General features: G+C 44.7%; 3 protein-coding genes, 1 long non-coding RNA gene and 1 pseudogene across 25 annotated transcripts in view; 3 read left to right on the forward strand and 2 right to left on the reverse strand.

The window, feature by feature from the left end:
- LOC147980142 (uncharacterized) overlaps nucleotides 1–2,179 on the forward strand; it is a 7,941-nt gene extending 5,762 nt beyond the window's left edge. For all 20 annotated transcript variants that reach the window (XR_015619123.1, XR_015619126.1, XR_015619120.1 and 17 more), the window contains one exon: nucleotides 1,827–2,179. This is a non-coding gene — a long non-coding RNA (uncharacterized LOC147980142). The remainder of the gene's footprint in view (nucleotides 1–1,826) is intronic.
- Nucleotides 2,180–13,239: 11,060 nt separating this feature from the next.
- On the forward strand, nucleotides 13,240–14,171 carry LOC125548511 (uncharacterized). The gene is made up of 2 exons (XM_048712096.2): nucleotides 13,240–13,422; nucleotides 13,528–14,171. Exons 1-2 carry the CDS (start codon nucleotides 13,258–13,260, stop codon nucleotides 13,951–13,953), a joined length of 591 nt encoding a protein of 196 aa, XP_048568053.2. The 5' UTR covers nucleotides 13,240–13,257; the 3' UTR covers nucleotides 13,954–14,171.
- Nucleotides 14,172–15,416: 1,245 nt separating this feature from the next.
- Nucleotides 15,417–19,360, reverse strand: LOC125544451 (AP-1 complex subunit mu-2). The gene is made up of 11 exons (XM_048708153.2): nucleotides 18,992–19,360; nucleotides 18,746–18,895; nucleotides 18,593–18,655; nucleotides 18,298–18,474; nucleotides 18,105–18,208; nucleotides 16,730–16,837; nucleotides 16,553–16,649; nucleotides 16,344–16,441; nucleotides 16,117–16,258; nucleotides 15,906–16,028; nucleotides 15,417–15,801 (listed from the first exon to the last, which is right to left on the reverse strand). Exons 1-11 carry the CDS (start codon nucleotides 19,118–19,120, stop codon nucleotides 15,703–15,705), a joined length of 1,290 nt encoding a protein of 429 aa, XP_048564110.2. The 5' UTR covers nucleotides 19,121–19,360; the 3' UTR covers nucleotides 15,417–15,702.
- A 4,481-nt stretch (nucleotides 19,361–23,841) lies between these two features.
- On the reverse strand, nucleotides 23,842–29,174 carry LOC125544452 (farnesyl pyrophosphate synthase). 3 transcript variants are annotated; one of them, XM_087547386.1, is made up of 12 exons: nucleotides 28,880–29,174; nucleotides 27,238–27,378; nucleotides 27,053–27,139; nucleotides 26,614–26,730; nucleotides 26,439–26,527; nucleotides 26,209–26,260; nucleotides 26,017–26,112; nucleotides 25,798–25,842; nucleotides 25,590–25,679; nucleotides 25,443–25,514; nucleotides 25,018–25,164; nucleotides 23,842–24,103 (listed from the first exon to the last, which is right to left on the reverse strand). In XM_087547386.1, the coding sequence occupies exons 1-11, from the start codon at nucleotides 29,024–29,026 to the stop codon at nucleotides 25,036–25,038; spliced, it is 1,065 nt and encodes a 354-aa protein (XP_087403512.1). In that variant the 5' UTR covers nucleotides 29,027–29,174; the 3' UTR covers nucleotides 23,842–24,103; nucleotides 25,018–25,035. The 3 variants fall into 3 exon arrangements, with proteins under 3 accessions (XP_087403512.1, XP_087403513.1, XP_048564111.2); XM_087547387.1 differs by having other exon boundaries at nucleotides 23,842–24,140; XM_048708154.2 differs by lacking the exon at nucleotides 23,842–24,103 and having other exon boundaries at nucleotides 24,836–25,164.
- Nucleotides 29,175–37,753: 8,579 nt separating this feature from the next.
- On the forward strand, nucleotides 37,754–38,624 carry LOC147980143 (uncharacterized; annotated as a pseudogene).
- The last annotated feature ends 32,922 nt before the right edge of the window (nucleotides 38,625–71,546 follow it).

The following is a 71,546-nucleotide window of genomic DNA, read 5'->3' on the forward strand; positions in this document are numbered from 1 at the left end:
CGCCGGACCCGGACCCCGCTGGCTCGCCGGCCCGCTCCCCGGTGGCCATGTCACCTCCGACTCCCGTTGAGTCCGTAGCCCGGTCAGCAAGCACATCCCATGTGCCTGACCCGGGCTCCTCGACGGCTTCCGCCGGCCCGGCTGCATCCTCGCCGGCGGCCACGGCGCCCCCGACTCCCGTTGAGTCTGCAGCCCGGGCAGTGATCGTGTCTCCCACTCCTGACCCCGACTCCTCGACGGCTTCTTCGCCTGCCTCGTCGCCGGCCCGCCGACCACGTCGGCCGCGCCGATCCAGCCGGTAGCCCCGGACACCCGCATGGTCACTCGTGCTCGCGCTGGCATTCACCGGCCCAGCAAGCGCTATTCTGTGGATGAATACCTCCTCGCTGCCTCGACGTCCGCTCTGTCACCTCTCTTGTCGTCCGCTCGAGCCGCACTTCGCGATCCGCATTGGCTCGTGGCGATGCAGGAGGAGTTCGACGCGTTGGTGCGCAACCGCACCTGGCAGCTTGTCCCGCGGCCACCCCATGCCAACGTTATCTCTGGCAAGTGGGTATTCCGGCATAAGACTCGTCCTGACGGGTCTCTCGAGCGCTATAAGGCTCGGTGGGTGGTCCGTGGGTTTCGGGAACGTGCTGGAGTCGACTTCACCGACACGCTCACCCCAGTTGTCAAACCGGGCACGATTCGCATGTATCTGTTAGGATAATCTCCTACCGGCCCCGCCTCTAGTTTCCTTGTATAGATGAGGCTGGGGACTGCCCTTGTACCCATATATACGTGCACCGTGCACCCGATCAACATATCGAGAGTTGCATTGCCTCCAATAGAAGATAATACACAAGTATAGACCTGTTTCCCTCCTGGAGACCTGGACAAGCACGCACATAGACACAAGAAGTACATGCCACCATGTCTGAGATGGACATGACTAACCGTGTTTAGTAACTAACAGTGGAACTCGATAGCTGCCGGCGGCACGGGCGCCAGCTCGATACGCGGCGCATATGTTGTCCATGGAGGACGAAGCGGACGTGGCCGGCAAGAGCGTTGCCGAGGCGACTACGACGATGACCACGCACGAGAGGTTCGGTGGCAAGTCAAGATTGCATGCGAGCCAAACCATAGTCGCATGTGCATGGTTTCTAGAGCCCGATGCCGAACAAGGAGCTGGTGCTTCCAAGGAACCGGGAGCCTTGCCAAATTGCTATCACATTGACACCATTTTCTTTACCAGAGGCAGAGGCGGGCAGAGCTCTACGAAAGGAGCTTCGTGAACCATGCCGAGCTGAACTTCCTCGTGGCTGGCTGCTGGCTGGTGCTGCTGCCGAACAGTACCTCAACGATGCATGTGGTTTGTGTGGGATGACCTGAGCAACATGCGATGGCAGAAAGGTGGGCGGAGGAACTATGTCGACCTGGCACTCGCAACCTTCAAAACCGCCTGGAAAACCACTCTGATCGGTGCTAGGGGGTGATTCACCTGGTATAGGAAAGAACAGGGGGTTAAATACCCGGTTTTAGACCTGAGGGGGTAAATGGGCCGGTTTGTGAAATCCTAGGGGGTTAAGTGGACTTCTTTCGTACCATGGCATGCCAATTGTTTGGATAGATCAAAAGGCAAGCTAAAGATCAATTAGATAAATGCTACTGTACTCGCACATCTCACATCTCGTTTAGCTTTATACATACCTTGAATCAGCATTTCTTGAAAACATATTTATGCAGTCACACATCTCACCTTGTTTTTTTTTTAAATTTTGCTTGGTTGGAACTATATACATTTGTGTTGTCTAACTTGTAATGCTCGCTGATTGAATTTGCAGCATTTGAATCCTCCTCAGAAGAGAAACATGGTATTAGCTAGTGCCAAACTTGGCCATGCTGCTATCAACTTGCCTTGGGTCCAATACTTGCAAGCTTCTTCATCTATAACAAACATCAATCCTGGGAGCACTAGTTAAAGAGTTGGTGTTCTTAGTCTAGCAAAAAGATATAGAGGAAGTCATTGCCACTACTCCTACCAGAAGATTAAGTTTAAGAAGAAAATTTCTTGTTCTGGCTGCTGATTAATTGCCACTGAACTTATCCACATGTTAATGTCATAATTGTTATTGCTCTGCTACTTAGTTGCCAGTACATTTTCTATTTTCGAAAGAGCCCAAAATTTACACATCTATGTTATACATGTCTCTGCCGGTGTCTCTTGTGGATGCATTTCTTGAACTATATATGTCTTATGAATGCATCTCTCAGCTGGAGCATCCATGTTAAATTTGAGTTCAAAATTATCAGTTAGTGAGAAGCATGACTATAGGAGTAGCATGCATAATCATTTCGAATTGTATGGGACGAGGCACAGCCTCTGAATGAATCACAAGTCCCAAGTCATTGCTCCCCTATCAAAAATAAGCCTAATGTCGAAAGAAGTAAGAAAGAGACTACTAAGTCTGAACCTCAAATTAAACACGTCACATTGTCAAATATTTCATTGGGGCAATTTTAAACAGATCACAAAGTACATCTCAATTGATGATAAAAATGTCAGCAAACACAAAGAAGATCAGCAGACATAGCACATGCATTTTCTGCCTAAAGAGAACACTCATGTCGTCATGTATTTCAGTATTTGTTATCTTTGCTACTGGCCGATAAGTCATCCTCATTGTCGAGGGAGGTGGCGCGGAGAAACACGCCAAGTCATTCCCCGGTCCGCCATGGATGATGTCCTTGTGGTCCGAGAAGGTAGGCAACATACACGTTGTGAACATGTCCAGCTAAAACGGAGGGCCACTATGGTTTTTCCTATGGGAGTTGATCGGAAGCTCTTTTTTTCTCACTTATATAAACAGATTTTTTTTGGGTGACTTATATAAACAGATGATAGAGAGGGATCTATGGTAGGGCAGAGCTCATGCAGGTAGTACGTATTTTGAAAGAGATGTTCTAGAAAAGAAGGGATTTAATAGGGTGGGTCCAGGCAGTTTGCATGTCCAAAATGACCCAGTAGATTCCTATCCCAGCTGTACGTCGGGTATTTTTACATCAATAAATTTTTTTGTTGTTATTATGGCCACTTCTGTTATCCGGTTTGGTTCTCGTCTTCACGACGTAACTTACCCCATCGAGGTTATAAAATTACCTCACATCTTTGTTTTCCAAGGTGGTTTTGGCGCGGGACCGATTCATTTTTCTATGCCATAATTTTACCTCCCGAGCTGCTTCTTTCTTGTGGTCTGGGTGTGGTGCAAGTGGTTTGGCTGGGGTGAGGAATAACTATTTCTCTTCCTGAATGATGAATAGCGTATATATAGATCATATGTCAAATAAATAATCAAGTTACAACGTGAAGGTAATCATATTGAATTAAATATTACTATAAATAGTAAAGTACTATATATATATATATATATATATATATATATATATATATATATGAAATGGTTGTGTATTCTTGGGAGTACGTACCATCACTCCTCATATACCACATAGATGAATCTTTTATACCTCTATTATTTTTAATATACTTCATTAGTAATTATTAGATACTCAAAATGAGTTTCATAAAAAAATTCATATGAGTCTACATATTTTTAAATGCTTATTACGTATATACTGATGTGTTTGTACGTGAAAAATGTATATTACAAAAAGTACGTCATAGATGATATTTTTTCAACAAAACTCGTATTGAGGTATCTTAGAATATTTAATGAAGTATATTGAGAATAATAAAGAGGTATAATTAATGCGTATATGAGGTATATTGAGGATGGAGTACATACTCCCGGGAATATAGTTTTCTTAATTTTGCAAACAATGTTCTCCGTATATTGAAGAAATGTTCATACAGCTCAAAAAAGTGTCTGCACATTTGAAAAAAAAATCATGACATTTTTCTAAAAAATATATGATTGAAAATATGTAGTGCCATTGAAAAAAAAGTCCACAAGTGTTCATTGATGCAATTTAAAAAAAATCATGGCATAGTAACAAGTGTTCATAGCCTTTAAAAATGCTTGTAGCATTTACACCTTTTTAATGTTCGTAAAAATTTAGAACAACATTCACGCAATTTTCAAAAAACAATCATAACATGTAAAAAAGTTGTTGGTAACTATTTAAAAGAATTGTTCATGAAAATGTAATAATTTGTTCATGCCACTTTTCAAATTGTTCATGACATATAAAAACAATGTCCAGAACCACTGAAAGAAATGTTCACAACATCTACAAATGTTTAAAGAGTGCTGTTCGTTAAAATGTAAAACATTATTCACGCTATTTTTGAAAAATGTTCATTACATATTAAGAAATGTTGACTCTCTTTATACAAAATAAAGTGAGAAAAAATAAAACAAATAAAAAACGAAAACAGAAAAACAAACAGGAAAATATGAAAAGAAATAAGAGGAAAATGCAATAAAAATGAAAGAAAAATAAAAGCGGATGGAGGTTTCTAAAACCGCTCTCCTAGGAAGGTTACAAATCTCTCCGATCCGGTATGTAGAAGATTCCTAAAACTGCTTGATGGACCTGCCCGGACGATCCGGTACACAGAAGATTCCTAAAGTGCTACTTGGGCCGACCCTAAGCTTGAGGATAACGAGCGCTTCTTCGGGAGCCTGGCAACAATCAGCGTCATTTGGCGCGCTTTCAGCTATTCGTCACGTGTCGCGTTTTGAATGCTCTTTTTGGATTTTGTTTTTTTATTTTTCTGCGCTTATTTTCGGCTTTTTAAATAGTTTTTTTCAGGTTTTTTCGACATTTTGGTTTTCTCCCGGTCTTCTTTAGCTTTTCGATCAAAAAAAAATTTTGCACGAAAAAAACACGTTTTTTTCTTCCTTTCGCGGAATTCATGGTTTTTTTTCGCAAGAGGCACGGTTGTGCTTTAACGAGAGTCACGGCCGTGCCTTTTGGAAAAGAAAAAAAAACGTGTTTTCTGTTTTTTTTATTTCGCGAGAGTCACGGTTTTGCTTCCGCGAGAGGCACGGTTGTGCTTTCGCGAGAGTCACGGCCGTGCCTCTCGGAAAGGGAAAAACAAAACGCATTTTCTATTTTTTTTCTTTCGCGAGAGTCACGGTTTTGCTTCCGCGAGAGACACGGTTGTGCTTTCGTGAGAGTCACGGCCGTGCCTCTCAGAAAGGCACACGAACACATCACCGTGTACCTCCAACGCCGAGGGTGATGCACCGCAGCTCACGTCGAAGGAGACCCGCCGGAAGCGCGGTACGCAAGACAATCCGGCGGGTGCTTTTGTAGACCCGAAACCCCACACGCCCGGGAGGGACCCCGTCAGGGCGCGCGGCGGCTATGGGCTGCCCTAGGTCGACCTGATCGCCCCTAGGGCCTCGAGGTTCGTCGCCCTGCAAACGAAGAACGAACGAAGAATGAGAAGAAGAAGAACAAGGGAGAGAGATAAATGTAAAGGTAAAAAGTGGTAGATGATTTGATCGATTGTGTGTTGTTTCAATCGACCGTCACCCAGCTCGACTTCCCGTACAAGCAAAGAATTTATGTAGGCTTTCCTTACAAGAAAATTACATCAATTCACGTCCAAAACCCTAGTCAAATTCGGACCGGTTTATCCGAACTTTTCAAAAATGTTCGGTTTAAACTGGCTGCACCTTGCGGGTCTTTTTTGCGGTGGTAAACGATCTCGGATGAAAACAAGCCCAAAAGCAATCTTAACCTTTTCGACGAGGCGAACAACTTTCATGTTGAAGGTTTTTTGATTAGAGATCATCTTGAGGGTCAGATCGGTCTCGCAACACAGGCTATTTCCTTGCGCTACCCGTCAGACATGTGTCTGGTGGGGCGCGCATCTCGCCTCGTGACAGGGCTGCACTCCGATTGCTCTAACTTTTGCATACGAACTCGGATTTGAACGATTTTTATATAAAAATCGATCGTTTCGACGAGACGAAGACAACCCGTGTAGATCATTTTTCCATCCGAGATCATCTGAATAACCTTTTGAGCCCATCTTCAACTTCTCGTTCGATTGACTATCACAGCCTCCAACCCGGCAAGTTTTCCATCCGAGTAAGCTTTCCACACCGGCAATGTTTCTACCCGGCAAGGTTTGTACTCCGGCAAGGGTTCCTCCCTGACAAGGTTTCTCCCCCGGCAAGCTTCCACACCGGCGATCTTTCTGTGCCGGCAAGCTTTCCATGCCGGCAAGCCTTCACACCGGCAAGCTTTCACACCGGCAAGATTTTACCCCGGCAAGGTTTTCGCCCCGGCATGCTGCTTTATGATGGTGCCACTTTTGAGCGTCAACACATGCCCCCCTGTTTTTCGGTAAAGCTAGCGTGCCGAAAAATACTTGTACCAAGTTTGTTCTAAGGACGATGTCAACACTCCATCGGCCATTTATATGTTCTTAGGACGATAAGTATATATCGGCCATGTCTTGTGTGAACTTTCTGATGCAAACTTGGGTGAAACCTTCTCAGCTTTATTAACAATTCGGTGATAAAGTTCCATAGATATGTATCTCAATGTCATCCTCCGAACCATATTGTTCACCCTTTTGCTAGGATTTTGTAGACAATCAACAATAAACTTTCTCCAATCCTTACTTTCGCCTGTATAAAAATTTCATTAGTGGCCGAAGCTGTGGACTTCGGTTCGGCCTTACCTATGTTGACGAGACTAAGCATCGGCTATTGAGAGAAATGCAATACAACATGATGGACATGGTAGCCGGATGCTTGCTATGCCAACTCTCTCCAATTGTCATGTTTAAATATATGAACAATTTTACTGCAACCCAAGGTAAATTCTTCATCTAGGCATACCCCAAGATAAACTATAAGTGATTCATGAAAACACATTGATAACCCTTGGATATTTGTTGCACTACTCACAACGAATCACCAAAAGCCTCAATATGTATAGCACCTATAGCAAGTAAAAGAGTCAATCCGAATAACAATGCATATTCGGCCTTGATTAATCGTGCATAAAAATATTCTAAGCGGCACGAGGCTTTAAAAAAAATAGTACCATAAAGAAATATATAAACAACACCAACACTTTGGCCATTGCTATGAATTGAACCATCAAAACATAATCTCCATAGTACTAGAGAGACAAGGCTAATATTAATATTATGCATGACACTAATCCGATGTTCAGTAACAAAATCAACTATGATTTGGCCTCTTATAGATCTCAAAGATGCATATGCCAAATCATATCCAAACAAAGTATAAGCCCACCAACCAATTCTGCAGCTATGAATTGGTCTATGCAGCATATATTCAATGACATCGGTCATAATGTCTCAACTCCATTCAATCATAATATAGGCATACATATAAATTTTCATGAGCATGTACCTTGTCTCGCTCTCCAATCAAAGTAAGGACGATATTAGAATACTACACCGGCCATGCATTGACATACCCTTAGGACGATAGATAAATATCATCGGCCATTACCATGTAAACTTCATTCAAAGCACATATAGCCGAAATAAACAAATAAGATGACAAATCAAGTATTTCGGCCCTTTGGATCAGCAACAAACTTGTAGCTAATCAAATGTATAGTGACTTGGTAATACCCTTTCATGACGCAAGAAATTATATTGCATCCATGGATTAAAATAAGCCCATTGAGGGTTACCAATCATACCTGATGACGAATTCCATGGCATAGGCATTAACGGCATAGTTGAAGAATATGGATAATGTGTAGACCAAAGATGTTGAAACCTTCGGCTTGGTCCTTCATAGTTTTTACTCTTTTCCTTCTTCACTTTTGCCGCACTTCTTGTAATGGAGGCATGCACATAATTCTTATTTTGAGCACTTCCTTTGGGAACCCATGCCATGTTCCTTTCTTCAAGTTCTTGTGCACTAAGTTTGTGTAATTCCCTCTTTTGCCAATACGATAAGCCGAGTGGGCATCTTGGCTGTGATTCTGTTTTGACCAATGGCAATTCCCTTTTGACCTTGTGCACTCTCAACTTCTTTTCTTTAGATTTGACACTTTGACTCTCAATAATTGGTTGCTTCGTCTCATTGCCTTTTGTAGCCAATGTCAACACTTTAATTGGCTCTTTATTATTTGAGATCAAATCTGAAGTAGCACACTTACGACCATCTTTCTTGACCTGGTACACTTGCTTGACCACCTCTTTCTTGTTCCTTGAGCTCCGGACCGATTCCTTATGATTGAAACGGTCTTTGACGTGTGATCGTTCATCAAATGTTGATCTTTTTGGAGCTGCATAATGTTGGCGAGATGATCTAAAATAAGATGGATAATTTGCCCTTGTATCATACGTGCCCCATGATGGATATGGATTTACATGAGCGTAGGGAGGCATCCACGACATTGGCATTGGCGGCCCAAAAGCAGGATATGAAGTCTGCTTGCTCAATGTCTTCCTTTGCCAATCCAAGTCTTCAAATTTATGCCTTAGGGGTGACTTCGATGCTTTTGTTTCACTCGGCCGATAAGCACTCTTTGCCTCACTTATCTTCTGATATTTTCTAATAACTACACGAAAGTGACTTTCGGCTTTTTACCTTTGTGCTTACCATTGCCTTTGCTTTCTTTAACTGTGCGTGCATCGGTCTTTGAATTTTCTTGTTGCCCCCAGTGCTAGACGTCGCCATTGTAGCTTTGATGGAATTCCCATCTTCAAGATTGTTGTTGATGCACTTTTTAATCATATCCTTACTCGGAGACTTGACCCCATCATCATTGGTGTGTACCTGTTGACCTTTAGGTGAATCGGCTTGAGATAGTCGAGTCAACATTTGATCGCCATCAAAACCAATCTGATCCGACTGGTCATATGATCGTGCCTCAACAAACTTCAATTGTCTCGATTGTGCGGCTTGATGAATCACGTTGTTGTCTTCGATATTCTCTTCAAACAAACATTGCATTTGTTCTTGTCCTGATGGCTCGACATCATGATCAATTATAATAGGATTAGTCGACGATGCACCAACGATGTGATCAACTATGCCCGAACTGAAGGTACACTTTTCGTCCATTAACTGATATTGTGATACTAGCTCTGAAACAAAACAACCGAGCAGTGCTGGCATAGCGTCATCCGACTCGGCTATGCATTGATTTTCATCCTCTTTTCCTGATGCTTTTGAATCGGCTTCGAAGGACTTTGGACCTGGCTTTATGTTTCTGCAACCAAAATAATTACAGAATATACGTCTCATACGAGTCTAAATGTTAGCCAGGCATGAAACAAACAAAGTTGTCCATATGAATACAAAGTTCAGTTGTCATGACAAGAACAACTTTGGTTTTGATAAGTTGTCACTATTAACCTCTATGAATGATACCATGTGTTGACTATCATGATTAGTGACAAGATCCTTCCTAACAAATAGATTACTCATTTCAATTGGTCTTTCAAAATTAATTAGAATCTTACTAATAGGTGCATCAACAATATGATTTTGACCGAATCGAAAATTGAGTAAACTATCTGCTAGGTGTACCTTTGTGAAGACGTTGGAAGGAGAAGATGGTTGCATCACTGGAACAATACATTGCTCCACTTCTGAATAATTCTCCAACGCCTCTTCCTCTTTTTCTGGATCTGGTGCCTCATCACTCAGATTGCCCGAGTATATTTCAATCGGATTGCCCGAGTGGATTTCACTCGGACGCTCTTTGTCAGTTGAACTTTGCTCGGTCGCATTTTCTTGGTCTTGATGTTCATCGTTAACTGAACTGTGTTCAGCCATATTACTGTGTTCTTGATGCTCATCAATATCTTTAGCACGAAACTCATAAGGTAGCATGTAAGCTCCCTTACATCCAGAAAAATCGAGCACAACCAATTTGTTGCGTTTGTCATTCCTTTGCTCAGCCAAGTTTGCATCTTCTATTTTGGTACACGAGGCAATAGTTGGCTTGATGCACTTGGCTTTAGCTGGTGATGCACTCGTCTGGAACGATGCACTCGGCTGGCACGATGCAACGCACTCGGCCTTAAACATCCCGTTGCTCAATCGGGTTTCAACCGAATCCACCATATTAGTCGAGTGAATCTTTTTTTGCTGGTTTGCTTGCAAAGCTTCTTTTTTATCTTGCCTCAACAGCGTAGAAGGGCCAACATGGTTGCTACATGGAGGAAGGCACTTGACGTATTCTTGCAAATATCCCTCTCCATGCTTCTTCTTGAGTGCTTCGTAGGCCTGTCGATATTCTGCTGGTAATTCCTCAAGGGTAGGTGTAGTAAATTCGTTGACTCTATTCCCTGTGAGCTTTGGCTTGATCTTGTCCACTTGGGCCAGATATTTTTCTTTAAACTCAACCCTGCTTGGATCGGCTTTCCCCCCAATACTTTTAGGATCTTTCGGCAATGAGTTGATGTTGCCGAAATTTTGCGCTTGTATAGGGGGTGTATAACATGCTGCAATGATAGGTGAAGGCATGTGCATCGTTGTTGAATATTTTCTCTCGACAATTTGATCAACCGGCAACACTTAGTCTTCTTTCAAAACCCTAGCTCTTATTGCCTCATAATCAGGAACCAATCCCTTGTCGTGTTGCACAAGGCAAATAGCACTAATCTTCTTATTTTGGGCTAAAAATTTTAATGCAGCCAGATCCACCTCATCTCCTGCAATATTAGGCACATATGCTCCTATAGAATCTCCATTCACTCGGCCATGACCGTGACGGTGAGCCGAGTCATGAATATTTTTAGTTTCATACGCCACTGAACAATTAATCTGATGAGGTGTAGTATATGATGTTTGAGGATAACGGGCCAAATAGCTAACAGAAGCATGGCCGATTCCCCCATTCATCGGCATGTTTGGGGATGAACCCGCATATTGCGAGTCGGCTGCCGATGGATAAAACTTTGAGATGCCCTCCTGTACATGAGGTGTCCTATATTGATCACTCGAACAAATCGTGTTGTTCACCGGCATATTGAAAGATGTTGCCGATGCACGAAAGTTCAGATTCATAAGTTTCATGTCATGATTCTGTAAAGTCCAAGTTTCTCCAATGAAATAACTAGTCGGCCTTTGTTCATTAGGGCTGGCCGACATCACATGTCCGTTGAAAGATCTAGCAACATCAACATAATGGCTATTTGCATCTACGCAAGGAGATTGATGATACATGTTACCGTTGTAGATTGCAGCCGCTTGATGACGCTCTCCTCGTAGCAAGAACAGGCTGGAGACTGTTCAAAGCTTCGTCCCCAGCGGAGTCGCCAAAAAGTGTGTTCGCACACGAACACGTCACCGTGTACCTCCAACGTCGAGGGTGATGCACCGCAGCTCACGTCGAAGGAGACCCGCCGAAAGCGCGGTACGCAAGACAATCCGGCGGGTGCTTTTGTAGACCCGAAACCCCACACGCCCGGGAAGGACCCCGTCAGGGCGCGCGGCGGCTATGGGCTGCCCTAGGTCGACCTGATCGCCCCTAGGGCCTCGAGGTTCGCCGCCCTGCAAACGAAGAACGAACGAAGAACGAGAAGAAGAAGAACAAGGGAGAGAGATAAAGGTAAAGGTAAAAAGTGGTAGATGATTTAATCGATTGTGTGTTGTTTCAATCGGCCGTCACCCCCAACATATATAAGAGGCGGCTGGACTTCCCGTACAAGCAAAGAATTTATCTAGACTTTCCTTACAAGAAAATTACATCAATTCACTTCACGTCCAAAACCCTAGTCAAATTCGGACTGGTTTATCCGAACTTTCCAAAACTATTCGGTTTAAACTGGCTGCACCTTACGGGTCTTTTTTGCGGTGGTAAACGATCTCGGATGAAAACAAGCCCAAAAGCAATCTTGACCGTTTCGACGAGACGAACAACTTTCATGTTGAAGATTTTTTTGATCAGAGATCATCTTGAGGGTCAGATCGGTCTCGCAACACAGGCTATTTCCTCGCGCTACCCGTCAGACATGTGTCTGGTGGGGCACGCATCTCGCCTCGTGACAGGGCTGCACTCCGATTGCTCTAACTTTTGCATACGAACTCGGATTTGAACGATTTTTATATCAAAATCGATCGTTTCGACGAGACGAAGACAACCCGTGTAGATCATTTTTCATCCGAGATCATCTGAATAACCTTTTGAGTCCATCTTCAACTTCTCGTTCGATTGACTATCACAGCCTCCAACCCGGCAAGTTTTTCATCCGAGTAAGCTTTCCACACCGGCAATGTTTCTACCCGGCAAGGTTTGTACTCCGGCAAGGGTTCCTCCCTGACAAGGTTTCTCCCCCGGCAAGATTTCACACCGGCAAGCTTCCACACCGGCGATCTTTCTGTGCCGGCAAGCTTTCCACGCCGGCAAGCCTTCACACCGGCAAGATTTTACCCCGGCAAGGTTTTCGCCCCGGCATGCTGCTTTATGATCGTGCCATTTTTGAGCGTCAACAGAAATAATACGCGTTTTCTGTTTTTTTCCTTTCGCGAGAGTCACAGTTTTGTTTCCGCGAGAGGCATGGTTGTGCTTTCGCGAGAGTCACGGTCGTGCCTCTCGGAAACGAAAAAAAACGCGTTTTCTGTTTTTTTTTCCTTCCACGAGAGTCACGGTTTTGCTTCCACAAGAGGCACAGGTGTGATTTCGCGAGAGGCACGGACGTGCCTCTTTCGAAAAGGAAAAAAACCGTGCTCCTGGTTCGGTTTTTTCGCCCGATTTTTTTCTTCAGTTTTTTTTAATAAAAGAAAAATTGTCAAAACCTATCAACATCGGATCTAGTTTTGAAGATCTCGACGCGAGGAATCCAATAAGGTTCGAGATTTGGACACATGGTTTAAAAGATAAAACGTTTTGAATAAACGGATCTACGAAAAAAAGGGAAATTCCAGATTGCGACAAGTGGCGCGCTGCATGTACGCCACTTGTCGCAACCTGGGAAAGTGGAGTGTTCTTTGCAACGATTACTTCTTAATTAGTGATTTCGACATTTTCAAGCTTTGCTTGTGCAACGAGTTCTTTTTTCAACTTTATCACTAGTGCCTTTCACAAGGCTATCACCTGACTGTCACACGAACAGAAGAAACTCGAGTCAATATTAAGGGCGGAAGAAGCTACAACCAAGGGTGGCCAACCAGAACCCCGCAGAAATTTACGGCTAACTTTCACTCGCAGTGCAGTCCTGTGCTCTCTACCACAACTAGTTAACCGCTTTCTTCCCAAGCGCGAACAGGATCTTCTTTTATAGCCTCTCCAGTCCTCGTCTCTCCTCTTTAGCCCACGTACACCCTGCTCCTCTCCTTCCAACACCCACCAATGTTACTACGCCTCCTCGCGCTGATCTTTGCCGCCGTCTTGGCGGCGTCCTCGAGCTCCATCGATGCCCGTGCTATCCACCCTATCTTCCTCCCCTTCGGCGACAATGGCCGTCGCCTGATCGGCATCCAGAGGTGCGAAGAATGCTTCGGCATATGTCAAGAGGTACATACATATACATACAGTGAACGAATCTACAACGTGCGTGCTCTGCAGATCAAACATCCTTACGAATACGTTCGCGTGTCTGCCATTTGTGCGTGCGTGCAGGTGCACTACAGGACGCTGTGTAGCACGCTGGCGACGCTGCCCGGGGTGACGACCCCGCAGCAGCTCCTGGACACGGCCCTGCGGGTGACGGCGGCCAAGTCGGCGATGGCGGAGATGCGGCTGGACGAGGCGATGAGGGCAGGCCTGGGCAACACCATCCCGATGATGTCGTCGCTGCAGTCGTGCAGGGACAGCTACGCGTCGCTGACGGACGCACTGGGGAAGTCGCGGGCGACGCTCAAGAAGGGGGGCAGCCGCGACGACCTCATGTCGGAGCTGTCTGCGGCCAGCACCTACTCCACCGACTGCCGGGACATCTTCGGCGAGCGCCCGGGGCTCAAGTCGCCGATACGCGGCGCGCAGCGCCACATCACGCGCCTCGTCAGCAACTGCCTCGACCTGGCTACCGCCATCAGGCAGCCCTGAGCGGTGGATCCGACGATGCAGGCCAGCTTCCGGTTCTGTGCACCTGACGTTTCTTGGATACCATTCAGATTTTGGCATGTGGTAGTTTTATTATTTTCCGTATTACGTGTATTTTAGTGTAGTGTGTAGATTTGTCATCTAGGATGGGTATTGCGTTTCATAGATAACCTGTGGATAGAGAAAAAATGTCTTTAGTTGACGCCGGTCTATTCTGTACTCAGAACAAGTTATGTTTGTCGGAATGGATCTTCTTTTTTTCGTTCAGCTTATACATGATCAAATTCCCCCTTGAAAAGATGCAGCATTTGCAATAGTCTCTGACTCGGTTACGTACAGATTGCAAGTATACTCATGAGGCCCAACCAACCACGCAACACCAGCCTTCGCGTTGTACTCCCTCTGTCCAAAATTACTTATCGCATAAATAAATAGAAATGAATGTATCTAAAACTAAAAATATGTCTAGATACGTCCATTTCTGCGACAAGTAATTCCGGACGGAGGGTATAACTTGTCGGATGAAGGATGAGCCAGAGAGGCAAACAACTTGCGCTTTCCAAATCTCCTCGATGAACGAGCGACTCCAACAGACGCCTAAAAAGAGCTCCGCGCATTAAAAGTTCGTTTTTTTGGGCGCCCAACAGCTCCAGCAGATGTTGTAGCGCTAAAAAGTTTTGGGCGCGAGCTGAAAAACGCTATCGCGCGCAGCATATTTTGGGTTCCAGATTGGGCGCGCTTCACAATTTGCACCATCTACTTTTTAGGCGTGCGTCTTTAGGCGTCTGCTAAAGTAATATTGGTTCCGACGCACTAAAAATGCTACAGTGCCGCGCTATAATTTTTATTGGGCGCGAGATTTTTATGCGGCCGTTGGAGATGCTCTGAGGGGAGGACTCGCAGCGCTTCCAAATTTCCGTGGTCTGGCACGCCAGGGAGAAGACGAAGAGCCCGGGTCATGCCATCTTGCCCTTGCTCTCTTGTGAAGAATTTCATGCACCTGCGTTGGGTTGGGGCCGGGTTCGAGCAGGATCTCTCGTTGCAGTCCCGCATATTTATCTCCCGGAGACGGCTTTGCAGAATTTACAGGTGCGAGCCAGCACAGCACAGCATCTGCACGATTGGATGTCTAAACAGTTAACATGCAAGTGAGGATGAGGTTTCAGCGGCGGGCAGTCTGCCTATCCCGCACACACCAACCAGGCGGAAGTGGCGCACCGAAAGGCAGCACCAGCATCCACGAGGAGGCGATCATGCCAAGGTCTCATTAGCCGCATGGAGGATCGCGTTGAGCTCCACACAACAGCCACCAGCTGCTTTTTGTTTTATTTTCTCCGTCCACCATTCTATAGACTATAGAAATGCCTCGAATAGTTTCAACCCAAACTTCAAAAGCAATATTCATGTATGACAAGTGCTCATTTGTCACAAATCAGCTCTATATTTCACTGTGGCACAAAAGGAAATAAAAACAAATTTGCCACCAAAAATAATAACAATAAATCAATTATGATACAAGTTAACTCGTCCAAAGGAAAAAGGCAGTGTTCTTCTTTCTCAAAACTGTACTTGATGTGTAAATTACAGTGACAAGCCACAAAAAAAACCTTGCGCGCTACAGCTTTTTGGGAGATGACTTCCATGTTCATTTCCCAATTCATCTATACGCTGTAGCGAGCAAGAACTATGTATTCCAAAAGCCTCACAGCTTCATTGGTGTCTTCCTTTTCTAGTAGCCACACCACAGGAAACTCATATAAGTCTCAGTTCGTATTCACCTGCCATGGTAATGTATCTAACCCACGGAAGCGCCTGGTACCCACTCTTTTCAATGATCTTTAGATAGCGAACCTGTAAAACACATTGTGCATACTTTTTACTCGAGGTGCCAGAGAAAAACATACAATAGTACCTGTGATGATATAACAAACTCGTAACAAAGCTAGTCTCGTCACCTGAATACCCGATACAGTGAAATATGGTATTTCAAATTTCACTCGTATCGGTGCCTTCTTTTCAGGGACTGCTTCTTCCGCACTTATACTTGGTAGACTAAACTCCGCTCTGCACATGTACTCCTAAGAGAGCAAGCAAGTTCATGACATTAGCACACTTCGACTAGCAACACAGGAGCCAATGGATTCACTTGAAATCGGCCATACTCACTTTGCCACCAGGAAATGATTTTACTTTCCAGACCATTGCATCTCTCTCAGGTGCATATGCAGCAGAACCCATTGAAGTTCTTATATTTGGGTTTGTGGCATCTGAAGGAACAGGAACTTCAATTTCAACATTTGTTGCTGTGCTGCAAATGAAGAGGGAAAAAAACATGACTTTCAAAAGGCACCAGTGTAACACAAGCAAGCCAATTTTTGTTACGGACGCAGCACCTTCTTTCCTTAAACTGACTTCTTGCCTTAATCATCAATTCTATCCGGCTTCTTGAATGTTTTTCAACCTGGGCTTCCACCCAGATAAGAGGTTTCACCTGAATGGCATAAAAGGTGCGCAGGCACATGAGAATGAGACAAGAAAAACAATGAACTTCAAGTATATATGAAGTCTCTTGTAGTTCTAAAGCACAATCAGGAAGAAAAACCTGAGTGTTCAGCCTGTATGTCATCAGATCAAAAGATCCATCTGGAGGGATGAATGATATCGTCCTGTCATTCTCAAATCTGGCCAATCGCACACACCTTGTAGCAAAATAGAGAATGGTCATGCAGAAGTTCTGGTGTAATAGACTTGATGGGGAAAAGGAGATACTATTGCTTACTGATGAAATTTGATATCATCAAGATCTATTGCCTTCCCTTTAGTTGCTCGCCCCTGAGCCTCCAAAAGAACCTTGTCATTCAACCCGAGTTTGCACTCGGGCATTCCACTGTTTCAAATCAGTATTAGTGGGGTCATGGATGTGTATCTGAATACAAGGAAACATACTAACATAGATAACAAATATATTTAGATGGTACAAAAGCTTGTCATCAGGAAAATAAATAGGAAACAACAAAGTCTAGCAATCTATAAAGCACTGTCATTTCTGATATACCAATTTCACAATGAGCTTGATATTCCAGTTATGCTTCACATTTCAAAAGAATCGAGGTTTGAATTGGCAATGTGAAGCAATATCAATGTTCAGAGTGTAAATGATTTGTGCTGCCTTAAATTTCTTTTTGTTTTATGGTCGAAGGACCTCTTTGTATGATACAAGACGGATTATATATGATGCATGATGAGTACAGAAAATATCAACCTGACATGTACCAGCACAGCATACTCTTCTCTCGGTACCAAATTTGGCACATTTCAAAATTTCATTACTGATAGTGATTATTTAGTAACTTTTGGTATTAACTTGACTTGTGATTATCAGGATATAGCATGTCCACCATAACTTGCTTTGTGATTACAAACCAATAGATACCAACTCCTAACTGCAAGGTCCACAGTGAAAAGGCAAAGTTTAGGTAAAGTAGGGGATTTCAAGACCAATATCGCTAGAACATCTTCCAGGCTTCCAGCTTTCTTCTTTGATAATGATTACTTAGTAACTTTCGGTATTAACCTGTTTAATGGTCACCACTCACAGCTCAATGCCTCCACCATAACTTGTTTTGTGGTCATTATGGTAGAAACCAATGAAAAGGATAACATTTAATTCAGGTAAACTACAAGGTATCAAGGCCAACAGCACAGTTGTGTACAACATTGTTGCAAATCAGTACACAAGAAGGAACCACGAAGCTTATCGTTAGGTTTCTGAAAACTCGTTCCTGAAGTTTAATCTTAAGTTTTAACTAAGACATGCATTCCTACGTGAGCATGAAAAGCACATGTGTAGCATATGCTGCCAATATAATAATGATATTTGCGCAGAACACCCTATGGCCCAATGTCAAGCAACAAATCTGCAATAGTGTGCAAAAGAACATGCACTTACTTCACTTAGGTCATCACTAATTGTTCAACTGTATGATAAATAGAATTCTAAAAGGGCACGGAAATAGGTCCTGAGTGCTTCATTTATCTATGAGACAATGTAAACGATCTTTACTCTTTAGCAAAGTGATCTATATTGAATTAGTCAACACAAACATTTCAGACTATCATACTGCTAATTGCCACAAATGATATTGCAAACTCACCTCAAATATGTTCGCATTTTCAGTGCCCCAACAACATCTGATCTCACAATCTGCCCATTGCTATTAACAAGAATGTTAACACTCTCCACTACATCCAAGAACACCTGGAAAAGCAGGGATTCGGTACTTCATCAAGTACAACCAAAGCCTTTCCGACCACATAAAAAGAGTGAGCAAAGATAAATCAACCTACTTCGTTCTTTTTGTACCGAATCCCCTCACTCCTCCATGAGACAGCATTTGTCACAGCCATCGGTGGCCTCTGTGAGACCTCCATCTTGTATGCATCTGTCTTGATGAACTCGCTTAAAATCTTTGCCTCGGTGTATTGTGGATACCCAAAATCCATCATCTCATCAAGCAACTCATACTACATATAGAAGATACAGAAAGATCATGTGTCAAAGCACAACAATTACCAGCAAACTTGAAAACAACTGGCGCGTCATGCCCCCCAACCCCAATTCCTATCACAAACAGTTACATACCACGACGACAAAGTTATCTCTGAGTGATTCCTCCTCCAATTCCTCGAAATAGTGCTTGAACACCTACACACACAGGGCGTACAAAGCACGTGAACATATTAGACGCTCAAATTCCCAATGTGCCGCTTGCGAATATGAGGCGGGCATTTATACATCGACGACGCGGTGGAGGAATAGGAGGATGCTAGCGGCGTTGCAGTTTTGGCGGGAGGCGGTGAGGAGGAAAATATTGTTATGCTGTATAAACATGTAGGTGACGCCCGCGTCGTCGTAGACCACCGGCGAGTACGCCTCCGCATCGCCCTGTCGATCACAACAACTTAGTGCGAAGCCGCGGCAAGGATCCTAATAGCACTGCAATAGAGGCATTGAGGATTGCGAGGGGGGGTAGGTTGCTACCTCCTTGTCGAGGAGCTTGGTGAAGAAGCGCTCGGCCTGGACGGCGGTGACGTCGCCGCGGAAGTCCCGCCAGACGAGGACGCGGCCCTTGATGTCCAGCAGGAACAGCGCCGACACCGCGCCGGCCATCGGCGCTAAGCGCGGTGGGATCTCAGTCGCTCGCCGGATCTAGATCGTCCTGCCGACGGACATGTGGGGCGGTAGCCGCGGCCGGGCGAGAGGGGCTCGCCGGATCCCGGCGGTGAGTTGGCGCGGATCGGGGTCGGGGTGCGGAGATCGTGGGGAGTCGGAAATGGAGGGGGTGACGAGGGGGAGGGCAGCCGAGCCGGGCAGGGTCCGGTTGGTTTTCCTCTGTTCCACAGTACGCTGCCTGTCTCGGCCGGTATGGTTCTGTATCAGTTGCCTCTTTTTTGGACAGCGCACGACGTTGGAGAGTTTCCCCCGTTTTTTTATTAATACTCTGTCCGTCCGAAAATACTTGTCAAAGAAATAGATAAAAATGAATGTATCTAAAATTAAAATATGTCTAGATATATTCATTTCTCCGACAAGTATTTCTGGACGGATGGACTATTAAATAAAATAACCACACCAAGCATGCAACCACAACAAGATTTAAGGTTCACAGGTTCAAAAGAAAAGCAAAGAGAGTGCAATAAGGACCAAATAAGTCAAATTGAGGGCACACAAAACAAACCCCTACAAGTAACCGCGCTAGCTAAGATACCACCCTTTATATGTTACATGATACCATTTTTCAAAAATCACATTTAGATGTTTGAAAAAAATATGGTTGTTCACAAGACAAATGTCTACAACCCCTAAAAATATCTGATCCAAATTCGAAATACCTATTGAGAAACAAAAAAGACAAATCTTGAATGAATAGTGGCAAAAGAAAACAAAACATGAACAATGTCAGAAATGACACTATTCACATACAGATTTGTCTTTTTGTTTCTCAATGTACATTTGGAATTTTGATCTGATTTTTTTAGAGGTTATAGACATATGTCTTGTGAGCATCCATAATTTTTTCAGATTTTTTTGAAAGATCTAAATGTGACTTTTTAAAACTTGTAGCATGGGAGCATGTAATAGGTGGTATCATCTGATATCCACCCCATTGGACTACAACGTTTCTTTTCTTGAGAAAAATAGAGTGTGGACAACCACATTTCGAAGTTGTACTATCATTGTATGGTTAGATATATGGGGTGATTCCATGCTTCTTCAACCAGGAGGAGGGCGCTTGTCGTAACTTGCAGATTAAGCCCATTGGAAGAAAAGGGTCCACCAAGTTTGGGCAACAGGAGCCAGGAAGCGACCACTAGGCAAACCTGGAGATAGGGTTAGGGTTTTATTGACGAGGGTGGTGAGATTGTGGTGGTATCTAGGGTGGCGACAATGCTACCTTGGGCACGGATCAAAGGGTCTGTATCTCGTCAAGGGCAGAGCTATAGCGGGAAGACTGATGGAAAGACAGCGGCAACAAGCCAAAACAAGATGACTACACCGGCGGCACGCACGTCGGTGGATCAGCTAGTCGGGAATCGTCAAAATCTTTGGTAGAGAGCAAAACATTGGATCCTGCTACTAGTCTTTCGGCGAGGCTAGGAAGTATGGTGTTGATGGACAAGAAAGCATAGGGCTTCATCTTTGTGGAACTAGAACCGGTGTTTCCCAAGAATTCTAGATGGTCAACGGGTGGCAAAGTGCTCATCATGACCACTTAACATTCATGTAATGGAGACCACCATGCAGTGTGCTTGGGTTCTTCACAGGGAGGCGCAATTCAAATATCTTGGCACAAATATTTTCTTGGTGCACTTTGGAAGTGAAGGAGATTGGAAGCATGCGATGAACAACGGGCAATATGATTTCAACTTGATGATCCTAAAGGACTATGAGGGTAATACAATGCCCTTTGAGATATTTTTGACAAGGTTGAGATTTGGGTTTGAGTAACTGATTTGCCACTGGATAAGAGGCTCGATACGCTTGGCAAAGCTCTGGGTAATTGGCTCGGAGAGGTTGTGAAAGTGGACACGGACAAGGATGGTGTAGCCAGGGGAAAACACCTTAGAGTTCGTGCAAAAATTTAAGTCTACGAGCCACTCATTAGGGGTTTCTATCTCAAATCTTCACGGCAGGATAAAGTGGGTACTTAGGTTTGATTTTTACTACGAAAAATACCACACTTCTACTTTGAGTGTGGTAGGCTGGTACATGAGGGTGGTGTTTGTGTTCCACTGGTTGATTCATAGTCATAGTGGGGAGAATGGTTGTGAGCTTTGCTGGGAAGAAAGAACACTGCCAAGGAGGGATCTCATGGCGGAGGGGCTAGCAACAACAACAGCTATGGCAGTAACCATATTGGTGACAATGCTAGAGGGCGCCACAGACAGCCGAGAGTGTGAGATCTCCCCTCCAAACGAATTTTGAATCCTGAGTTCTCCCAGACTGCCGAATCCCGCACTGGCACTGTTAAAGGCGAGGGTGTCCCTATCTTTCGATGAGATGATAGCTATCGATTTGGTGGAGTCAACTTCGACGATTCGACTACAAACGTGTAAGACGTTGCAACCTAGCAATCGCTAGACCAATCTCCTGAGGTTACTGATGATGCTGGAAGCACGTTCAGCCTGACCACGAAGGTCGATTTCTGCACGCAAACAAAGAACAAGCAAGAATATGATGAAAACAATCTGAATATTGCGAATATAGATGAAGTTTGATAAATGTGGGGATCCGAAAGTGGTCTTGGTATAGTCGTTGGACACAAACGAAGTACACGAAGTTGTAATGGCTAACTTTTAACTAAACATATCCCAAAGAAAAACCTACTAGATTGATCTACTTATATAGGAGCCAGGGGTGGCGGCCAAGGAGGTGGGAGGACATCCCAAGGCAGCCTAAAACTAATCCTAGATCGTACAAGACTCATGGGCCCAAGTAGAGGTGATGCAACACCTTTGGACTTGTAGTTTGACTCGGATTTTGCTGCAGCGTCAGATTGTTTCGTCAACATCTCAACGCCCCAGACGAATTTGAAGGTGAATCCAATTGGGTTGGAAAGTGCACGAAATAAACTTTGCAACAAAAAAAGAACCACCCAATTTGAAGACCGGATGTAAGAGATCTTGACATTTTGACTCAGGTATGTTTATGTAGTCTGAATCTGAGTCCAGAACGTGTGAGACTTTGATTCTATTTTCTCTTGACCCAAAAGAAACGTGAGAGGACTTTTTGAACAACACCTAAACTTATCTTTTTCCCCTTTTCTTCATATGTGGATTGTACAAATGTCCCATAGACCTGCAATTAGACATAGCACAAAAGTCTGTCAAGTATTTTTGTCCTGGATAATATAAATAAATTATTGCATAGTTTACATTAAAATTCACCTCACAAATATGCACGCATGCAATATTTTTGATCATATCCAAGATAGCCATGTCCTCATCAGGCACGGAGTTGAGGTTCTTAGCCCAAACAAGGGCCGTAACAGACGTGAAATTCCTAGAGAAAAGGATCCAAGGCATGGCCTTGAGCAGAGGAAAAAAAGAGAGCTTAGAAACAAATGTTTTGAGTTTGAACATCAAAGAAAGCGCGATGGTTATTGGGATAGCAACTAGAAACGGAAGGGCAAGGACAATGCGGGCACTTCTTACAAGAAGCATTACGGAAAGGCATGAAGAAGGGGGACATATGTGACAAGGCGAAGGAGGGAAGACGGCGACCAACAATACATGAGCTCAGCCAATTATGGTAAACCTCTCGAAAGGGAAATAAAACCCAAACAATTGTGGTTACCTAAAGATGACCCTAACAGGTTATTCATGATACTTTCATTGGTGATAAAAGGCAAAAGAACTGTCTTTTTGAGTGTATCGTTGATACAAATGAGAAGACTGTCGAGACCAATGAATATCCTAGTCTTGAGCTATTCAGGATTGCGATTGGACTCGACAGTTGACAAACTTCGTGGGACGTACCCATGACCCAGTATTGGTTTTGTGTGTGTGTGTGATACAAAGAAAAAGACACATGCAATGAAGAAGCTCAAGTGAAGCCTAAGGTTGGTCGTAATGGTAGTATCATAGCTAGTATCAGACTGGTCACAATGGGCAAGAACATAGTCTAATAACTTACACACTTCCCTAGACTATATTACTACCTCCACAGTGGGTAGGAACATCTATGTAGTGTCATGCAACAATGTATTTATTAGGTTATAGACTCATTATTTCTTGGAGTGTGTGATGTTCCGGTAACTTAGCTAGTTACCACAAGCACCTCTCTCTTCATTAAATATGTGACACATAAGCAAAGTTGTATTAGAGTGTGTGATGTTACTCCTAAGTTCTTCCCCATTGTAACCAGCCTCATGCATGCTAACTAGACAATTTTGATAAAGTGTCATAGCGTTAAATGAAGAAAGAGAGGATGAAGTATCATATCATGATACCGTATCATAATAAATGATATGCTACTTTATGTTATGCATGGCAATAAATAAAGCACTACATGATACTAATATATAATATTACTATGCATTAAAGAGATAGTATCATACACTAGTATCATATGCATGATACTAATGTATGATACTCCCCGTTACAACCAGTCTAACGTTTAGAAGTGATGTGGCGATGGATTGTGATGGTCTGAGCGGTGGACTCGGTCTTCTATGGTGGAGAGACAGTGCCCAAGTAATAGTGAGACCTGTCAGTATTTCTTAGATGCGGGAGCTGGTTGTGGATGGCAAAATCTACACCAATTTCTACGGGGAGCAAAAAACTGAATTTGGGAAATCCCGGGACTGGTTTCTACGGGGAGCCAAAAACTGAACTTAGGAATCCTGGGATGCAATTCGTTACTCAAGGGTACAACCACATTCTTTAGGCAATGCCCTGAACAACAGTTTCTTGGGCACGACCACGCTTTTTTCAACACACTCCGGACACAGCAAAATTCATCACTACAAAAGGAGTATGTTAGAGAGATGCGCTAAGAACACACTGCTCCCCTTCCACAGTTGCAAGGACAATTTGGAACGACAGAAACACTCGTATCTTCCGCCACAAGAGTGCGCCGCCGCCAATCCTCCTGAAAGCAATCGTTGAAGAGGCTAAGCTTTGGGTTACTGCAGATGCAAAGAAACTAGGGCTTATTGTATTGCGCGAGTAATTGTCATGTTGTTGCTTTATGTGCGGGCTTTGTAACACTCTAAGACCTCCTTTGGTTTGGAGGAATTTTATAAGATTTTCATAGTATAGGATTTTTATAAGAAAAATTCCTTCAAAGCTCTTTGATTTGTAGGAATAAAATCCTATTTCTATGAAGGAATTCTTCCTGTCCTTCACATTTCATAGGAAAATAAACATTAGCCTAAAATTAATGAAAAAATTCCTATGATGTGAATCAAAGAGCATCTTCTTTTCTATTCATATGCATAGGATTTGAGATGCATGTCATCTAATTTTCTATGATTCTTCAATCCTATAAACCAAAAGAGGCCTAAAAACTCTATTCTCCCTTATTTAATGGATGAGGCAAATCTTTTGCTTCCGTTTCAAAAAAAATAGACACACCAAACGCCTTCTAAAAACTTTATTCTCCCTTATTTAATGGATGAGGCAAATCTTTTGCTTCCGTTTCAAAAAAAATAGACACACCAAACGTCCACGGACACAGATGTTTCCGCGGACATCATATACGGGGCGACCATCCAACCCGGTGCACCAAATGTCTGCCCCTTTTCCAAAATAAATAAATATAATATAACTGAACCAAATGTCTGCCCTTCAAATTGCACGCAAACTAATTGATGACAAATGATAGGCTAGAAAAACATTAGAGAGCTTCAAATAACATGGTTATGGCACAGCAGGTTCACGCACCACTAAAAAATAGCACCGTAGTTTATTGTTGGAAGGAATAACACGCTGTACATTATGGTAATAAGACCAACACACACAGAACATGGAACAAGTTACCAAAGCACGGAACGGCACAACAACCTCTCCAAGAGCTTAGCTCTACTTCTGCCTCTTGTAGATCTTCTCCAGGAAAGACATCAAAACTTTCTGAACAGCTTTGCTTGGCTGGGCCTCGATGTCGGCGATCAGCTTATTGTAGCTCTCCCGCTCATACTTGTGAAATGCCGTCTGGAGTATAAGAATGGGAAGAGGATGTCAATTGAAATAGAGTGCAACGACAGGGTGTCGGTTTCTGCGTGGCTAAACGATTATGCCTCTGTTTGGATACTGTTTAAGGCATCTTCAACCAAATGAGCACCAGTCACGTGTAGGGTTTTGTTATAATCAGGGTATTAGTGGTGCTAATCATTTATACTAAATGATGATATGCATGATATCCGCAGTGGGCTATTAAGAGATGATGATAAGTGAAGAATACAAAGAATGATGAAGAGTTGAAGACAGACCTCCAGATCAAGTTCTTTATACAGATCCTTCACTTTTGCAACAGACTCTGGATCTGACTTCCCATAATTTTCCTGTTGGCCATAAATTAATGGCTCAAGCAGTGCCTTTAGGTTGGTAAAAAGGAGTAATAACTAAATAGCACTTACAAGTAGAATGCCCTTTTGGCTCTCATCTGCATGCTCAAGAGCTTGCACAACTAACCAGGAACACTTGTAGTCTTCAATGTCAGTTCCAATCTGCCATAAGAGTCCGTCAAGATCAAATCAGAAATCAGAATGTGAACAGGCCTGGAATGCAATCAACGTGATAGTTCTACCCATTCAAGTTACTAAAACAAGTACAAACAACACTAACCTTGCCAATAGATTCAGGATCTCCAAAACAATCTAGATAATCATCCTGTAAAAGAACTAAATCAGAGGCAATAAAATACTACTCCCTCCATCTCAAAGTAAGTGTCACTGATTTAGTACAAAGTCAGTACAAATTTGTACTAAAATCAGCGATACTTATTTTAGGGCGGAGGGAGTAGATATAAACTAATACTTTTCTCTTCCAAAGAAAGAGATTTACCTGAACTTGAAAGTATGTTCCCATTTCAACAAGAATGTTCTTTACATCGCCGAAGTTATCCAAATTCTCACCCGACAGCAGCAATGCACATGCAACCTTGGGTAAAGTAGAAACATAGAATACTGTTAGTACTTGCATCTACTTGACAGTTACCAACCATACTAATAATTCATATACAATGCTAACTCTTACCGGAAGATAAAATGAATAGTACGCTGTCTTGTATTGCACAATGCGCCGGTGACTGCAAAGTGCCAAGCATTAAAGGAATCATCAACAGTACTAAAGACATAATGCAAACACTGGCTACGGAACACGAATTATCGTATTAAAAAAACAACAGCATCAATTTTCAAAAATATAGACTCGGTAAACCATGCAAGGAATCTAAGTGTGCAGAAGTGACTGCAACATGAACTTACACATTCAAGTTATATTTTGTGAGATCCTTTTCTCCCTCATGAGTAGTGATAAGATCCAACAACTGCCCTGAAGCTGTCTTGAATTCAACCTTGACATAGAAATTAGAGCCTCAGGCAGTTGTAAGAAGCAGAAAATATGTTTGGTGTGAATATACATGTCAGAGGATATGGTTACCTCATTGAACAAATCAATGAGATCAACATAATACGGTTTTCCTCTGAAGTGGCGTTGAAGGATCCGTGAAATATGGTTGCGAAGGATAATCCCATCGTTTACAGCAATAAGGCCAACCTATTGTACAACAAAAAAACAGGCGATTGGTTCTGTGTGTTACAACTGAAAACATGAAAGCACTTGCTTGTTATCGAAAAAGCAAGTAACAACAGCCTGCGGACACTTAATAAGTCAATACTATAAATCATTTCTCTTGTGAGATCACGTACAAACATGAAGCATGAAATTAGGTTTTTTAATAGATGAATCATATTGATGCTGCTAACACTGATTCTACTGAAGAATCCCTTCGGAAGTAAAACCTTGATACAATCAACAAAATAACAACTGTACAAAGTTGCCAGATGATATAGAAAGGACGAATGCTTCTCAAACTGACCTGAGGCACCCTAAACCAGCAAGGCTGGCCCCGTCGTGTCTGGGAGTTGTCCATGATATCATCAAGCACAAGAAAATATGCTTGAAGCTACAACATGATCAAGATCCATCAAAGGTGTCATGTTAACATTGATTTTTCAGCTATTATAACCAAAAAACTCCAAAGCAACAAGAAGAAAGTGTTACCCATTCAATACACCAACCAAGGGTGCAGGCAAGAAATGTCTCCTCCTTCCTCAAAACATCTACACCTTTCAATGTCTTGTAGCTATCGATGACAGAGAGCCCACGGTTGCACTTTCCTCCTAGGACATTGTAATCCAGCATCTACTCCAAATGAAAGAAACAAGCTTGAAAGGTTTTTAACTCAGAACACATAATTGTTAAATCATCAAAGCAGATTCTATTCATTTCATTTAAGAAAATGGCACAAATTGAATAAAGATACCGTTGGTTACTTTTCATGTATATTTCTTCTCGGACCAGAAGGCACAAACACTTGCAAACTAACATGCAAGTAAAGTGGAGAATCACAGGGCATTCAGTTATAAGACCCATTCACGGTAACACTGTCAAAATATCCATGCACTAACAGCAGACAACAGGAGCAATCCATCATTTAACTAGCATAAGAGTTACCAGCTTAATTATAAGACTTCAGCTTCTACACAAAATGTGTGACGCCTCTACTTTTCTACAGGTGACATACATACTTTTTCCGTCTAACCATGGAAAGTGACTTAACACGAAAGAAAAGACACAAACCATTGGAGTTTTCAGTTTTCCAGTCTTCAGGATGTAGCCTAGAGGCCCTTGACAGTTTTTTTTACAGAGAAGCCCTTGACAGTTAATTTATATGACAACATATTTTGACGCCAGTAAAGTACAAGAAGACGGACGTATTACGGAATGCTCATATGGAAAAGAGATCCATGCAATCTGTATTTGAAGGTTCCATTAATCAAAGTGCCACTGTTTTTTTAAGAGAGAAGAATTTGTGACCATAGGCAATAGTAGTGCTCAGGAGTTCGTTTATCACTTCCCTGTAATCCATATCTGGCATCGCAAAGCCACAACTCCACCCGATTTAAGATTTTAGTTAAACTCCATTAAATAATCATCCAAGTTCTTTTAAGAAATGCTGATGATTCCAATATCTACATTCATGATTTACTGGATATGAAAGCGAATTGTGAAAAAAGAGTTATGATATGGTATCTTATGGTATTTCTTTTATCTCTATACTCTAGTCCATAAAGTAAGTGAATAGAAGATGGCATGCCCCAACATGGGTGGCGACTTAGCAATTGGCTGTGTAGCAACCGAATTGTCAGCGTTTCATAGCTTGTTGGTTTGAAACTCTTGAGGAGCTGTAACAATAGGGCTTTATGCAACTTCGCATGCAGAGGGCAGAGGATATGTTCTCTTCCATATAAAAACATGCCCCCGATCCTTCTTGGATTGGCTGGATCAGTGTGTCACAGGAACCGGAACAGCTCAAATGTCAGGAATCATAACAGGTCTCGCCAAAATGAGGTGAAAGTAGTGCATAAATAAGAGTTCGTTGCTTATAAATTATTGCGAGTTTGTAGGAAAGTTTACTCAGAGCCTCTCATGTCCCCTCCTCTGCAACTCCCAACACTTACTCCCACAGGAACGCAAAATTGCACAAACCTGGAAAAATTTACCGGCCAGTCACCAAATCTATCACAATCACCCAAAGACACCCCCCACCCCCACCCCCAAACCCGGTAGAAGACTCAAAACCAGATCAAACCAACAACCGCGCTCCCAGAAATATAGAGATGGGAAGGGGGGGAGGCATTACGCGGTCGATCCACTGGAGCGACTCGTCGGTGAATTCGAAGGCGGGGTCCTCGAGCATCTCCTCCTTGAGCCTGCTGTATATTTCCGCGAACTCGGCCTTGGAGTCGCCACCGGAGCCGTTCGACAACGCCACCGCCGCCGCCGCCATTGCGCACCTCACGCGCACGCGAGCGAGAGGGGACGAGAAGGAGCGGAGATTTCTGTGGAGAGTATTGGAGTTGGGGAGGAGGATGAGGAGAAGCGGGGAGCTCTCTACTGCACGCGCTGAACGGAATTTTGTGGGGCGAACAGATTTCCGGGCACACGTTTTATTTAAGGACGGGAGATGCCGCGGAGATCCGTGACGGCGACACGCGTGGGAGCGATGCTGGAAAGGGCGATGGTAGGCGCCCGTGATCGGCGCAAGCGCCAGAATGGTCGCCGCGCAGCCGTTAGATCAGGTGCCCCGAAACGTTGGATCGGTCAACGCTCGCCGCTTTCCTCTAGCGAAAGAGCAAAGCGACCTAAGCCCCCGCTGCCCTTCCCCGGGAAAGTATACGGTGCACCTGTGCTTGTGGTGCTATCGGTGCACCGGATGCCTGTAGCGTGCTCATAAATGTTTGAATTTTTTTTAAAAAAAATATAGCACATTTGTACAACATCCGTTTATGTTGTCGCAAAAATTCAACTCAAAATTTGAAATATTTCTTAAGGTACAAAAATCACAAAATCGACACTAAATATTACACAACAGAAGTTAGGCTTTAAATTCGGCCCATTATCAGATTGATGCTAAAATTGTCATTTTTGTATCTCATCTAGTGTTTTGAATTTTAATTTAAAATTTTGCGACAACATAGACTAATGGTGTGTCAATGTGCTATATTTTTTTCAGATTTTTTGAAACATTTTTAACACGCTACGACGTCTGGTGCATCGGTAGCACCACAAGTCCCAGTGCACCTGATACTTTCCCGCCCTTCCCCCCACCCACAAACACACACAAACATCCCCCACCCACCCCAATGGACGAAGCTCGCCGCCGCTCACCATTCTCACTCTCGGTGGTACTCGCGATTCCCAGCAAAAAAGATCACGAGTTCCAGCATTCCTAACCACCTGGTTCCAGCTCTCGACGACCATGGTTGAAGCATTCCAACCGCCAAGTTTCAGCATTTTCCTCGCAGTATCCGGCACGATGTTGTCAAGGTCGCAACACCTCGTGGTCGCCTTTCTACCACCATCGTATTAAACTCCAGTAATTGCAAATGGCATCTCATTTTCCCTTGCAAAAAAAATATTTGTCCTTTTTATAATCATAAATGAACATATACTCCTTTCGTTCCATAATATCATTTTATATATACTTGCGGATAAAAGCAAGAAACAAAATGAAATCTAAAGTGTGTTAACAATAATAATTAAAACCATGCTCCATACCGAGCACACCAAAAAATACATGACCTCAAATGTGAAAAGGATCGATACCTATTGGCTTGATTCAAAGGATTCTTGCAGGAATCTAGGAGATTTAGAATAAATAAGAACAAATCCTACGTGAGCTATTTGATTTGTAAGACCCGGCCATATATTATTTTTGTCTACCATTACTTTGCAATACATTCCATAGAAATTCGGCCAACTCAAACCTTTTTGGAAAGAGCCATTGGGATCTTTTTATTCGCAGTATTTGAAAAGCCTATGGATAAAAAAAGTAAGAAGTATAGTCATAGAAATAGAATGTTGCATATTACATTAACTAAAAACATATAATTTATAATAGATGTTCTTTGGTTGCACCACTGTAAATGACATGAGTTTTCAACGATGGATTAAGTGTATGCCATAATATTCACAAAAGAAAGTAAAATTTCCATGACTTTGTAGTCAATAAATTTTTCCTTTTGGAAGTGCGAACAAAAAGTCTAATAAAAACCTCTACCTAATATGAGCCGCCAGAATTCCTTTGAACTAAAGAGACCCTTAATTCTTCATGGTGTAATCAAAAGAATTTGGATGCAAAAATAATCTTATATATAGAACTAAAGTAAAGAAGGTGTTATACCATTGTGGTTTTATATTCCACCATTTTTAGGATCCCGAGAATCAAATGAGACTTAGACATAAAGCTCTTATCTTCAAAAAGCTAAACTTGAGTGTTTAACCCCACTAAAACATATATTTAGCATCTTTAGTTTGTGCTTATGATCTAATGGCAAGGTAGAGACATTGGTGAGAACATTTCTACCATTGTTGTACCCATGGCCATGCCGCTACACATTTGCCATTCCAAAAAATTATGGATCAATCACTAGAGCTTGTGCACACCAATTAAATTGTCATGTGCTTTCGTTTCTTAGGATTACTTCAATTGCTCATGAGAATATGATTTTGTCTAAATTAAATAGGTTTGTTTTGGTCACAAATGAAGGGCCTAGTATGGACAATAGAGATGAGCATTGAATTATAATCAAGCATTGAGATGATCTGAGCACACAAGAAATAAAGACGGATTTTTATGGAGATTTCAGGACTTTGAAAACCATTCATAATGACATAATGACACATAAAGACCCACATACAATATACAAGATTACACGTAATATTTTCATACATAATTATTTATAGGTATTGCACCACATTTCTTTTTTGATCAAACCCATGTAATTTTGAAATACGGTACAATGATCAACATAAGGGTCCATATGAGTGGAGAAAGGCGATTTAAGGCGGGACCCCCTCCCACTCTATGTTCGTGGAACTTCTCCTATGCCCCTCCATAAATAAGGCTCGCAGGGCTTCGGTTGAACTCGGGCTTTGTGTAGGTAAGAGTTAGTCATTCTTACAACTTCGTTTAAATGATGTGTCCAACAACCATGGTTGAACCTTTTTTAAGAATCCAGGTTAGTCAATCCTTTGTCCATATTCCCATTATCCAGTTTGCTATACATAATTCTTCTCAGTTGCACGTATCGATTAGAGCTTCACGATCAGGTTGGATGCACCTTCGACATCGTTGGTAGCCTTCAGGACATTGGACTAGCGATTGATAAGGCACCCACATGAATAATAAATTCAAAAAACATTAGTAATTTTCTTTAAAAAAATCTGAAGCTTTGGGTTATAAAATTTGGTCTATCATTCTACTCATGTGTGATGTTTCGTGAAGTATTGCCACCCGTGGTATTCTTAGTGAATAAAATATAATTTTAGCATTACTATTTATCAAACGGTGTTTTTTAATATAGTTTTGATTTTGTCATTTTTGCTCAGAATATCATGGAGTCATTTCTTCATGAAACTTCATGCTCGAGTATACGGGTTGACTATGTATGTTGTAAAAAAACTTCAGTTTTTTGTTTTTACTAGTATTTTTTAATTTAAGACGTGCGCGTGAAACCATATTCTTAAAATCCGCGCCATACAGGCCTTATATTCTTCGCCACTTTGAGCAAATTTTACTTAAAAAAAGAGAATGTTTTCATTAACAGTTAGGCCTCTTTTGGTTCATAGGATAGGATTATCGTAGGAATAAGAATTTTGTAGGAAATGAGATGACATGTATCTCAAATCCTATGAGTAGGAATAAGAAACGAGATGTTATTTGGTTGACACCAAAGTAATTTTTTCATTGAGTCTAGGCTCATTTTTATTTTTCTATGAAATGTGGAGGATAGAAACCAATTCTATATAAGAATATGAATCCATTTCTATAAACCAAAGTGCTCTAAAGAAAAAAAATTCTATAAAAATCCTATTCTCTAAAATTTCTATGAAATTTCTTCAAACCAAAGAAAGCTTTACTGTTTACTCCTATAAGCAATCTAGAAATGAATGCTCACGAGCCACACTCAAGGTGCAATGCATCTGTACTGTCCCGTCCAAGTCCCATGCTTCGGTGTATATAGCCAAACTCTAAATTAATGACATGTATCGGTTGTTGGTTGGTTGATAATGTCTCCGCCTTAAAATAAATATCTTTATTTTGTACTATTGAAATTGAGAACGGAGGAAGTACTGTACAGGCATCATGTTGTACCTCGAAGGAGAAATAAAGCGGAACAGCATATCGTTGGAAGATAAATTTTCGGAAATGCTCGTTGATCGACACGCACCAGTGTATTAATGGTGATTAACTGTGGCTCGCTCGGTCTGTTTCACGGTCTACAACCACTCCTATTAACTACTCCACTCGCTTTTGTTGTGGTTAAGCATCTACAGCCGGACGCCTCAAATCATCCTTCATACCTTCGCGGATGTGCCCGGTCGTCTGGTCAGTGACCTGACATCAGAGAAAAGGAAAAACGTGACCCAACCGAATTCTTCATATCATCCGTATAAGTTCACCCTGTCCGCGAACTTTCATATCCATCTCAAATATAAGGAGGATATGAGGGCTCGCGGAAGCGCCCGGGCGATCCCGAGCATTCCGCCACGTAGGACACGGCCCCATCCCGGACCATCTTTTCTCTTTCTTTATTTATTCTTACATTTTTCTCTCTTCATTTTTATCAATCACGTGCAAGTGATCGGACATATGAGAAAGAAAAAAAATAAGAAGTGTGACTGCGCAGACGGATAAACAGAGGCTCAAAACGGACACGTCCGATCATTGTTCGGGCGCGTCCACAGGGGTTTAAGGGGTCATATTTGCTATATTTGGTTGTAGATGCTCTTAACGATCCATATGTCGCCTCGCTATTGAACGGAAGCAAATGATCGTGAGTAACTTCTCATTGGTCAGGCTAGCCATAGCGGGAGTAAGCTGGTCATAATGGTGTACCATATACTAGTGTCATGTATATTATTTTTTAAAAGGGGCACTTTATTACTTAAAGTGTTTAAGCATTACGCTTGACCTCTGCATAATAAAGATGCAGACAGCCAAAGAATGTCCTCTCATACAAACGGAAAATAAAAAGGTGAAATACAAAGAAACATGCAGAGTCCGTATAACGCCGAAAGCGGAGGGGGGCCAATCCTAAGATTATGCTGCCACCCATGTTGGATAAAAATACCTCTCGCCGCAACCTTCAATCATGTACACACTGTCGTGGTTCTAAGTCTGACAGTAGAATATGGGGGTAGGAATGGAGAGGCAAGATCTTAGCTATGGAGGAGTTGTACACACAAGGTTTACGAGTTCAGGCCCTTCTCGGAGGAAGTAACAGCCCTACGCCTCGGAGCCCGGAGGCGGTCGACTGGATTATACGTGTGTGAGTTACCGGGGGTGCGAACCCTTATCCCAGAGGAGGGGGTGGCTTATATAAAGTATGCCAGGACCCCAGCTCCCCTCCGTTACACAGGGTTCAATATACAGTAAGAGGAGGCGTTACAGATAACGCCTGTATTAAAGTGCTACAAATGATCATTAAGTATGTGAATGAATGCTTGACTGTTGCTGCGCAGAGCGGCTTTAGGTCTTCTGATATGTCGAGTGGTTTGGTGGTCGAGTGACCTGGGTAAGAGAGGTCTCCGAGTGATTGATAGGTCGAGTGGACTTCGCTCGACACCTTTGCTGGTCCTCTGCTTCTGATTCTTGAACTTCTTAGTTCTTAGGACAAGACTTTAGGTGGGGCGTATAGGTCAGGCCTATTACCCTACTCTAGGTCTGTGTCTACATCATTAGCCCCCGAATGGATCGAGGTTTGAGTGAAAAAGAAGGATGGTAGTTGACCTGGTTCTCGCCCTTGATCTGCCTTGTCTTCTTCTCCAAGTGGAGGTCAGCTGCTGAAATTTTCGACTTTGTTTCAGTCGCCTTGATCGATTCAAAAATCACCGACTGGTTTGTTCAGTGACATCTGTCGAGTGATATCTCTGATTGGAATCTTTGGTGAGATCGGTTACAGAGGATCCCGGATCTCACGGGATTCGAAATTTGGGTGGAAGCGCGCCAGGCGGAGCGTCCCGCGGTAAGTGGAGTAGATAAATCGGACGTTTCGATTTCCGCGCTACCTTTTTCGCCACGTATCACGTGTGCAACTGTTGGGGGGATTTGACAGGATTGATCGGGCCCACGCGTCAGCCACTCGGAAGTAGGCCTTTAAAAGCGGCGAAGCCGAGGCATTCACACTGTGCGTGCTCATTCCCCTTCTTCTTCCTCTCGCATCTCCACCTCGCCTAGCACGACCACTCTCGACACCGCTGTTCTGCCGCCATGGGGAAGGACAAAACGGCGGCGTTAGAGCGTGCGAAGAAGGCGACGGGGGCGGCGAAGAACAAGAAGATGAATCGGGGGTCTTCATTGCGCTCGGGGTTGCCGTCAGGTTGGATCCAGGGAGACTGGATCCGATATTCGCTCCGGCAAGAGGACTTGGATGATTTGGCCGAGTTAGGGCTGATCATCCATAAGCCCGCGTGCCTGCCGAGAAGGGAATCGGAGCCGCAGCCGCAACCGGGTGAGTGTGTCTTGCTCGCCACCCATGTCGACCGCGGTTTCTCGCTTCCACCACATCCTTTCTTTCGGGGCTTCTTAAACTTTTTCAGTGCCCAACTCCATCATTTTACTCCCAATACCATCACGTACCTTGCTGCGTTCGTCTCTATGTGTGAGAATTTCTTGGGGTGCCGACCGCACTGGGCCTCTTCAAACACATCTTTACCATCCGATCCCAAACCATGAAGAAAGCGATCTCGAAAGACGAGAAAACCCACGTTATCCAGATGTGTGGGGGCCTGGGCATTCAGAAGAGGAAGAGGAGCTCTTTTCTTCCGATGACTCTTCCTGAATCGGTCAGGGGCTGGCAGTCGACCTGGTTCTACTGCCAGGATATCGCGACCCCAGGCCAGTCGACCGGACTTCCCCCTTTTTCTTTTGACCGTGTCCAAACTCCATCTTCCTTGCAAGTGACTCCTGCTGAGAAGGCAGAGACAGGCATGCTAGTTGAGAGAGTAGTCCAACTAATCAATCAGGGCGTCACTGGTATGGACCTGCTCGAGGTGTTCCTCAGTCGGCGGATCCAACCCCTCCAAGCTCGCGATCATTCTATGTGGATGTACTCCGGGGCTGGCGGCACTGCTCGGGTTCATCCGGAGGAAGTGGAGGCCAAAACCGTGGCCGATTGGCTGATGAGCATTACCAGGAACAAAGATAACCCCAGGGGTGCCAGGAGAGTCGACCCTTTCAGCGACAGCAACCTGCCAGACAAGGTCTGGTCGTCATAACTGAATTTTTGAACATATTTTCCGACTGATTGAGGTTCCGATTGACTTATGATTGGTTCCTTGTTTTGCAGATTTACATGAAGATGTATTCGATGCCCAATGGTGAACAAGCCCTGGAGCAAGACCAAGAGGGCGGGGACAGCGCCGAGGAGAGCGGCGAGTGGGAGTCCCCACCTGATGATGATGATGATGAGAGTGACGAGTCTGGCGATGAGGAGGTAGCCGACTCGCCGCCTCGCTCTGAACGTCGATCCAAGCAGCGGCACGACCCTGTGAACAGACGCGGCAAAGCTGTGGCGTCGAGTGCTCCATCTCACAAGCGCGCTCGGTCTCCGACTCCAGAGCTGACTGAGACGGTCCCCAAGTAGCCCAAAGCTAATCCTTCGAAGGCTCGGAAGACCTTGCCCAGGATCAAGATGGACGTCCCTATTGCCTCTGGGTAAATGTTCTTCTCATATTTTCTCGTTCCGATCGGTTTTCTTGTTCTGACCGAGCGGATGATGAACCTGTATAGCCCGACCTCGGCTGTGACTGATATGGATGTTGACAAGACCCCTGCCGATGAGGAAGTTGATGACGTTGTCACCTCCAAAGCCAGTAAGTTTGCCCGACTCGAAGTTTGTCTGGTTGACTGGAATGTTGGTCAGTTGTTTTTATGGCTCTCTCTGTTTATTGCAGCCCCACAAGACATTGTTGTGCTCCCAGACGATGAAGAGGAAGTACCGCTGAGAGGAAGGAGGAGGAAGGACAAGGAGCCGGGCGGGAAGGTGTCTGAAGCCCAAGTTCTTCGGTCGATTGGGACGCCTGGGGCGACGGTCGAGCGATCAACAGATCCGGCTCGAACCGGCGTCACCTTCGTTGTTCGTCTATCGACTGATTGTCCCTCGGGATCAGCTGCTCAGGCTCCTGCTACGCCGACGTCACTCCATGCTTCAGATCCGGCGGCTGCTTCGATTGCTCTACCTCCGTCACTTTTTACTGCATATCAAACTCCGAACGATCCACCGGCTGCTGCCAGAGAAGCTCTTCTTCAACTAAACCTTGTGATGGGGCAGATGAAGGTGGTGCATGAGGCCAGTCAGGTGGCCTTCAATGCCGGAGCTGCCATGCAAGCCAATGTCCAGGTTAGTTGATTTTTCGATCGATGGTTTTTCTTGTCTGATCACCCATTGGAGTGTGGCTGTTCAGAAATAGTATATCTCTTTGTGTCAGTTCGAACTGATTCTTTGCACTAGTGGGGGCACGCTGAGTGCACCCACTGGGTGTAGTCCTCGAGACCGTAGTTGACTGCGGGCAGTCGACTGTGGTCTGAAAACCAGTCGACTGTGGTCTGAAAATCAGTGGGGGCACGCTAAGTGCACCCACTGGGTGTAGTCCCCGAGACTGCCGTTGAATGTTTGATTCGGCGGTAGTCTTAGAATAATTATCTCTTTTTATCTCTGTCGACTGATATGGCTGTAACTGCAGAAATCTTGTGATCTTGGGGCTCAACTTTCTATCATGAACAAACAACAAATCAGCCTCAAACTTGATCTGGAGCTGGCCAAGAAGAATCTCAAGACCGCTCGTGATGAAGTAGCTGCCATGGGAGGTAACCAATCGACCGCTTCATATCGCAACACTGGCACTTTTCCTTTCCATCTTTGAACCGAGTGGCTTCACTCGAGCAGATGTATGTAGTGAAAACCGCCAACTCTAAGCCTGCCTGAAGAATGTTATTTCTTTAGAGAAAATGAAGGAAGCTTTGGAGAAGAAGGATCTGGATCTTGCCGCAGCACAGAAGGAGGCGCGCGAGAAGACATAACATTGCTGCGAAGACATAACATCGCTTGCTGACAAGAAGCTTGCTTCAGTCGGCAAGTTAGAAGAAGAAAACTCCAAGCTGAAGACTGTTGTATCTGACGCCAATCAGGAGGTCGAGCGACTGAAGAAGGACAAAGAGAAGTTGACCGACGAACTTGGAAGCCTCAAGGCCAAGAATGGCGAGCTAGAGTCTTATCTGGGCCAACTTGCTGCGAAGCTAGTCTTGCAACTTGAAGGTATTGACTAATCTGTCTTATTTCTGTCGACTGACAAGTGTAATGGTGCCGTCGACTCATAATTCACTCGATCATGCAGAACTTTGCCAAGACTTTGAAGCAGAAACCGGGCGGGTCGAGACGGGTCTTGATCCCATCAATTGTCCAGTCAAAGATGATGTTGCAATGAACGTGTTGTGGTTGGAGTCTCGCATGGACAGCGCGGTTGCTTATCTGGCTCGCTTGAAAGCTGCAATGACTCGGGTTGATGCTGGTCTTTGGCCTCAGGCCGAGCTGTCTCAAGATCTCGAGTCTTTGATGGCTCGACTGAATCAAATCCCTGAACGCGTGCAAGAATGGAAGAAGTCATCTGCTCGCTATGGTGTTGACGTCGCTCTGTCTCTGGTTCGAGTGCACTGCAAGGATGTCATAGAAGACAAGCTGGTGGAGCTCAAGGTTGCTAACACGAGGAAGCACACGTTCCAGTCTTTCATGGACACCTTCCTTGACGCCGCCACTCGCATTGCAGACAGTATTGACCTCGACAGTTTCTGCGACCCAGCCAGTCCTTCTCCTGATACGTGACCGAAAAACATTATGCTCCACTTTTATTTGCCTCAGAATGCCGAGTGATTGTGTAACCGTTAAACTTCTTTGGGCTTGATGCTCGAATACTTTGGATCTGCCGTCTGGAAGCTTGGGGTTTATCCGAACTTGGTTTATTTCCGAATATGCTGGTGTTTGCTTTCGACTGGAATTTTTTTTTTACTCGGAATACTCTTTGTGCTTGGAATGCAGCTCTGAGGTGGAGAATACTTAGGCAAGTACTTGGACTGCATCTAAGCCCCCGAGTGGGAGGATCGCTCACCACTTGGTAGGATTTTTAAAACTTAGGCGAGTACTTGGACTGCAGCTAAGCCTCCGAGTGGGAGGATCGCTCACCACTCGGTAGGATTTTTAAAACTTAGGCGAGTACTTGGACTGCAGCTAAGCCTCCGAGTGGGAGGATCGCTCACCACTCGGTAGGATTTTTAAACTTAGGCAAGTACTTGGACTACAGCTAAGCCTCCGAGTGGGAGGCTGGCTCACCACTCGGTAGGATTTTTAAACTTAGGCGAGTACTTGGACTGCAGCTAAGCCCCCGAGTGGGAGGATCGCTCACCGCTCGGTAGGATTTTTAAACTTAGGCGAGCACTTGGACTGCAGCTAAGCCCCCAAATGGGAGGCTGGCTCTCCACTCGATAGGATTTTTTAAACTTAGGCGAGTACTTGGACTGCAGCTAAGCCCCCGAGTGGGAGGATTGCTCACCACTCGGTAGGATTTTTAAACTTAGGTGAGTACTTGGACTGCAGCTAAGCCCCCGAGTGGGAGGCTGGCTCTCCACTCAGTAGGATTTTTAAACTTAGGCGAGTACTTGGACCGCAGCTAAGCCTCCGAGTGGGAGGCTGGCTCACCACTCGATAGGATTTTTAAGCTTAGGCGAGTACTTGGACTGCAGCTAAGCCCCCGAGTGGGAGGCTCGCTCTCCACTCGGAAGGATTTTTTAAACTTAGGCGAGTACTTGGACTACAGCTAAGCCTTCGAGTGGGAGGCTGGCTCACCACTCGGTAGGATTTTTAAACTTAGGCGAGTACTTGGATTGCAGCTAAGCCCCCGAGTGGGAGGATCGCTCACCGCTTGGTAGGATTTTTAAACTTAGGCGAGTACTTGGACTGCAGCTAAGCCCCCGAGTGGGAGGCTGGCTCTCCACTCAGTAGGATTTTTTTTAAAACTTAGGCGAGTACTGGACTGCAGCTAAGCCCCCGAGTGGGAGGCTGTCTCACCACTCGGTAGGATTTTTTTTAAACTTAGGCGAGTACTGGACTGCAGCTAAGCCCCTGAGTGGGAGGCTGGCTCACCACTTGGTAGGATTTTTTTAAAACTTAGGCGAGTACTGGACTGCAGCTAAGCCGCCGAGTGAGAGGCTTGCTCACCACTCGGTAGGATTTTTACAAACTTAGGTGAAACAGATTCGCGGCTAAGCTACCCACTGGGGCATTTCTCACGTAAACAAAAGCAACAACAATCACTGGGAAAATTATAACACTTTTGTCTTTTGATAAATAAATTACAGAGGTATCTCTTATTACATCTCATCCGAGTGAGTACTTAAGTATAAAAGGGGCAGAGCAGCTCCGCATTCCAAGCTCGTGGCTCATCAATCTGGCGATCGACATTGTAAAGATGGTATGATCCATTGTGGAGAACTCTGGTGACGATGAAAGGACCTTCCCAAGTAGGAGCGAGCTTGTGTGGTTTCTGTTGATCCACTCGGAGGACCAAGTCTCCTTCTTGGAAGGCTCAACTCTTCACATTTCTGGCATGGAATCGACGCAAGTCCTGCTGATAGATGGTCGATCGGATCATGGCCATCTCTCTTTCCTCTTCTAGGAGGTCGACTATGTCCTGCCGGGCTTGTTCTGCTTCATCCTCAGAGTAGAGTTCGACTCGGAGTGCATTGTGAAGCAAGTCACTCGGCAAAACTGCTTCAGCTCCATAGACCAGAAAGAATGGAGTTCGTCCAGTCGATCGATTAGGGGTGGTTCTCAATCCCCAAAGAACTGACGGAAGCTCGTCGACCCATGCGCCTGCTGCATGCTTGAGATCACGCATCAGTCGGGGTTTTAGTCCTTTGAGAATTAGACCATCTGCTCTTTCTGCTTGTCCATTCGATTGGGGGTGAGCGACTGACGCGTAGTCGACTCGTGTGCCTTGAGAGGCGCAAAAAGCTCTGAACTTGTCAGAATCGAAGTTTGACCCATTGTCAGTGATGATGCTATGCGGAACTCCATATCTGAATATCAACTCTCTGATAAAGCTGATAGCAGTGCAGGCATCAAGATTCTTGATAGGTTTAGCTTCAATCCATTTAGTGAATTTGTCGACTGCCACCAGCACATGGGTGAAGCCGCTCCTGCCAGTTCTCAGCGGTCCAACCATATCCAATCCCCAAACAGCGAAGGGCCAGACGAGTGGAATGGTCTTCAAGGCTGAGGCGGGTTTCTGCGACATATTGGAATAGAACTGACATCCTTCACATTTGTCGACTATCTCCTTTGCCATTTTATTTGCTTTTGGCCAGTAAAATCCCGCTCGGTATGCTTTAGCCACGATGGTCCGAGAGGACACATGATGGCCACAGGTCCTCGAGTGGATATCATCAAGAATTATTTGACCTTCTTCTGGTGTTATACATTTTTGACCGACTCCAGTCGCGCTTTCCCTGTACAACTGTCCCTTTATCACAGTAAAGGCCTTAGATCGATGGACGATCTGTCGAGCCTCTTCTTCATTCTCTGGGAGTTCTTTCCTTAGGATGTACGTGATGTACGGCACCGTCCAGTCGGGAGTGATGACCAAAACTTCCATGATCAGGTCGACCACCACTGGAACCTCAACTTCAGTCGGATCCATGGCACTTTTTGGCTGCGGGGCTTCTTCGGTGAAAGGATCCTCTTGAACTGATGGTGTGTGGATGTGTTCCAGAAACACATTGCTGGGAATGGCTTCTCTCTTGGAACCTATTTTTGCCAAATCATCAGCTGCTTGATTTTTCAGTCGGGGTATATGATGCAGCTCTAACCCCTCGAATTTCTTCTCTAGCTTTCTCACTGCATTGCAATAACCAGTCATGGCTAGACTTCTGACGTCCCACTCCTTCATCACTTGATTAACCACCAAATCTGAGTCGCCATAGACCATGAGCCGACGAACGCCGAGTGAAATGGCCATGTGCAACCCATACAAAAGGGCTTCATATTCTGCTTCATTATTAGAGGAATCAAAGTGGATTTGGAGAACATATCTGAGCTTATCTCCTCGGGGGGAGACCAATACTACCCCAGCACCGGAACCATTCAGCATCTTAGAACCGTCGAAGAACATGGTCCAGTGCTCCGAGTGAACTTGAGTCGGCAGTTGCTGTTCAATCCACTCGGCGACGAAATCTGCTATTGCTTGGGACTTGATAGCTTTCTTTGCCTCAAACTTGATATCTAGGGGAAGGAGTTCAATCGCCCATTTTGCCACTCAACCAGTTGCATCTCTGTTGTGCAGAATCTCTGACAATGGAGTGTCGCTGACGACTGTAATGGAATGGTCAGAGAATTAATGTGCAACCTTCTTCGTGGTCATATAAATCCCATATACAAGCTTCTGATAATGAGGATATCTTTGCTTTGATGGGGTCAAAACTTCAGAAACATAATATACCGGGCGCTGATATTTAAAGGTTTTTCCTTCTTCTTTCCGCTCGACCGTAAGTACTGAACTGACGACTTGTCCCGTGGCTGCAATGTAAATCAGCAAAGGTTCTTTGCTGATTGGGGCAGCAAGCACCGACTGGGTGGAGAGCAGGGCTTTTAGCTCTGCAAACGCTGCATCAGCTTCATGAGTCCACTCGAACTTGTCTGACTTCTTCATTAGTCGGTAAAGAGGCAATGCCTTTTCACTGAGACGAGAAATGAATCGACTTAAAGCGGCCAAGCAACCAGTAAGCTTCTGGACATCGTGCACGCGCACATGGTGCTTCATTCGGAGTATAGTACCAACTTTTTCTGGGTTGGCGTGGATTCCTCGTTCGGAAACGAGAAACCGAGTAACTTTCCGCCAGGAACTCCGAATGTGCACTTTGATGGATTAAGCTTGATATCATACCTCCCGAGGTTGGCAAATGTCTCAGCAAGGTCAGTCAGCAGGTCGGAACCTTTCCGTGACTTGACCACAATATCGTCCATGTATGCTTCCACATTCCGACTGATTTGAGTGAGCAAACACTTCTGAATCATCCTCATGAACGTGGCTCCGGCATTTTTGAGGCCGAATGGCATGGTAACATAACAGAAGCAACCGAATGGAGTGATGAAAGCTGTTTTGATCTCGTCGGGACCATATAGACGGATCTGATGGTAACCGGAATAGGCGTCTAAAAAAGACAGGTGCTCACATCCCGTAGTCGAGTCGACTATCTGGTCGATGCGAGGGAGAGGAAAATGATCTTTCGGGCAGGCCCGATTGATATGTTTGAAGTCAATGCACATGCGAAGTGACTTGTCCTTCTTGGGGACCATGACAACATTGGCGAGCCACTCGGAGTGGTAAATCTCTCGGATAAACTCTGCTGCTAAGAGCCGAGCCACCTCCTCGCCAATGGCCTTTCTCTTCTGGACGGCGGACCGTCGAAGATATTCTTTGACAGGTTTCACTTTGGGTCGACTCGTAGACGGTGCTCAGCCAGCCCCCTGGGAACACCCGGCATGTTAGAAGGCTTCCATGCGAAGATGTCCCAGTTCTCACGGAGGAACTGGATGAGCACTTCTTCCTATTTGGAGTTGAGTGTCGTAGAGATATGAGTCGGAGCAGCACTGGGGTCGTTCGGGTGAATGTGAATCGGCTTTGTCTCACCGAACGACTGAAACGCTGATTCCGTAGCGGGCTTCTTGGCTCGCAACAAATCACTCGGGTCTGTAGTTTTCTGGTATTCCTGCAGCTCTACCACTTCCATCTGAGCATCAGCGATCTTTGAGCCTTTCTGAAAGCACTCTTCCGCCTTCTTCCGATTGCCAGTAATAGTGATCACACCTCTGGGACCAGGCATCTTCAATTTGAGGTACACATAACATGGTCGAGCCATGAAACGTGCATAAGCCGACCTTCCCAAAATAGCGTGATAAGCGCTCTGGAAATCCACAACTTCAAACGTCAACTTTTCTTTCCGGTAATTCTTGGAATCACCGAAAACCACATCAAGAGCAATTTGGCCGGTGACTCAGCCTTCTTTCCAGGAATGACTCCATGGAAACTCATGTTGCTGGTACTGAGTCTGGACATCAGAATGCCCATCCCTTTCAACGTCTCTGCATACAGTATATTCAGGCCACTACCTCCATCCATCAAAACTTTGGTCAGTCGAGTGCCTTCAACAACCGGGTCGACCACCAAAGCTTGCCTCCCAGGGGTGGCTATGTGCGTCGGGTGATCGGACTGGTCGAATGTGATGGCAGTCTGAGACCATTTCAAATAACTGGGTGTCGCCGGAGCGACCATATTCACTTCTCGGTTGATAACTTTCAATCGACTTTTGCTTTCAACATCAGCAAAAATCATCAGGGTAGAATTGACCTGGGGGTACCCATCATCACTATCTTCCTTGTCCTCAACTTTGTCTGACTCCTTTTCCTTATCTTTGGGCTGTTTCCCTTGGAACTGCTGGATCAAGAGCCGACACTGTCGAGTGGTATGTTTTGGATAAATGAGTTTACCCTCTTCATCTTTCTTTGTCTGAATGTGACATGGCAGATCCAACACATCATTTCTGTCTTGGTCTTTCACCTTCTTAGGGTTCCAAGGCCCTTTGGGCTTCCCCTTAAACTTTCCTTGAGTCACAGCCAAGGCTTCTCCAAGAGCAGCTGGCTCGGCTTTCCGCTTCTGCTTCCGACTGGAGTTCCCTCCTCCGGTTTTGTGGGCGACTGACTTGTGCTTGCCACTTCGGAGCCGATCCTCTTCTTCACCATTGGCATACTTGGTGGCAATCTCCATCATTCGACTCAGAGACATGTCTCCGGTTCGACCAAATTCCAGGTTCAGTTCTCTGTACTTAACGCCTTCCTTGAAGGCACAGACCGCTTGGTGATTAGATATGTTCTCTACTGTGTGATGCAATGTGATCCATCTCTGGATGTAGGCCCTCAAAGTTTCATTCGGCTTCTGCACGCAAGATTGCAGCTCTGTCAACCCTGCTGGTCGCTTGCAAGTTCCTTCAAATGTTCTGACAAACACTCAGGCAAGATCTTCCCAAGTGTAAATGCTGTTGGGTGCTAACTGATTCAGCCATGCTCTGGTCGAACCCTCCAACATAAGAGGCAGGTGTTTCAATGCCACTTCATCGTTACCGCCGCCAATCTGAACAGCCACTCGGTAGTCCTCAAGCCAAGTATCAGGCTTGGACTCACCAGTGAACTTACTGACTCTAGTCGCCAACCTGAAGTTGGGAGGAATCACCGCGGCCCTGATGGCTCTGCTGAAGCACTCTGGTCCTGAGACGTGTGCTCTGCTGCTGGTGGGTACGTCTCTGTCATGGCCTTCTCGGTGGGCTCTGTTCCTGTCGACCAAACCCTGAACGAGAATGGATCTCGCATCGAAGCCTGGTTCCCTGGGGTCGACTGGAATCCTTCGCCCAACACTGTGAGAGCGTCTATCATCCTGCTGTCGAGGCACGTACGATCCACTCCTTGGGGGAGCGGTGGGCACTCGACGTCAATCATCTCGATCGAGTCGGTGATCATACTGCTCACGGTTCCTGTTCTGATCATGCCGGTCCCCACGTCCCTCACGCATCGGGGGCGATCTTGGGCTGTGGGCCGACTGGACTGTATCTGTTGCGACGGATCTGCTGTGGATCCTATTTCGCAACTGTGATACAGCTGAATTCTGATCTCCTGCCGCCTGGAGTAATGCTCTGATCTGTAACAAGCCTCTGCCAGCCTCTGACTGAGAAGGCTGGATCGACTCTGCTATACGGGCTGCAGCTGCTAAATTCTGGATCGGAGTTCGATATACCTGAGTCGGTGGCGGAAAGACCTGATGTCGACTGGATTCTGGAACCCGTTGTCACGCACGCTCGTCGAGTACTCACTGGAGGTTCTCCAGTCGAGTGCGCTCAACCAAGTTGGCCAAGCGCGCGTCCTCTAAGGCACGGGCCTCGGGGGGTTTCTCCAACGATAGGAGTGTGCAGCGCATCCATGTTCCGGCGGCAAAGTTCTTCCCTCTGCAGCGAAGTGGGGCTCGGGGAGATACTCTTCATGGGCATGCGATGGATCGCCTCTGCCATCGCCTCTGTCGGTGCGGGGAAAGCCGGGAGGACTGTGTGGTCCATCGACCATCAGAACCTCCACCGCTGGATCACTGCTGTCGCACTCGGATGCAGTCTCCGCGGAGCCAGTCGAACCGACCGTAGAGAGATTCGTCGGGCTCGATCGCCGCAACTTGGGGGGTGGCTGACTGGCGAGCCACCGCGTGTCTCACCCACCGCTGAAGTCTCGACCGATCAGAGCGCTTGCGCCGGCGGGAAACAGGGAGGGAGGACGACACAGGGGCCGACCAATACTGGGTCGACGGTTGCCGCAAGAGGACGCCGCGGACGCACGCGCGAAAGTGCGTTGCCCCGCGGACAGGGAGCGCGTCGACGTCGAGCGGAGCCTCCTGAAGCCAAGCGGAGTCGTCGGTGATGAACATGAGCGCGCCGAGACGGATCTCGCGGCCCTCAACCAAAACTCCGCCTGAAACCATGATGAAGGGGATCAGAAAAATCGCAACTTCTCCAACAAGTCGCTAAGACACCGGCCCCACGGTGGGCGCCAACTGTCGTGGTTCTAAGTATGACAGTAGAATATGGGGGTAGGAATGGAGAGGCAAGATCTTAGCTATGGAGGAGTTGTACACACAAGGTTTACGAGTTCAGGCCCTTCTCGGAGGAAGTAACAGCCCTACACCTCGGAGCCCGGAGGCGGTTGACTGGATTATACGTGTGTGAGTTACCGGGGGTGCGAACCCTTGTCCCAGAGGAGGGGGGTGGCTTATATAGAGTACGCCAGGACCCCAGCTCCCCTCCGTTACATAGGGTTCAATATACATTAAGAGGAGACGTTACAGATAATGCCTGTATTAAAGTGCTACAAATGATCATTAAGTATGTGAATGAATGCTTGACCGTTGCTGCGCAGAGCGGCTTTAGGTCTTCTGATATGTCGAGTGGTTTGGTAGTCGAGTGACCTGGGTAAGAGAGGTCTCCGAGTGATTGATAGGTCGAGTGGACTTCGCTTGACACCTTTGCTGGTCCTCTGCTTCTGATTCTTGAACTTCTTAGTTCTTAGGACAAGACTTTAGGTGGGGCGTATAGGTCAGGCCTATTACCCTACTCTAGGTCTGTGTCTACATCACACACCTCCATAAATAGGTCTCAATTCTCCACGCGTTGTAGAGAGGACCATAAACAAAGAGTCCCGGTACATCTGTATATAACCTAAGTAAGAGAAGTATTTTTATCGTTAAAAAACTTAACATTTCTACATAGTCAAAGCGACCAAATAACGGCTAATGATTAATATATAGGCATCACATCCAATATTAGTAGACCGACTCATGCCAGCATCTACTACTATTACTCCACACATCGATCGCTATCCAGCATGCATCTAGTGTATTAAGTTCATAGAGAAATGGAGTAATGCAATAAAAATGATGACATGATATAGACACGATCTATTCATGTAGGAATAGACCCCATCTTGTTATCCTTAATAGCAACGATACATATGTGCCTCGCTACCCCTTCTGTCACTGGGTGAGGACACTGTAAGATCGAACCCATCACAAAGCACCTCTTCCCATGGCAAGAAAAATCAATCTAGTTGGCATAACTAAACTCAAATAATCATGCATATAAGAGATCAAAAGAAGACTCAAATAATATTCATGGATATAGATCTGATCATAAACTCGAACTTCATCGGATCCCAACAAACACACCGCAAAAAGTCATTACATCAAATAGATCTCCAAGAGACCATTGTATTGAGAATCAAAAAGAGAGAAGAAACCATCTAGCTACTGCCTACGGGCCCGTAGGTCTATGGTGGACTACTCACGCATCATCAAAGAGACACCAATGAGGATGATGAACCCCTCCATAATGGTGTTAGATTGGATCTCATGGTTCTGGAACTTGTGGCGGCTGAATTGTGTTTGGTGGACTCCCCTAGGGTTTATGGAATATTTGGGTATTTATAGAGCTTAGAAGTGGTGGAGGAGACCCCCGTGGGTCCCAAAACCCAGCAGGGCGTGCCAGGGTCCTTTGGCGCGCCCTGGTGTCTTGTGGGCCCTACGGGCCTCCCTGATGTCTACTACACAACCTTCTTCTTGTAGATGTTGTTGGGCCTCCAAGTGCAGAGGTTTGTAGGGCAGTAGCAAATTTCCCTCAAGTGGATGACCTAAGGTTTATCAATCTGTAGGAGGCATAGGATGAAGATGGTCTCTCTCAAGCAACCCTGCAACCAAATAACAAAGAGTCTCTTGTGTCCCCAACACACCCAATACAATGGTAAATTGTATAGGTGCACTAGTTCGGCGAAGAGATGGTGATACAAGTGGTATATGGATAGTAGATAATAGTTTTTGTAATCTCAAAATATAAAAACAGCAAGGTAACAAGTGATAAAAGTGAGCGTAAACGGTATTGCAATGCTAGGAAACAAGGCCTAGGGTTCATACTTTCACTAGTGCAAGTCCTCTCGACAATAATAACATAATTGGATCACATAACTATACCTCAACATGCAACAAAGAGTCACTCCAAAGTCACTAATAGCGGAGAACGAACGAAGAGATTATGGTAGGGTACGAAACCACCTCAAAGTTATTCTTTCCAATTAATCCGGTGGGCTATTCCTATAAGTGTCACAAACAGCCCTAGAGTTCGTACTAGAACAACACCTTAAGACACAAATCAACCAAAACCCTAATGTCACCTAGATACTCCAATGTCACCTCAAGTATCCGTGGGTATGATTATACGATATGCGTCACACAATCTCAGATTCATCTATTCAACCAACACATAGAACCTCAAAGAGTGCCCCAAAGTTTCTACCGGAGAATCACAACGAAAACATGTGCCAACCCCCATGCATAGGTTCATGGGCGGAACCCGCAAGTTGATCACCAAAACATACATCAAGTGAATCACGTGATATCCCATTGTCACCACAGATATCCACGGCAAGACATACATCAAGTGTTCTCAAATCTTTAAAGACTCAATCCGATAAGATAACTTCAAAGGGGAAACTCAATTCATTACAAGAGAGTAGAGGGGGGAAGAAAACATCATAGGATCCAACTATAATAGCAAAGCTCGCGATACATCAAGATCGTGCCAAATCAAGAACACGAGAGAGAGAGATCAAACACATAGCTACTGGTACATACCCTCAGCCCCGAGGGAGAACTACTCCCTCCTTGTCATGGAGAGCACCAGGATGATGAAGATGGCCACCGGAGAAGGATTGCCCCCTCCGGCAAGGTGCCGGAACGGGTCTAGATTGGTTTTCGGTGGCTATGGAGGCTTCTGGCGGCGGAACTCCCGATCTATTGTGTGTTCTGGAAGTTTTAGGGTATATGGAGTTATATAGGCAGAGGAAGAACGTCAGGGGAGCCACGGGGGCCCCACGAGGCAGGGGGTGCGCCCCCCACCCTCGTGGGTAGCCCCCGTATCTTCTGACGTGGGGTCCAAGTCCATCAGGTGTGTTTCCTTCCAAAAATAACTTCTCTAGTTGATTTCATTCCGTTTCGACTCCGTCTGATATTCCTTTTCTTCAAAACACTGAAATAGGCATAAAACAACATATCTGGGCTGGGCCTCCGGTTAATAGGTTAGTCCCAAAAATAATATAAAAGTGGCAAATAAAGCCCAATATTGCCCAAAACAGTAGATAATATAGCATGGAGCAATAAAAAATTATAGATACGTTGGGGACGTATCAAGCATCCCCAAGCTTAATTCCTGCTCGTCCTCGAGTATGTAAATGATAAAAAGATAATTTTTGATGTGGAATACTAGTTGGCATAATTTCAATGTGATTCTTATTGATTGTGGCATGAATATTTAGATCCATAAGATTCAAGACAAAAGTTCATATTGACATAGAAATAATAATACTTCAAGCATACTAACTAAGCAATTATGTCTTCTCAAAATAACATGGCCAAAGAAAGCTATCCCTACAAAATCATATAGTCTGGCTATGCTCCATCTTCACCACACAAAATATTTAAATCATGCACAACCCCGATGACAAGCCAAGCAATTGTTTCATACTTTTGATGTTCTCAAACTTTTTCAATCTTCACGCAATACATGAGCGTGAGCCATGGATATAGCACTATAGGTGGAATAGAGTGGTGGTTGTGGAGAAGACAAAAAGGGAGAAGATAGTCTCACATCAACTAGGCGTATCAACGGGCTATGGAGATGCCCATCAATAGATATCAATGTGAGTGAGTAGGGATTGCCATGCAACGGATGCACTAGAGCTATAAATGTATGAAAGCTCAACAAAATAAACTAGTGGGTGTGCATCCAACTTGCTTGCTCACGAAGACCTAGGGCACTTGAGGAGGCCCATCATTGGAATATACAAGCCAAGTTCTATAATGTAAAATTCCCACTAGTATATGAAAGTGACAACATATGAGACTCTCTATATGAAGAACATGGTGCTACTTTGAAGCACAATATATGAGACTCGCTATATCATGGTGCTACTTTGAAGCACAAGTGTGGAAAAAGGATAGTAGCATTGTCCCTTTTTATTTTTATTTATTTATTTTATTTGGCTTTTTTTATTTGGCCTTTCCCCTTTTTTATGGCCTTTCTCTCTTTTTTTGGGACAATGCTCTATTGAATGATGATCATCACACTTCTACTTGTTTACAACTCGATGATACAACGCGATACTAGAACAAAGATGACTCGATATGAATGCCTCCAATGGTGTACCGGGATATGCAATGAATCAAGAGTGACATGTATGAAAGAATTATGAACGGTGGCTTTGCCACAAATACTATGTCAACTACATGATCATGCTAGCAATGTGACAATGATGAATGTGTCATGATAAACTGGATGGTGGAAAGTTGCATGGCAATATATCTCGGAATGGCTATGGAAATGCCATAATAGGTAGGTATGGTGGCTGTTTTGAGGAAGGTATATGGTGGGTTTATGGTACCGGCGAAAGTTGCGCGGTACTAGAGAGGCTAGCAATGGTGGAAGGGTGAGAGTGCGTATAATCCATGGACTCAACATTAGTCATAAAGAACTCACATACTTATTGCAAAAATCTATTAGTTATCAAAGCAAAGTATTACGCGCATGCTCCTAGGGGGGCTAGATTGGTAGGAAAAAGACCATCGCTCGTCCCCGACCGCCACTCATAAGGAAGACAATCAATAAATAAATCATGCTCCGACTTCATCACATAACGGGTCACCATACGTGCATGCTACGGGAATCACAAACTTCAACACAAGTATTTCTCAAATTCTACTCAACTAGCATGACTCTAATATCACCATCTCCATATCTCAAAACAATCATCAAGTATCAAACTTCTCTTAGTATTCAACACACTCATAAGAGAATTTTATTATTCTTGAATACCCAGGATATTAGGATTTTAAGAAAATTACCATGCTATTTAAGACTCTCAAAATAATATAAGTGAAGCATGAGAGTTCATCTATTTCTTCAAAATAAAACTACCACCATGCTCTAAAAGATATAAGTGAAGCACTAGAGCAAATGACAAACTACTCCGAAAGATATAAGTGAAGATCAATGAGTAGTCGAATAATTATGCAACTATGTGAAGACTCTCTAACATTTAATAATTTCAGATCTTGGTATTTTATTCAAACAGAAAGCAAAGCAAAATGACATTCTAATAATGGCAAACATCATGTGAACAAGCAAAAACTTAGGATCAACCGAAACTAACCGATAGTTGTTGAAGAAGAAAGGTGGGATGCCAACCGGGGCATCCCCAAGCTTAGATGCTTGAGACTTCTCGAAATATTATCTTGGGGTGCCTTGGGCATCCCCAAGCTTGAGCTTTTGTGTCTCCTTAATTCCTCTCATATCACCCCCTCCCTAAATCTCAAAAGTTTCATCCACACAAAACTCAACAAGGACTCGTGAGATAAGTTAGTATAAACCATTGCAAAAACCTTATCATACTCTACTGTAGCAAATCACTAAAATTATTATTCAACATTGCATACTAAATTCCTCTGCATATTTAATAGCCCTATCCTCAAATAGAATCATTAAAGAAGCAAACATATGCAAACAATGCAAACATAACAGCAATCTGCCTAAACAGGATAGTCTGTAAAGAATGCAGCAACATCCATACTTCCCTAGCTCCAAAAATTATGAAAGAAAATTCCCACTGTAGTAAATTTATCAGAGCTTAATATGCAAAAGGTTTAAACATTTTATCACATTCTGACTTTTCTAGGGAATTATTGCAACAGCGGTAAACTTTCTGTTTTCAAACAGCAACATGTGGACTTCTAAAATAGGCATAGTAAAGGCTATCAATGCCACTTTTATTGAAATAAAAGATGCAAAAAGTTATTATAAATAACATCAAGCAAATCCTAACAAAATAAATTGACGCTCCAAGCAAAACACATATCATGTGGCGAATAAAAATATAGCTCCAAGTTAAGTTACCGATGAATGAAGACGAAGGAGGGGATGCCTTCTGGGGCATCCCCAAGCTTAGGCTCTTGGTTGTCCTTGAATATTACCTTGGGTGCCTTGAGAATCCCCAAGCTTAGGCTCTTTCCACTCCTTATTCCATAGTCCATCGAATCCTTACCCAAAACTTGAAAACTTCACAACACAAAACTTAACAGAAAACTCGTAAGCTCCGTTAGTATAAGAAAATAAATCGCCACTTCAAGTTACTGTAATTAAATCATTCTTTATTTATATTGGTGTTAAACCTACTGTATTCCAACTTCTCTATGGTTTATAAACTATTTTACTAGCCATAGATTCATTAGAATAAGCAAACAACACATGAAAAACAGAATCTGTCAAAAACAGAACAGTCTGTAGTAATCTGAATCAAACGTATACTTATGGAACTTATAAAATTCTCAAATAAATTGCTGGACCTGAGGAATTTATCTATTAATCATATTAAAAAAGAATTAACTAAATATCACTCTCCAAATAAAAATGGCAGCAATCTTCGTGAGCGCTAAAGTTTCTGTTTTTTACAGCATGAACAAAAAGACTTTCCCCAAGTCTTCCCAAAGGTTCTACTTGGCACAAACACTAATTAAACACATAAAATAACATCTAAACAGAGGCTAGATGAATTATTCATTACTAAACAGGAACAAAATGCAAGGAACAAAATAAAATTGGGTTGCCTCCCAACAAGCGCTATCGTTTAACGCCCCTAGCTAGGCATGATGATGTCAATGATGCTCACATAAAAGATAAGGATTGAAACATAAAGAGAGCATCATGAAGAATATGACTAGCACATTTAAGTCTAACCCACTTCCTATGCATAGGGATTTTGTGAGCAAACAACTTATGGGAACAATAATCAACTAGCATAGGAAGGCAAAACAAGCGTAACTTCAAGATTTTAAGCACATAGAGAGGAAATTTGATATTATTGCAATTCCTACAAGCATATATTCCTCCCTCATAATAATTTTCAGTAGCATCATGAATGAATTCAACAATATAACCAGCACCTAAATCATTCTTTTCATGATCTACAAGCATGGAAAATTTATTACTCTCCACATAAGCAAAATTCTTCTCATGAATAATAGTGGGAGCAAACTCAACAAAATAACTATCATGTGATTGAAAATTAAGATCAAGATGACAAGTTTCATGGTTATCATTATTCTTTAAAGCATACGTGTCATCACAAAATCATCATAGATAGGAGGCATGCTTTCATCATAATAAATTTGCTCATCAAAGCTTGAGGGACAAAAAATATCATCTTCATAAAACATAGCTTCCCCAAGCTTGTGGCTTTGCATATCATTAGCATCATGGATATTCAAGGAATTCATACTAACAACATTGCAATCGTGCTCATCATTCAAATATTTAGTGCCAAACATTTTATAGATTTCTTCTTCTAGCACTTGAGCACAATTATCCTTTCCATCATACACACGAAAGATATTAAAAAGGTGAAGCGTATGAGACAAACTCAATTCCATTTTTTATAGTTTTTTTATAAACTAAACTAGTGATAAAACAAGAAACTAAAAGACTCGATTGCAAGATCTAAAGATATACCTTCAAGCGCTAACCCCCCCGGCAACGGCGCCAGAAAAGAGCTTGATGTCTACTACACAACCTTCTTCTTGTAGACGTTGTTGGGCTTCCAAGTGCAGAGGTTTGTAGGACAGTAGCAAATTTCCCTCAAGTGGATGACCTAAGGTTTATCAATCCGTAGGAGGCGTAGGATGAAGATGGTCTCTCTCAAGCAACCCTGCAACCAAATAACAAAGAGTCTCTTGTGTCCCCAACACACCCAATACAATGGTAAATTGTATAGGTGCACTAGTTCAGCGAAGAGATGGTGATACAAGTGGTATATGGATAGTAGATAATAGTTTTTGTAATCTGAAAATATAAAAACAGCAAGGTAACAAGTGATAAAAGTGAGCGTAAACGGTATTGCAATGCTAGGAAACAAGGCCTAGGGTTCATACTTTCACTAGTGCAAGTCCTCTCAACAATAATAACATAATTGGATCACATAACTATCCCTCAACATGCAACAAAGAGTCACTCCAAAGTCACTAATAGCGGAGAACGAACGAAGAGATTATGGTAGGGTACGAAACCACCTCAAAGTTATTCTTTTCAATCAATCCGTTGGGCTATTCCTATAAGTGTCACAAACAGCCCTAGAGTTCGTACTAGAATAACACCTTAAGACACAAATCAACCAAAACCCTAATGTCACCTAGATACTCCAATGTCACCTCAAGTACCCGTGGGTATGATTATACGATATGCGTTACACAACCTCAGATTTATCTATTCAACCAACACATATAACCTCAAAGAGTGCCCCAAAGTTTCTACCGGAGAATCACGACGAAAACATGTGCCAACCCCTATGCATAGGTTCATGGGCGGAACCCGCAAGTTGATCACCAAAACATACATCAAGTGAATCACGTGATATCCCATTGTCACCACAGATATCCACGGCAATACATACATCAAGTGTTCTCAAATATTTAAAGACTCAATCCGATAAGATAACTCCAAAGGGGAAACTCAATTCATTACAAGAGAGTAGAGGGGGGAAGAAAACATCATAGGATCCAACTATAATACCAAAGCTCGCGATACATCAAGATCATGCCAAATCAAGAACATGAGAGAGAGAGATCAAACACATAGCTACTGGTACATACCCTCAGCCCCGAGGGACAACTACTCCCTCCTCGTCGTGGAGAGCACCGAGATGATGAAGATGGCCACCGGAGAAGGATTGCCCCCTCCGGCAAGGTGCCAGAATGGGTCTAGATTGGTTTTCGGTGGCTACGGAGGCTTCTGGCGGCGGAACTCCCGATCTATTGTGCGTTCTGGAAGTTTTAGGGTATATGGAGTTATATAGGCAGAGGAAGCACATCAGGGGAGCCACGGGGGCCCCACGAGGCAGGGGGGCGCGCCCTAGGGGGGGCACTCTCGTGGGCAGCTCCCGTATCTTCTGACGTGGAGTCCAAGTCCATCAGGTGTGTTTCCTTCCAAAAATAACTTCTCTTGTTGATTTTGTTCCGTTTCGACTCCGTCTGATATTCCTTTTCTTAAAAACACTAAAATAGGCATAAAACAACAAATCTGGGCTGGGCCTCCGGTTAATAGGTTAGTCCCAAAAATAATATAAAACTGGAAAATAAAGCCCAATATTGCCCAAAACAGTAGATAATATAGCATGGAGCAATCAAAAATTATAAATACGTTGGAGACGTATCACTCACCCCAGGTGCTTCATTGGCTCCCAACTTATCTTTTGGTCCAAAAAAATCTCCAAAAAGTTTTGTTGCGTTTGGACTCCGTTTGGTACTAATATTTTCCGAAGTGAAAAACAAGCAAAAAAACAACAACTGGCACTAGGCACTATGTCAATAGGTTAGTCCCCAAAATGATATAAAGTTGCTGTAAAATGATTATAAAACATCCAAGAATAATAATATAATAACATGGAACAATAAAAAATTATAGATATGTTGGAGACGTATCAAACTTCAAATACAAAAAGAGATGTTTTTCCATCAACATTGAGCATCCACCACAAGTTCAACTACACGATCAAGTTCAACAACAACACAAGGTAATTTTTCCATCTTAGAGAAGCTTTGCTCCAAGTCATGATTAAAGCAACACAATAAGGTGTGAATACATTAAGACGCTTAAATGAAAAATGGCAACCCTAGTTTGAGCTTAACGATGAGTATGACCTATGATCACGTGATCTCACTTGACTCCTAAGTCAATATACTCTAACATAGGTGACTTTGTCGCCGACCCTCTCTAGATAAAGTTCTCTAGTGTTTCCTCTTAGCTGCATTTCTTTTTGCTAGAGTATTTCTCTTTTATAAAAAACTTCATCTAGATCCTTTTCTGTTTTCTGCGATATTTTCTATTTCTCTAATTCAAATTCATTGCAAATTCTATCGAAATTCCTTGTGAAAATTCTATTGCTAGTGAGCTGAGTTGAAAAAGATTTTCCTCTACATTGAACTCGGCCACTTCGTTCCAAAGCAAATCGGTCAGACCAAAGTACAAGTACAACTATTACATAGTTCATCAGTTCCACCGAAAAGGACTAGTTAGGCTTCACCGGTATGTTCTGTCTATGACTTCACTATCTCGGAGTAACCGATTGACACAAACCGGCGCCACCGATTTCACTTATGAGAAAAACATTTTGCCATTCTATACTATTTATTCTTATCAGCTCCACTCAATGATTCTTTCCCTCTACTTGCATCTAAAGCTGCACTCTGCTTAGTTGTGTCTCTCCAGGACCACACTCACCTGACTCATACCATGAAGACCACCCTTCTTGGAAATTGATGTCAAAGGGGGGAGGGGGAGAGAGAGAGCACATCAAAGCTTATCATATCTTAAGCTCTTCTAAGAAAGGAAGAGAGATGCACTATCATAAGAGGAGAGAGTTCACATGTCTAAAATGGGAGAGACATGTCAGTTATTTAATTTGAGCCTACTTTGCTGTAATTCTATTTTGCTCTGATGAAATCTTGGCAAATTGTAGTTTGCTCATAGGTTGCTCTGATTTTATCTTACCCTACCTACTCCCATTATCCAATGTTAGATTCAGGGGAGAGGAAGTCTACATTTAGGGGAGAAAATCCTCGGAAATTTATTGCAGATCCTTAATTCTTTGGGGACATGTCTATATTCAAAAGGAGTACTCACTTTGTGGTACTCACCAATTACATGTCATCCCAGTCTTTGGTATTCTTGTGGATCTTAAAGTCTCTTTCTTGTTTGAAGTCCACTTGTGTTATCTAACCCTATTTTCTCATGCTTGCTTATTCAAGAGTCAGTTCAAGGACCACAAGGTAAGTATATGCATCTCACTCATGTGCATGATGATCTCTTGCTTTTGCACATATTGTTTGCAAGGGAGAATCATAAACATGAAGGTACATTTCTCATTCCTTTTCTCTCTGATGCATATAGCCAGAATACATGTAACTCATTACTCACTCTATCATGTTGTGCATTCAAATGACTTTCAATTCTATTATTCACATGACTGCACACATATAGGGGGAGCTTGTGCAAGTTACATGTTTCTTTAAAGCTTTAAATATACTGCTCATCATATCCATTACTTGAAGTTTTGATGTATGTTGTCATCAATTACCAAAAAGGGGGAGATTGAAAGGACAAGTGCTCCCTTGGTGGTTTTGGTAATTAATATCAACATATATTTTGTTGGACAAATAAATTTATCTAGAATATTTCAGACAAGTTCAATAGTGGCATGGCAAGGTGATAACCCACAAGTATAGGGGATCACAACAGTTTTCGAGGATAGAGTATTCAAGCCAAATTTATAGATTCGACACAAGGGGAGCCAAAGAATTTTTTATGGTATTAGCAGTTGAGTTGTCAATTCAACCACACCTGAAGATTAATTATCTACAGCAACGTGATCAGTAGCAAAGTAATATGATAGTTTTGATAGTAGTGACAACAGCAATAGTAACAGTAACAATGATAGCAGTAGTTTTGTAGCAAGTGCAACAGTAACGATAATAGTAGTAACTTAGCATAAATAATATGGGATAAATTTGTAGGCATTGGATCGGTAATTTGTTGGATGATATTCATCATGTGATAGTCATAACGTAGGGCGATACGGCACTAGCTCCAGTTCATAAATATAATGTAGGCATGTATTCCGTAAATAGTCATACGTGCTTATGGAAAGAACTTGCATGGCATCTTTTGTCCTACCCTCCCGTGGCAGCGGGGTCCAATTGGAAACTAAGGGATATTAAGGCCTCCTTTTAATAGAGAACCAGAACAAAGCATTAACACACGGTGAATACATGAACTCCTCAAACTACGGTCATCACCGGGAGTGGTCCCGACTATTGTCACTCCGGGGTTGCCAGATCATAACATGTAGTAGGTGACTATAACTTGCAAGATAGAATTTATAACATGGATATAATGGTGATAACATAAATAGTTCAGATCTGAAATCATGGCACTCGGGCCCAGAGTGACAAGCATTAAGCATGACAAAGTCATAGCAACATCAATCTCAGAACATCGTGGATACTAGGGATCATGCCCTAACAAAACTAACTAGATTACATGATGAATCTCATTCAACTCATCACCGACCAGCGAGCCTACGAAGGAATTACTCACTCCCGGTGGGAAGCATCATGGAATTGGCGATGGAGAAGGGTTGGTGATGACGAAGAACGAAGATCCCCCTCTCCGGAGCCCCAAACGGACTCCAGATCTGGCCTCCCGATGAAGAACAGGAGGTGACAGCGGCTCCGTCTCATGGATCGTGATAATTCTTTCTCCCTTATTTTTTCTGGAAAAATAGGATTTTATAGCGTAGGTTTCAGGGTTTGCGGGGCCACCAGGTGGGGGCAACCCACCTGGGTGCGCCAGGAGGGGGGCACCCTGGTGGGTTGTGCCCACCTAGGTGCCCCCCTCCAGTGGATCTTGACTCCAGAAATTCTCTTTATTGATTAAAAATCCTCGCAAAGTTTTGTTCCATTCCAAGAACTTTTATTTCTGCACAAAAACAACACCATGGTAGTTATGCTGAAAACAATGTCGGTCCAGGGTTAGTTTCATTCAAATCATGCAAATTAGAGTCCAAAAAAGAGAAAAAACGTTAGTAAAAGTAGATACGTTGGAGACGTATCAACTCCCCCAAGCTTAAACCTTTGCTTGTCCTCAAGCAATTCAGTTGATAAACTGAAAGTTAAAAAAAACTTTTACAAACTCTTTTGCTCTTGTTTGCATAAATAAGCTTAAACAACACCCAGGTTTCAGCCAACATTATAACTAACCATGCCGACAATAACTCTTAAAAACTATATTAACTCATATGACATAATCAGCTAGTGAGCAATAATAAGATATCTCAAAGGGCAACACGTTGTCAAAATAACCATGATATAATATGACAATAGTGGTATCTCGCTAGCCCTTTCTGAGACCGTAAAACATAAATGTAGAGCACCTCCAAAGTTCAAGCAACGACTAAACATTGTAATTCATGGTAGAAAAGATCCAGTCATGATGCACCCAACATTAGCTACACATAATGCATCGGCATGACAACAACACTCTCAGGTTCTGGCGCTTGTATTAGTAGGTGATGACACAACATAAAAGTAAATAGATAGTCGCTTCGCAGAGGGAAGCAGTGATTTGCAGAGGTGCCAGAGCTCAAATGTTTAAACAGAGGTAAATGATATTTTGAGACATGCACCCTTCTTGTTTACTTCACGACCATCAGTTATCAACATCTTCCATGCTAAGCACGCTAGTGGCGGTTCCCAAGTGATAGAAGTAAATGTTTTGACTCCATTGGGAGTTTTTGTTTGATTATTTGTAAGCTTTTTCTGTTTGCAGTTTGGGACTGGGCATCCCTATTAACGCCCTTTTCTCATGCGATGGCGAGTGAATAAACACTCGACCTGAGAATAACCCGCTTAGCATGGAAGATACCGACCACCTCCTATCGTTTCATGAACGATCCAGGCCCACAAAAAGGATATTTATTAGAAGTTTTTAGAGGTGACACATCCAAATTTACTTAGGACGACAGGGTAATACTGCATATAGGTAGGTATGATGGACTTATATGGAATAACTTGGGTTCAAGGTTTTTGATGTATAAGCAGAATTCCCACTTAGTACAGGCGAAGGCTAGAAATTAGGTTGAGAAGCGGCCAGCTAGAGAGCAACATCGGTCATGAACATGCATTATGCATAAGTAACATTGGACACTAGCATGAGTAGGATATGAACACCATGACCATAAATATCATAGAGGCTATGTTGGTTTTGATTCAACTACATGCATGGACATGTGCCAAGTCAAGTCACTCGAACATTCAGAGGAGGATACCATATCATCATACTACATCACAATCATTTTAACACAATGTTGATATCCAAGATAAATCATTATCCACTCCCAGCTACTTATGCATGGCATGACAAACTATAATCTCTAATTGTCATTGCAAACATGTTTAATCATAATGGGCTAAATCATGGATACTAGGTTAAACATATTTACACAAACAGAACAAGTCGAGTTCATACCCGTTTCTCTTTGCCACGGCCAGTTCATCGAATATCGTCATTATTGCCTTTCACTTGCATGGCCGAACGATATGAAAATAATAATAGTGCAAGAGTGCCGTGGACTAAGTTGGAATCTGCAAACATTTTATTCAACAGGAGAAGACAAGGTAAAATGGGCTCTTTGTTAGATAAACAATTATGCGTATGAGAGCCACTCAATATTTTCATCGTGGTTTTCTCCTCAGTACGACTCGAATAATAAAAAAGAAAAAAATTCAGAGAAACACACTGAAATATTTTTGAAGTTTTTGATTTTCTTGAACAAGCAAATAAAAGGGAAAAGCAAAAATGAGAAAAACTATTTACACGGGAAAACTCCCAACAAGCAAAAAAAGAACAGGGAAATATTTTTGGGTTTTCTTTTTAGTACTACAACTAAGCATGCATAGAAAGTAAACTAACTAGAACTAATTTTTTGTTTTTTCTAAGGTTTTTCAAATATACAAGAAAAAAGCAAGAAGATAAAATTAAGCATGGATGATGCAATGAAAAAGTGTGAACACCGACAAATGAAATGAAATATGTGAACATGAATGTAATGTCGGTGAAAAACACATACTCCCCCAAGCTTAAGCTTTTGGCCTAACTTGGTAATCAATCAGTAGTCTGGATATTAGTCGGGGTGCTGAGGAGCGAGCATCCACGGATCCCACTGCTGAGGCTCCTCCTCTGCTGCAGCCTGATCGTTCCAATAGGCGATGATATCCGCAGGCATAATCCTATATCCGCCCCTGGCAATAGGATCAAACAAAGTAGGAGCAGTCATTGGAATAATATCACGATTTCTCACACTAAAAACCAGGTTATATGGAATAGGCATGTTAGGAGAATCGATATCAATAAACTGGTGGTGATCCATGCCCGCACGATTTAAGTAGACTTTGGTCAGAGGGTAATCATGAAGGCATATCTCAACATTAAAGCGAGCCGCCAAACGAGTAGCGAAAGTCCCACCATGTATTTTACTCTTGGACTTTGTTCGACGAGATTTTGTACTACATATAGTACGAAACTCAGAAGAATGGGTAATAAAATAAAAAACATTTAATGATATTTTGTACTATGAATAGTATGAAAATAGAGAGAGAAGATGATTAAAAAAAGTTATCCTTCGATAACTTGTACGAATTCTTCAACTATGTACACCATGGAGCAATGGTTGCCCACGGATGTGCACACATTTTTGAAAGGTCATACACGTGCACTCTACATGAACTACACTTGGCCCATAGTAGTGACTAATAGGGTAATGACCGGCTAATTAGTTAGCTGGTTAATTATCTAGACTAACTACTCAGTTCAGAAATCCAATGCAAGTTTGTCAAGGATGCACGTGCATGGAGCAGTTTCAAGTGCCGTTGGATTGTAGTACGTGCATACTATAAGCCATGCTCCTACCATGGTCAATACATCTCCTAATTGATCTTAATTGGCTTAGCATGTGGATGCAAAACTACTCACGTGCTAGGGCCATGCATACATTGATGATTCGGCCATGCACGTACGCAAGGCCTCCGTGCTGAAGATTGTACGTACAAATACATACACGAATGCCAGTGTACCGGCCGGCAAGCGCGCATACATACCGAATACCCGTAAAACCAGCTTACCTTAATGGCCAAGTTACACGCACGCATTGAGATAAGATCATTCTAAAACAAAAGACGTTAGGAAGACGTCTCCAACAGAGCAGAAAATTAGCAACTCCTATATATATTCACGCAGGTGCGCAACAGCAATGGGACCAAGGAGGCCCAGAGGAGATGCGCCATGACGGCAGCGTCTACCAGATGAGGATGTGCGCACCCAGGAGGCAACGACGTGCCGGCGGTGGTGTGCATGCCGCTTGTGTCGATGCCCAGGCGAGCACGGCACACCTATGAGACTGTGCCCACTACACTCTCGCCGGGCGTCGACGCGCGTGCCATACCCCTGGCGCCGGACCAACGTCGTACGGTCCAGAAGTAGAGCAACGCAGTGGTGTTCTCTCGGAGGACACACCCACGGCGACAACGTGCCGAGGAAAGAATTTGCCATGCAACGTTAAGGTATGGTCATATGTTTGTTCAATTGCAGGGGGCACCACCAGGAGACGTACGTACGTGGCTATTGGCTTTGCACCTAGCCGAGAACTCACACATGCACGAGCAAAAGAACAGAGGCATCGGGAGGAGGAGGCCGAGGCCAGAACTCCCGACCCGATGATACGTCTCCGTCGTATCTACTTTTTCAAACATTTTTGCCCTTGTTTTGGACTCTAACTTGTATGATTTGAATGGAACTAATTCCGACTGACGTTGTTTTCAGCAGAATTGCCATGGTGTTATTTTTGTGTAGAAATAAAAGTTCTCGGAATGACCTGGAAATCAACGGAAAATTATTTTGGAATATATAAAAAATACTGGAAGGAAGATCCACGTCAGGGGGGCCTCCACCTGTCCACGAGGGTGGGGGGTGTCGTGGTTCTAAGTCTGACAGTAGAATGGGAGGTAAGAATGTAGAGGCAAGATCCTAGCTATGGAGGAGTTGTACACACGAGTTTTATGAGTTCAGGCCCTTCTCGGAGGAAATAACAGCCCTACTTCTCGGAGCCCGGAGGCGGTCGACTGGATTATATGCGTGTGAAGTCTGACAGTAGAATGGGGGGTAGGAATGTAGAGGCAAGATCCTAGCTATGGAGGAGTTGTACACGCGAGTTTTACGAGTTCAGGCCCTTCTCGGAGGAAGTAACAACCCTACGTCTCGGAGCCCGGAGGCGGTCGACTGGATTATATGCGTGTGAGTTACAGGGGGTGCGAACCCTTGTGCCTGTGGAGGGGGTGGCTTATATAGAGTGCGCCAGGACCCCAGCCAGCCCACATCATAGAGGGTTAAAGGTACATTGAAGAGAGAACGTTATTGGTAACGCCCACACTAAAGTGCTATAAATGACAATTAAGCCTATAAGTAAATGCGCGACCGTTGCTCATGTAGAGTGGCTTTAGCTCTTCTGTCTGTCGAGTGACTTCCGCGAAGGTCGAGTGACATTGATTCTTCCGAGTGGAATGTCTCTGGTCGAGTGGATGATGGTACCCTTTGAATGATCCTGGCTTTAGGGTGATGTCCTAGGGGAGGATGTCTAGGTCAGGTCTATGACCCTACCCTAGGTACATAGCTTCATCATTAGCCCCCGAATGGTTTAGGGTTCGAGTGGAGAAGGAGTTGATAATCTCTCCGATTCAGCTTTTGTGCTTTGAGAATGTCTCGCCCAGAGGTCAAATGAACATTCATGATGGCTTCAACTGCTTGTTCAGTCGCCTTGATTCATTCTTGGTTTTGTCAAGTGAACTTTCGTTGTTAAGTTTCGAGTGTTGATATGGGAAAAATCTTCCGTCTGACGGGTTGTTCTACCGTCTGCGGATTTCACGGGATTCGAATTTTGGGAAGCACGCCGGGCAGGGGAGGCCGCAGTAATCGGGACGGATTAGGCAGGCTGCCTCGATCTCCGCGCCACCTTTTTTTGCTACGTATCACGCGCGCGACTGTTGCGGGATTTGATAAGATCGTTCGAGCCTACAAGTCAGTCACTCAGAAGTGAACTTATATAAGGCGCCGGACCGGGGCCTTTGAACAGTGCGCCCCCATTCTTCTTCTTCCTCCTCAGATTTCTTCCCTGCGCCTGCTTCTGCTCTCGGCGTCATCGCCCCGCTCGAACTCGATTCGCTGCCATGGGGAAGGAGAAGACGGTGGCATTGGAGCGTGCGAAGAAGGCGATGGCGAAGGCGAAAGGGAAGAAGACCAGCCGGGGCGGATCTTCGTCGAGGTCCGGCCTGTCGCCTGGCTGGATCAAGGGCGACTGGATCCGCTTTTCAATCAGTCAAGATGACATCGACGACCTGGTTGAGGGGGGACTGATCCCCCACGAATCAGCGCGGCTCCCGGGGAACGAGACTGAGCCGCATGCACAGGAGGGTGAGTGCGTTCTCCTTGCCACCCATGTCGACCGCGGGTTTTCTTTGCCTCCCCACCCTTTCTTTCGCGGTTTCTTGAACTTCTTTGGGGCTCAACTCCACCACTTTTCTCCAAACACCATCGTGTACCTTGTCGCTTTCGTGTCTATGTGCGAGAACTTCTTGGGTTGTCGATCACACTAGGGTCTCTTCAAGCATATATTCACATGTCGCTCTCAGACGGTCAAGAAGGCTAACCCGAGTGACGAGAGGACGCACGTGATACAGATGTGCGGGGGTCTTGGAATTCAAATGAGGAACAAAAGCACTTTCCCAACTATGATCCTTCCCGACTCGGTTCGGGGTTGGTAGTTGACCTGGTTCTACTGCAAGGACCAGCCGACCCCGGGCCAGTCGACTGGACTTCCCCCCTTTTCCCTGGCTCGAGTGGAGAAGCCCTCCACCTTGAGAGTGATCCCGGAGGAGAAGGTGCAGGTGAAGGTGTTGGTCGAGCGGGTTGTCCAACTTGTCCACGACGGAGTGACCGGTATGGACCTGTTGGAGGTCTTCCTCAGTCGACGCATCCAACCACTCCAAGCTCGTGACCATCCGATGTGGATGTACTCAGGACTCGAGGATTCCACTCAGATCCACCCAGAGGATGTCAGTGAGGACACGGTGGAGCAGTGGCTGAGAGGTATGACCGGCAACAAGGATAATCCCCGAGGGTCCAGGAGGGTGGTTCCATTCGACCATTCGCGCCAGCCGAAACAGGTACGATTCTGCATTGTCGAGTGTCTTCTTGTTTTACTATGTAGCTTCTTGTTGACGGTTGACTGTCTTTCTTTTATTCCTTGTCTTTTAGGCTCTTGTTTATATGTACTCAATGCCCAATGGAGTGCAGGAGCAAAATGTCGAGGGAGAGGCGAGCGGGGGCGAGAGCGGTGAGTGGCACTCGGATGCAGAGGAGGACAAGGAGAGCGACGACCCGAGTGACGAAGAAGAGGTTGACTCGCCTCCTCGCAGAGAAAGGAGGTCCAAGCACGCTCACGACCCATCAAGCACCCCTGCCCTGGTGGCCGCATCAACTGGGCAGTCTTCAAAGCGTCCTAGGACATCTTCTCCGGTGCCGACTGAGAATGTATCGAAACAGCTCAAGATTGCGCTGCCTCCAGCGCCGAAACCATTGAAGGTCGCATCCTCCAAACCGCCGAAGGCTTTGCCCAGAATCAAAGTGACCATTCCCACCATCTCTGGGTAACCATCTGACCTGATCCTTTGGTCGACTCGAGCAACAGAATAACCGACTGAATGCTGACATTTGCAGTGCTGCTACCTCTGGATCTTCCTCCCGCCAATACCGAGACGAGGAAATGGAAGACACGGTTACCTCCAACCCAGGTACAATTCTCATGATCTTGTTCTTGATTATTTGGTCAATTAAATTCTGGCGATTCACTAGGGGTCGACTGATTTATTTGCAGCCCCACCCAACGTTATCGAGCTTCCGGATGATGATGAAGATGTGGCCCCGAGGCCTAGAAAGAACAAAAAAGTAGCGGCTGGCAAGACATCTCAGTCGGGACTGACGACGGAACCAATCATCCAACAACCTGAGGATGCAGGTGGGGCCTCTGTAACTTTTGCTGTTCCATTGTCGAGTGAGCGCCTTGCACCGTCGATTGTACCAGTGTTTCCTTCAGCCGTCCAACCTCATGCCTCGGAGCTCCAAGCTGCCGCATCTGGGCCGTCTGCTCCTTTCTTCACCAACTATCATGTTCCGGAAAGCCAGTCGGACGCCGCTGCGGAGGCTATCCGCCAGGCTAGCGTGATGATGGAGCGGATGAAGACGGTGCACGATAACAGCCAGGCTGCTTACGATGCCAGCGCGGCTCTTCGGGCCAATGTCCAGGTAAGTTGGCTTTCGACTGACCTTGTCCTATTAGGATATGCTACATGAAATATCTTCTTTCATACAATCTCTTATTGTTTGCGTCGAATCTGTACACCCACTGGGTGTTTTGTTGTCTTTAGTATTTGCGCTCTTCCACTCGGCCTGGGCGAGTGGGATCTGAACCGGTGGGGGCACGCTAAGTGCACCCACTGGGTGTAGTCCCCGAGACAGCAGTCGACTGCGGGCAGTCGGCTGGGGTCTGAGTACTTCTTTTCACTTTCCTTTCTTCCACTCGACCCGGGCAGACCGACCGAGTGGGATCTGAACCAGTGGGGGTACGTCAAGTGCACCCACTAGGTGTAGTCTCCAAGACTGCGGTCGACTGCTGGCAGTCGGCCGGGGTCTGAATAGTTCTTCTCTCTTTCTTCTTTTTTTACTCGATCCGGGCGGACCGGTCGAGTGGGATCTGAATCAGTGGGGGCATGCCAAGAGCACCCGTTGGGTGTAGTCCCCGAGACCGCGGTCGACTGCGGGTGGTCGGCTGGGGTCTGAGTAAACTTTAAGTTTTATTCACTCGGAAGTAAATAATCTTTGATCTTGTTGATTGATATGTCTTTTACCCTCTGCAGAAATCTTGTACTCTCATTTCCAAGTTCGCCGAATTTGAGGAGAAGCAGAGGCAACTCAACCTTGACTTGGAGCTGGCCCAACAAAAATTGAAGAAAGCTCAAGATGAAGCTGCCGGTATGGAAGGTAACTGCCTGTCGACTGCTCACGTCGATCGTCCTTTAAAATATTTCTTCGATCTCTTGTTTGATCCGATTGCTTATTTTGCAGAGAAAATGAGGTTGGCTCTGGAGAAGAAGGACTTGGACCTTGCAGCTGCGCAGAAGGAGGCTCAAGATAAGACTGCCCTTGCTGACCAAAAGCTGGCTTTGGTCGGAGTGCTGGAAGAAGAAGTAAGCAAGCTGAAGTCCTCTCTCACTGAATCCAACCGAGAGGTAACTCGTCTGAAGAAGGATAAGATGGCTCTGAATGAGAAGCTGGAATCCACGGCTCGTAAGAGAAATGACGTGGAAGCTTATCTGAGAACTCTTGCCAAGAAGCTCTTTCTTATGCTGGAAGGTACTCCTTTTAATCCGACTGCTTTACTGTTTGCAAGTTAGTCCAGTCCAATCGACTCACTAACTCCTTGACTCACTAACTCTTTGACGAGGAGACTAGACGGATCGAGACGGGTTTGGACCCTATTGTTTCTCCAGTCAGCGACGAGGCTGCCATGAATGTGCTTCGACTGGAATCCCGTGTCGCCAGTGTTACAAGTTACCTCGGTCGTCTGAAGGTGGCAGTTTCATGGATCAACTCATCACTCTGGCCAAGGGTGACGCTTCAAAATGACCTCGAGTCTCTGATGGCTCGCCTCAACGAGGTCCCTGGTCGAGTGCAAGAATGGAAGAAGTCCTCTGCCCGGTGTGGTGCTGACATGGCGTTGTCCTTGGTAAGAGTCCACTGCAAGGAAGCCCGCAAAGATAAGCTGGTGGCGATCAAGGTTGCCAACACCAAAAGACATGATTTCCAGTCCTTTATGGAGACTTTCATCGCTGCCGCCACTCGGATTGCTGATGGAATTGACTTGGATGAATTCGTCGAACCCGCCAGCCCTCCTCCTGCCGAATGAACAAACTTTGAGTTTTAAATCTGCCTTAAATTTGCCTCGGAATGCCGAGTGGTTGCTGTAACCGTTAAACTCCTTCGGGCTTGGTGCTCGAATACTTTTGATCCGTCGTGTGGAATTTTTAGGATCTGTCTGAACTTGGTTTATTTCTGAATATGCTTGTATTTGCCTTCGAGTGGGATTTGCTCTTTACTCTGAATAATCTTTCGACCTGCATCTCGTTGTCCTCGTGGACAGGGGTGGAGCGTACGTTGTATTTGTGGCGCAGCTCCGAAGGAGAAGGTTGCAGTCGACCTGCACCTCGTCATCCTTGCGGATGGGGATGGAGCGCACATTGTACTTGTGGCGCAGCTCCTAAGGAGAAGGTTGCAGTCGACCTGCACCTCGTCGTCCTTGTGGATGGTGATGGAGCGTACGTTGTATTTGTGGCGCAGCTCCAAAGGAGAAGGTTGCAGTCGACCTGCACCTCGTCGTCCTTGCGGATGGTGATGGAGCGTACGTTGTGTATTTGTGGCGCAGCTCCAAAGGAGAAGGTTGTAGTCGACCTGCACCTCGTCGTCCTTGCGGATAAGGACGGACTTTAAACCTTAGGCGAGTACTGGACTGCAGCTAAGCCTCCGAGTGGGATGGTTGCTCACCACTCGGTAGGATTTTACAAACTTAGGCGAGTACTGGACTGCAGCTAAGCCCCCGAGTGGGAGGGTTGCTCACCACTCGGTAGGATTTTTCAAACTTAGGCGAGTACTGGACTGCAGCTAAGCCCCCGAGTGGGAGGGTTCCTCACCACTCGGTAGGATTTTACAAACTTAGGTGAGTACTGGACTGCAGCTAAGCCTCCGAGTGGGATGGTTGCTCACCACTCGGTAGGATTTTCAAACTTAGGCGAGTACCGGACTGCAGCTAAGCCTCCGAGTGGGAGGGTTGCTCACCACTCGGTAGGATTTTACAAACTTAGGCAAGTACTGGACTGCAGCTAAGCCCCCGAGTGGGAGGGTAGCTCACTACTCGGTAGGATTATTCAAACTTAGGCGAGTACTGGACTGCAGCCAAGCCCCCGAGTGGGAGGGTTGCTCACCACTCGGTAGGATTTTTCAAACTTAGGCGAGTACTGGACTGCAGCCAAGCCCCCGAGTGGGAGGGTTGCTCACCACTCGGTAGGATTTTACAAACTTAGGCGAGTACTGGACTGCAGCTAAGCCCCCGAGTGGGAGGGTTGCTCACCACTCGGTAGGATTTTACAAACTTAGGCGAGTACTGGACTGCATCTAAGCCCCCGAGTGGGAGGGTTGCTCACCACTCGGTAGGATTTTACAAACTTAGGCGAGTACTGGACTGCAGCTAAGCCCCCGAGTGGGAGGGTTGCTCACCACTCGATAGGATTTTTCAAACTTAGGCGAGTACTGGACTGCAGCTAAGCCCCCAAGTGGGAGGCTTGCTCACCACTCGGTATGATTTTTTAAAGGGTCTTTTACATCTGTGTCCCTAACTCGAACCCACTACTCGGATTTGCCCCTAATTTCAAAGCCTGCTCAAATTTGCCCCTACGCCGTCAAGTCTCCTTATAGAAATACCCCTCCGTGCCATTTCTGTCAGGTCAAAGGGCTTTGACCGTTTTCTGGGCGTTTGTTGGACGTTTTGCCCCTGAAAAAAAATAAGATATAAATTTAAAAAGAAGGGAGAGAGCGCATGCTAGCTTTTTGGCCCAGAAAAGCCCAGCCAGCCCACCCCACTGGCTGGTCATCTTCTTCGTCTTCAGAGGCTAAGGGCGTGTCCAGCCGCCCGTTCACCCGAGCGCCACCGTTAACATGGCCAACGACGGCAAGAAGCCGGACCGCCGTGTCTTCAAGGCCCGCCGTAGAATAGAGCATCACCACACCATAGATCTGGACCTCGGGTGCCTTGCAACTACGCAATCGACGAGATCACCGCCACCTCTGCCCATCGGCCGCCGTCTTTGATTTGCTGTCGTACGAGGTCCCTCGGTGCTCCCTCTCCCCCTGCTTGCTAGCCCCCCTGCCACCTGGCTTTGACCGCCGCCACCGGCGGCCTTGGCCATGCCCGACACTCTGGCCGTCCCCGCTCGCCCTGCCACTTCTATTCAACATGGAGCAAGCCCAGGAGCGCAAAGGACCATTCCACCAGTTGTTTGGTCGCCGGAACAGAGCTCCCTTGCCCTCCGCTGTGGCATGTGCTCGCCGGCGGCTTAACGTCGGTGGTTCGATTAGTACTAATGGGCTTCCTATGATATGTGGGGCCCATTAGCTAGATTAGCACTAATCCTACCATGTGTTAAATATTATGCTAATTACCGAGACAAATCGGCAGGCCCTACCAATTAACAAAACTGCTAAACTAATTAAAAAATAACTAGACACTTACATGTGGGGTCCCATGTGTAAGTGAGAGAGAGGGTGGAGAGAGAAGGTAGAGAGAGTGAGGGGTGAGAGAAACTGTTTTTCCTTTTTATTTTTTTCTCACTCGGTCCCACTTGTAAGTGACACATGTAGGCAGCGGCAAATTGTCCAAAAAACGTCAGTTAGACGATTAAACCCCTTTGACCGGACGGAAACGGAACGGAAGGGTATTTCTGTAAGGTCACTTAACGGCGGAGGGGTAAATTTGAGCATGCTTCGAAATTAGGGATAAATCTGAGTAGGTGGTTTGAGTTAGGGATAGAAATGCAAATGGCCCTTTTTTAAACTTACACTACAAAAAAAATACACTTCCGTGATGATACATGTTTGTCACAGTAGGTCGCTTTTTTTGTCATGCATGTACATCCATGACAAATTTATGACAGAATCAAGATAGTCATACCTGTGCTGTCGTAGAAGTGTTCCATGACATTACCAAAATTATCATCACGGAAGTGTCCACTTCCATGACAATAAAGCGCGCGTCACAGAAGTGCTTTCGTCAAGGGTGACCGACACGTGGTATCCACCGTAACGAAACGCCGTTAAGCTATCGGGTCGGGTTTTGGATCCGATAACCCGTTAACAGCCCCGACCAATGGGGATTTTCCACGTGTAAAATCATCATTGGCTAGAGGAAACACGTGTCGGCTCATCGTTGGGACAGATGTCATCCACTCACTGGACAGAAGGTGCCTATGATACGTCGACACGTGGCACGGCCCAACAGTGGCCCATTCCTGTGAAAAGGCCGGCCCATTTGACTTGGTCAAAAGCTGGCAGGCCGGCCCATGGAAAGCCTGTTAACGGCCTGTTCGCATATAGCCCATTTACAGCCCGCTAATCCAAGGCCAGTTACGCCCTATCCGAATTAGGCCCAGTAGCGTCATCTGGGCCGTCCAATATGATTCCAGCCCGTTTTCACTTCTGGCCCATGTATAGCCCATGATGTCTTTCGGCCCATATGAGGCCCTTTGTAACTCTTGGCCCATTAGCGGCCCGTGCTGAAACTGGCCCGTAATGAACAGTGTATTACTTT

This window comes from Triticum urartu, chromosome 3A (genome assembly GCF_056163025.1).
Source record: "Triticum urartu cultivar PI428250 chromosome 3A, HENAU_Tu73, whole genome shotgun sequence".
NCBI classification, from domain to species: Eukaryota; Viridiplantae; Streptophyta; class Magnoliopsida; order Poales; family Poaceae; genus Triticum; species Triticum urartu.

What these genes read in the sequence shown, in the direction of transcription:
- LOC125548511 (XM_048712096.2), top strand. Translation starts at nt 13,258, where the DNA reads ATGTTACTACGCCTCCTCGCGCTGATCTTTGCCGCCGTCTTGGCGGCG. An exon ending in GCTTCGGCATATGTCAAGAG is followed by an intron (nt 13,423 to 13,527) that starts GTACATACATAT and finishes GCGTGCGTGCAG; the next exon opens with GTGCACTACAGGACGCTGTG.
- LOC125544451 (XM_048708153.2), bottom strand. Translation starts at nt 19,120, where the DNA reads ATGGCCGGCGCGGTGTCGGCGCTGTTCCTGCTGGACATCAAGGGCCGC. An exon ending in TCCTCCACCGCGTCGTCGAT is followed by an intron (nt 18,656 to 18,745) that starts GTATAAATGCCC and finishes CTGTGTGTGTAG; the next exon opens with GTGTTCAAGCACTATTTCGA. An exon ending in TCACTGTATCGGGTATTCAG is followed by an intron (nt 15,802 to 15,905) that starts GTGACGAGACTA and finishes TGTGTTTTACAG; the next exon opens with GTTCGCTATCTAAAGATCAT.
- LOC125544452 (XM_087547386.1), bottom strand. Translation starts at nt 29,026, where the DNA reads ATGGCGGCGGCGGCGGTGGCGTTGTCGAACGGCTCCGGTGGCGACTCC. An exon ending in TTGGTTGGTGTATTGAATGG is followed by an intron (nt 27,140 to 27,237) that starts GTAACACTTTCT and finishes ATCATGTTGTAG; the next exon opens with CTTCAAGCATATTTTCTTGT. An exon ending in ACAAAATATAACTTGAATGT is followed by an intron (nt 26,261 to 26,438) that starts GTAAGTTCATGT and finishes GGCACTTTGCAG; the next exon opens with TCACCGGCGCATTGTGCAAT.